This window comes from Symphalangus syndactylus, chromosome 4 (genome assembly GCF_028878055.3).
Source record: "Symphalangus syndactylus isolate Jambi chromosome 4, NHGRI_mSymSyn1-v2.1_pri, whole genome shotgun sequence".
Lineage (NCBI taxonomy): Eukaryota > Metazoa > Chordata > Mammalia > Primates > Hylobatidae > Symphalangus > Symphalangus syndactylus.
Genome location: NC_072426.2, coordinates 83,774,756 through 83,846,652, shown reverse-complemented (window position 1 = coordinate 83,846,652; position 71,897 = coordinate 83,774,756). Strand labels below are relative to the sequence as shown.

General features: G+C 47.9%; 1 protein-coding gene and 1 pseudogene across 4 annotated transcripts; one reads left to right on the top strand and one right to left on the bottom strand.

Annotated features, from left to right (window-relative positions):
* Positions 1-31,987: 31,987 nt before the first annotated feature.
* OGDHL (oxoglutarate dehydrogenase L) lies at positions 31,988-60,939 on the bottom strand. 4 transcript variants are annotated; one of them, XM_055275344.2, is made up of 23 exons: positions 60,836-60,939; positions 56,952-57,156; positions 55,341-55,511; positions 50,287-50,389; positions 49,782-49,897; positions 49,476-49,630; positions 48,483-48,629; positions 47,378-47,468; positions 44,672-44,851; positions 44,392-44,520; positions 43,434-43,613; positions 42,980-43,132; positions 42,289-42,391; positions 41,632-41,760; positions 40,466-40,616; positions 38,066-38,193; positions 37,013-37,191; positions 35,535-35,606; positions 35,291-35,416; positions 35,130-35,202; positions 33,710-33,873; positions 33,376-33,530; positions 31,988-32,704 (listed from the first exon to the last, which is right to left on the bottom strand). In XM_055275344.2, exons 2-23 carry the CDS (start codon positions 57,153-57,155, stop codon positions 32,581-32,583), a joined length of 3,033 nt encoding a protein of 1,010 aa, XP_055131319.1. In that variant the 5' UTR covers position 57,156; positions 60,836-60,939; the 3' UTR covers positions 31,988-32,580. The 4 variants fall into 4 exon arrangements, with proteins under 4 accessions (XP_055131319.1, XP_055131318.1, XP_055131322.1 ...); XM_055275343.2 differs by lacking the exon at positions 60,836-60,939 and adding an exon at positions 60,566-60,809; XM_055275347.2 differs by lacking the exon at positions 43,434-43,613 and having other exon boundaries at positions 60,836-60,930.
* An 8,523-nt stretch (positions 60,940-69,462) lies between these two features.
* The window catches only part of LOC129480126 (mitogen-activated protein kinase 6-like), a 2,612-nt pseudogene continuing 177 nt past the window's right edge, over positions 69,463-71,897 (top strand).

Sequence of the window (71,897 nt, the reverse complement as noted above, 5' to 3'; positions counted from 1 at the left end):
CTTAAGAGAGTCATAGTTATTCCTTTACCTGCACTTCATTGAATTTCTTCACTTTGGCATTCAGAGCACTGGGCAGAAATTATATCGTGTCAACACACTCCATGGGCCTTTGCAACACCCCCACCCTTTTAAGAAGAATTCTCAGAAGCCTCACATGAGCCTCCATTTGCATGATCAAACCTAGCTATGAAAAGGACTGAAAATTGGAGCTGTTTAGCCAAGCAGCAGCGTTCTGCTAAAATATCTTATCAGTAAAGAGATGGAAGGAGTCCATGTAAGGCGGCCAGCAGCCCCAGCCACATACTGGCACAAGGTAGGTAGGTGCTCACAGAGTGCCTGCTACATGCAGTGAAGGGAACTTGGTCACCACTAAGGGCTTGTGATGCCTGGTCTTGTGATAAACTGAGTGCTTTAGATCTGGGGACATTTCTAGACCATTCTAAAGCTTTCTTGTCATAACTCCTTCCTCCTGCTGGATACAACAGGCAGACTCATCATAAAACATCAACACTTCCTAATTAATATATAAATGTAATGCTATCCCAATAAAAATGCCAATAAGACTTTTTGAAAACAAGACAACCTGATTATAAAGTTTATATTGAAATATGAACAACAGTAGCCAAAAACAGAAACAAAATCTAAAAATTGACAGAGGAATGTAGTATATGATAAAGGGCCTCTCAAATCACTGGAGAAGAGCGCTCATTCTTAAAATGTGGTTAGGACAATTGGACCACCATCTGGAGGAGCAACGCCATTCCCGCCTGTCCTTATCCTACTATAAACTCCAGATGGAGCAAATACTTACATGTAATAAAGAAAATCACAAACTTGAAATTTTTCATAAACTTGGAATAAAGAAGGCCTTCCTAAACGTGACTTGAAACCCAAAGACATAGAAGAAAAAAATGATTAAATTCAACTTCATAAGAAGAAAAGTGGTTTTGTGTTTTTAAAAACAAAGCAAATCACATCAAAAATTAAAATACTTGTGGAAGAAGGCATTTGCAACTCATATCCTTAACCTACAGAGAGCTCCCACAAATCACTAAGAAAAAAAGCTAACAGCCCACAGAAAGAAGACAAAAATGTAAGGAGGCAATTCACAGAAAAGGAAACATAAATGGTACATAAACAGAGGAAAGTATGTTTAACCTCAATCTTGATAAGATAAATGCAAATTGAAACTGAGATACTAGGCCAGGCGCAGTAGGTCACACCTGTAATCCCAGCACTTTGGGAGGCAGAGGTGGATGGATCACTTGAGGTCAGGAGTTTGAGACCAGCCTGACCAACATGGTGAAACCCTGTCTCTACTAAAAATACCAAAAAAATTATCCGGGCATGGTGGTGCACGCCTGTAATCCCAGCTACTCAGGAGGCCAAGGTGGGAGAATTTCCTGAACCCAGGAGGTGGAGGTTGCAGTGAGTCAAGATTGCACCACTCCACTCCACCCTGGGTGGCAGAGCAAGACTCTGCCTCAAAAAAAAATAAAAATAAAAAAGGAAATACTAAAACAAAAAACGTTGTAGGACTCTGTGTTGGTAAGGATGTGGTAAACAGGCACTCGTGCTTGGTAGAGGCAGAGTAAGTTGACAAAATGTCTACAGAGCAATCTGGCATTGTCAAAAAAATCTAAAGCATATATCTTTATACCTCCCTAAAGGGATTTGTTCTAAAGATACCATCTAAATCTATACAAAAATTTATGTGCATACAAGGAAATGCTTGTAATAACAAAAGATTGAAAGCTGTCCTGTATCACTAACAAGGGCCTGGTTAAATAAACCCCGGTTCATTCATTCAGTGGAGTCCTATGTGTCCAGTCAAAAGAATGAGAGAGACTTTTGGAGTACTGTTATGGAAAGCTCTCTAAAATACATTGCTAAGGTCAAAAAAGTATAGTGTGGAGGGATATATATACTGTATGATTTATGAAAAAATGAGGAAGAACATATGCATATGCATTGAATCTGCTTAAAATAGCAAGAAACAGAAAGAAGCTACCTCTAGAGAGGGAGGCCTGGGGTGGCAGAGGGACAGCAATGAGCAGGAGATCTTTCACTATACATCCTTTTTATCTTTGAAAATTTGTATATATTATATTACTCATTCAAAAATAATGTTTTAAAAATAAAGCAGTTGTGTTTAGATTGACAGAGAAGCCAGACCCTAGCATAGCAGAGGCCCATGGAAGATATGAGAAACAGGAATTGACTGGAAGACTGTTTGCATTAATAAGATAATTCTGTTTGGAGAAAGATCCAAAAGTCATTTTCCTCAAGAAAGTGCAGGGACAACTGGATAGCCACAGGCAAAAGAATGAAGTTGGACCCCTACCTCACACCATATACAAAAATTAACTCAAAATAGATCAAAGACCTATATGTAAGAGCCAAAATTATAAAACTCTTAGGAAAAAAACCTACAGGTAAATCTTCATGACCTTGTATTTGGCAAGTGTTTCTTATATATTAAATCAAAACACAAACAAAAGAAAAAATAGATAAATTGGACTTCATCAAAATTAAAAATGTTTGTCTTGGCCGGGCGCGGTGGCTCACGCTTGTAATCCCAGCACTTTGGGAGGCCGAGGCGAGCGGATCACGAGGTCAGGAGATCGAGACCACAGTGAAACCCCGTCTCTACTAAAAAAATACAAAAAAAAAATTAGCCGGGCGCGGTGGCGGGCGCCTGTAGTCCCAGCTACTCGGAGAGGCTGAGGCAGGAGAATGGCGTGAACCCGGGAGGCGGAGCTTGCAGTGAGCTGAGATTGCGCCACTGCACTCCAGCCCGGGCGACAGAGCGAGACTCTGTCTCAAAAAAAAAAAAAAAAAAAAAAAAAAAAAAAAAAAAAAAAATGTTTGTCTTTCAAAGAACACCACCAAGAAAATGAAAAAATAACTCACAAAATGAGTTTTTACAAATCATATATCTGATAAAGTACTTGTATCTAAAATAAAGAACTCTTACAGCTCAATAATAAAAAGACAAATAACTCAATTTAAAAAGAGGCTAAGAATGGGAAAACCATTTCTCCAAAGAAGACATACAAATTGCAACACACACAGGAAAAGATGCTCAGCATCATTAGAGGGAAATGCAAATCAAACCCACAATGACATACAATTTCACACCCACAAAGATGGGTTCTATCAAATAGTCAACAAGTGTTGGTTGATGGGGATGTAAAGAAATCAGAACCCTCATACACTGCTGGTGAAATGTAAGATGGGCAGCCACTTTGGAAAACAGTCTGGCAACCCCTAAAAAAGTAAAACATTGACCCAGCAATTCTATTCCCAGGTATATACCCAAGAGAAATGAAAACATATGTTGACACAAAAAGCTGTACACAAGTGTTTATAGCAGCATTTATTGATAGTAGCCGAAGCTGGAAATAATCCAAATGTCCATCAACTGAGGAATAAACAAAATGTGGTCTATCCATACAATAGAATATTGTTCCACCATAAAAAGGAATGAAGTTCTAATATATGCTACAACAGGCATGAACCTTGAAAACATCATGCTAAGTAAAGGAAGACCACGTATTGTATAAGTCCATTCATATGAAGTGTCCAAACAGGCAAACATTTGGAAACAGAAAGTGGATTAGTGGTTGCACAGCACTGGAGGAAGGGGGACTGAGAAGATGAGGGCTAAAGAATAAGGTGTTTCTTTTTTTTTAACATGATGAAAATGTCCTATAATTGATTGTAGTGATGGTTGTACAAGTTCATGAACATAGTAAAATCCATTGAATTATACAGTTTAAATGGATGAATTGTACATATGTGAATTATACCTAACTACCAAAAACAGTCAGTTGCCTCTTCCCTCCAAACTATTTGAACAACATTAAAGGCACTGATGCAGTGTTTACATCTATCTGTATGTACTGGTTTTGCAAAGATGTCCATATAACATTTACATGAACAATTTTCTGGTGTGTGTATAGTGTGTGCATACTCATTTGCACAAGCAAAAATATGCCAGGAAGAATATTCTTGCCCAGGGTTACCTGAGAGCAAGATGAGTAGGTAGGAGCACAGGAGGAAAACTTTCCTTTACTCCTGCGTTGTTTGATCTTTTTACAATAAGCACATGCTACTTTGTTAGCATACAACAAAAATTAATAAAAAAAAAAAATTGAGCTCTTTTGCTGGCATTCATCAATGATCAAGCCCTGGTCACGTGCCTCACATGGACCATCTCAGATGTAACTCCTGTCCGCTAATCCTCACAAGAGCCCTACACACCCTACAGTGTTTTCTCCATTTAACAGGTGGGGAAACTGGGTCTTAGTGGAGGTGAGGGACCTGACCAAGCTCACTCACACGGGAGAGAAGTGGCCAAGCCTGGGGGCAGAGCCCATATCCACAGGATGGACCCCAATGTTAAGCTTTCCCACTCCATCCCTTCCCATCGCTGGAATGGGACTCAAGCTATTTTTGTAATTTTCCCAAAACTGACCTTAGGAAGTCTCCATCACCATAATCAATGACAAGGACAACCAGCTACAGTGCCCATATACAATGAACCAGGTTCATGCAAAAGTTCTCGGGTTTCACCAGAAATTAGGCAACAGCCTAAATAACACCAAATAAGATTCAGAGCAGCTGGTGATCGGGCTCCAAGACTTGACTGATTCTTGTCTTTAAAATGTGCCAGTGGTTTAGCTGTTCATTGGAAATTCAGCATCACTGAGGAAATGGGTTAAATGAGTTAAATACCCAATTCATAGTGGAAAAATATCTTAAACCACTTGTTGATTGCTGTCTTTTCTGAAGCAAGCAGCGGAGTGGCATGGAAGCCAGGTAGCACACGGCACTTGAATAGTGTGTGCTTTTTGGGAACTGTCTTCAGAGGGATGTCCATTTTCCTCTATTTTGAAAATGCTTCCAAAGCATCTAATAGTATCTCAGTGGTTTTCCTTAGAAATGAAAAAAAAAAAAAAAAACCCATTGGCCTCATTGTATTTTTAACTGTCTTAAAGTTTTTCTCAATTTGCTACAAACATTAGCGCTTTATAAGAAGAGTACCAGTATTAGTGCCTGGAGTTCTAAGTGTTTCTAAATGTATTTATCTGCACCACCCAAGTATTGGCCCATCTCCTGGTTCTGTTCATGTGTTCTCCCCTGCACATTCTATGGTCATATCCACAGCTTCAGCTCTATTTACCAACATCTTTCTCCAGCCTGATTTCTTTGTTATGTGCTAGATCCCAAATCTCAATGGTTAAGTCAGGAAATGTTCATCTTCAAGCAGTTTAAGCCAGCTGCAATCGGCTTAAGAATATAGGACATATATTGGTTTGTATACCTGAAAAGTCCAGCTACAGGCATAGGTGAATATGAGTGTTCAGTCAACAACAGCAGGACTCTGTCTCCATCTCTTGATGCTGCTTTCTTCTCTGTTGTCTTTGTTCTCAGGCAAGCTCACCCCAAGTAGTGACAAGAGGACCACCAGCAGCTCCAGGCTGACATTTCACCAGCTTAGCAGCCCATGTGGGGTGAAAGCTTCTCCTTTGCAATAGTTCCCACAAAAGACCCAGGACCTGACTTGTATTGTATTGGCCCAGATTGGATCATGTGTCCATTTCCAAACCAATCTCTGTGACCTGGGTTGGCCAGGCCTGGATCACATGGTCATTTCTGGACTAGAGAAGAGGGGAACTCAGCCCTACTGAAATCAACAGGACAGATTATGGGAAAGGGGTTCATTTCACAAAAGGAAAGTGATGGGTCTGTTTCCAGAATAAGGGTGAATAGATACAGAGTCCCCCAAAACAAAAATTGTCCCACATCTCCCAATCCTCTCCAGCTGGATGTCCCACAGACAACCTATGGCAAACCCAACATGATTCTCCCCAGCTCTGAGTCTCTACAACTGTATTCTCGTGTTGAAGTTATGATCAATGAACTACTTACTCAATTTGGGAACTTGGGGATAGCCCTCACCATCTTCTGAAGTGAACTGATCTGCCCTTTTCTCAACAATGCCAGTGCTTTCACCCTGCTTTGGGATTTGGCATCTCTTCCCCAAGCTGTTTCCCTGGATTCCTATCTCGTTACTCTGTCTCCATTATCTCCTCCTGCAAACCGCTCTCCACATGGCTGCTAAAATCATCTTTCCCAAGCATTGATCTGCCCCTGTTTCTTCCCTGTGCATTTATTTTTTGGTTTTCCATCATCATGTTATACTTGGGGACCTCTCCACACTGTGAGTCTTGGTGGAAACAGAGTCTTGACATGAGCAAGTAACCCATGCTCCACCAGGGGAATGCACTGGTCCTAGACCTCAACTCTAGGGCTTGTGGCACAAGGATGGTAAGAGAAGGAATGATGTGTTCTGTGGATCTGGCAGTGGCAGCTACATCCAGCTTCTAGGGTCAGCCAGGGCAATCATGCCAGCCACGACATCCAGCATCTAGCAAGGTTAATGGGGTAAGCTGCCATTTCTGGCCTCGGCAGCATGACCATGGGCTCCTTCCAGGCCTGGTTTTGTGGTATGACATGGGCTGAACTTCTGGCTTCAGAGCCTCTCCTTGTGTCCCTGTATTTTATCCAGCCTGCTTCTCCAGCCTTCTAGGCAAGTCTTTGAGATCCTGGTTTCCTCTCAAACAATTCCGTTTGAGCCCACCTCAGCCAGAGCCAGCTCTGTTGCTCACAGCTATAAACCTTGACCGAGACACTCCTGTGTGGTTTCAGGAGAAAATTTAAACTCTTCAGCCAGGCATAAGAGACCCTTTATGATCTGAATCTCACTCATCCGTTCCCTGGACCACTGCCCACCCCACAGCCCTAAGTGATTAGCAAAGCAGGCCTTTCACATTTACAGGCCTCTGCCCTCCTGGCCTCCCCTTCTCCACCTGGTAAATGCTGCCCAACTCAAGTGGCAACTCCTGCCATCATCTTTCCCCTTCTGCCTTCTCTCCTAGCAGAACGGTGGGCTCCCTCCTCTGGTTCCCTGCAGCTTCGCTCTGCATAGGCTTTGATGAATGCCTGGCACCCTATATCTCTGTGTGTGTGTGTGTGTGCGTGTGTGTGTGTGTGTGTGCGCGTGTGTGTCTTGGGAGGGTCATAGAGCTCCTCAAAGCAGCAGCATGTCACCTCCCCACCGCCCCACATCTTTGTGCCCCCTACCCTAGAGCCCAGCATAGCACTTGTCCCATAGTGAGCCCTCAACAAACACACAGTTAACAAAGGATGGCAATCAATGCTCCATCCTGCCAGCCCTGGACACAACACCCAACAGTTGCTTGAGGGCCAGTGTGGCATTGTTACTTAAAACATGTTGGAAAATGTTTGAATGTCTTGAGGAAGAGTGCTTAGTACAAATTGTTGCAGACATGTCCATGTCATCTCTCTTAGGGATTATTAGTTGACTGGCTGGGAAAACTGTCTCCCTCAGGTTCTGGTGGCTGGAAGAGCCTTGTAACTGTGGAGCAGGGAAGACGTGGCTGTCTATTTTGGCCACTGTGGTGGACAGGGGCTGCTGTTTTCACTGCCTCCCTGCCTCTCCCCACTCTCAGTCTACGTGGTCCCCTGGACTCCATGCCTTGCCTTGTTGCAGCTGAAACTCATGTCCAAACAGTCAGAGCACATCGCCCAGGCCACAGCAATCAGCTTTTCTTAGGCCAGTGTAAGTTAGACTTGCTATCACTTGTAATCAGAACTGAAATGTTTTTTGCTACATCAGCCACTAAACTCAACAGTGGGTGCCCAGCAGGATTAAGTGGGCCTCTTCTCACACAGGAAAGGGGTGGCTCCCTGCAGCTCCTGGCACACCCAGCTCTAGTCCGGGACTTGAGTCCCCCACACCCCGCTGCAGTAGCTGATGGCTTTAGCTCCGCATTTGCCCCCTCACCCCCAGGCTCTTCTCTGTCTCACCCACCCCAGCCCAGCCCTTCCCTCCTTCTTCCCATTCCCCAGGGCTCTGCCTCCTCCCCCTTTTCAGGAGTAAACACTTTCCTGTTTTCTCCTCCAGCAGCTAATGCCTCCCTGTGTTTGATTCCAGGCAGGCGTAGACCACAGTTCTGGAAACTTCACCCTGTTACCTGCTGTGAGCGAGGAAACCATGGCATGGGCGTCATGGATGTTCATGAGTTCTCAGCAACCTGTGAGCTAACAGGCCTTGCTATCCAGACTTTTAAAACTGTGTTTCAGAGAGTGAAGTCACTTGCCCATGGCCCCAAGACTGGCTGGAGGCAGAGTCAGGGCTCAAACCCAGGTCTGCGTGACTCAGATAAAGCTGAGATGGGTGAGCAGAGTGCTGATGAGCAAAAAAGAGGCAGTGGAGGAGCCAAGAACACACAGATTCACTTCATGCGACATGGGGAAGGTGCTAGAACATGTAAGGGCTTTTAGTCAAAGTACAGACATCTAAATTGTAGAGGTTCTCCTGAAAAAAAAAATTATAACTGTGAAATATTTGGGAAAATAGCCCCCTTTTCCAATATGTTGTTCAGTTTGTCACAGTGACTGTTGCCATTTTCCAAACAGCTTGACTTGCATGTTATATGAGTTACAGCCCCTCCCATTGTGCTGCACGGACAGCTACTGTGTCCTTCAAAGCACACATTTCAACAGACTCTAAGATCCCAGCAAAAAAGCGCCTCAAATCCCTTTACTGCACAAGACAACCCTGGGCACACCTATGTGTAAGCAAATGCTTTGAGCGTTGCTCGAATGGAAGTATGTGTGTCATTTTATGGAACGGGGGCATAGGAAAAAGAAAAGATTGCTGTCTTCTTTGTCAACCACACAATATACACAGCTCAGGGGTGGGGATGCAGAGCCGGGATGTGAATGCCTGCTCCCCTCTTGCTGTTTGTAGTATTGAAAACGTACTCAGCCTCTCAATTCTCAGTTTTCTCACCTATAAAATGGGGGTGGCAATAACATGTCCCTCCTGAGGCTATTATGAGGATAAAATGAAATGCTGTAAGGAGCTGAGCCCATCGGCACACGGTTAAGCCAGCAGTAAATGTGAGCGACCATCATTCCGGCTTCTTTTGTTTAGGTTCTCATTTTTACTCAAAGGACATACATTGCTTTTCGACCAGGAGAAACATGAAGTTTGGTTTTTAGGATCATCTACAATAAAGCAGCAGCATTTTTTTTTTTTTTTTTTTTTTTGGCCTTTCCTTCTGGGCCCAGCAGTCCTGAGAAGGAGGTGACCACAGGGTGTTTTCATCTTATACTTCAGCTGAAGAGAGAGGTGACAGAACGCAGAGGCAGATAATGTGTAGTGGAATTCCACCCCAGCCTCCAAATTTTGAGAATTCTTTCTTGTTATGCTGGAAATTTCCTTGGGTATTTAAGGAGAAAACAGCTCACATCATTCTCTCCCTCCCCCCATCTATGGAGAAAAGCCAGTGAGCCCCAACAGACCCACATTGACTGACCTGGCAGGTACTGAGCCACCGCCAAGGACCAAGCACTTGTCGGGGCTCTCCCTGCACCACTTCACTCGGTTCCCACCACAGCCTTATGAAGAGGCACCTCAGTCCAGAGGCAGCGGGGCTTAGGGGCTCAGTATACGAACTCTAGCCCCAACTGGCCGGGTGTGAATCCCAGCTGTGTGACCTTAGGAAAGTTACTTGACCTGTCTGAACCTCAACATCTTAATCAGTAGCATAGAAGTAAAGACATGCCTCATACGGTATAGTGAGGATTAGGTGGAAGGGATGGAAAACAATGGCGGCCCCCTGGTAAGGAATTGAAATTACTTGATAAATATCAGCTGCTATTATTGTTCTCACACCTACCCGGTAGCAAAGTAGAACAGGCCTCCACAGGTGTTCTGCTCAACATCCAAATCCCCTTCTTCTGGAAACCATACCCCAATTTTATTTGGAGGCTCCTCCCCCATTCATTGTACAGAGTCTTGGGTAAACTGTCAAGTTAACCCAAGAAAGATATGGATAGCCCCCCAAAAATTGCCAATCAGATATTTTCTCTTGGAACTTGGCTGGGCACAGTGGCTCACCCATGTAATCCCAGCACTTTGGGAGGCCGAGGCAAACGGATCAGTTGAGGTCAAGAGTTTGAGATTAGCCTGGCCAACGTGGTGAAACCCCATCTCTCCTAAAAATACAAAAATTAGCCGGGCATGGTGGCACATGCCTGTAGTCCCAGCTACTCAGTAGGCTGATGCACGAGAATCGCTTAAGCCCAGGAGGCAGAGGTTGGAGTGAGCCATAATCGCCCCACTGCACTCCAGCCTGGGTGACACAGAGCAAGACTCCATCTCAAAAAAAAAAAAAAAAAAATCTTTGGGGCCAGAAACAGGACAGAAGTGCAATTTCTGACAGGTCAGACAAGTCAGGTAACTTTCCTAAGATTACACAGCTGGGATTCACACCTGGCCAGTTGGGTCTAGAGTTCGTATACTGAGCCCCTAAGCCACGCTGCCTCTGGACTCAGGTGCTTCTTCATAATACTGTGGTGGGAACTGAGTGAGGTGGTGCAGGGAGAGCCCCAACACAGGAGCAGCAGTACAGAAGCTGCAAGGCTCCTGAGCACTGGCTCCAGGGCAGGGAAGGAACCCGGGAGCTTGGCTTTCACAGGGTAATAGGGCTAAAAATATCCCACTTGAGGCAGAGGGCTTGCAGCAGTTTCTCTGCTTAAAACCAGTTGTTGGGATGTGGATCTACTGGTCAGGAAATATGGCAGAAACAAACTCTGACCTACTACCTGGAACACTGGTTTATTTAAGGTTGTGGACTTAAAGAGGAGGCTGGGTAAAGAACTTAATCAAGATCGCCTGCTGGCTTCTTGCCTGGGCCTAGCATCTGTCTAGCATCACCACAGAAGAGAATCCATAAAACTTCATTATACTGTTTAGTCCAAATGAGATTAGATGAGGCTTAGTAAAGGCAACCACAAAAACGAAAAACTGATGCACAAGGCAGGAGAGAGAAGAGAAACCAAACAACACAAAAGGCCTAAAACACCCCACTCTAAATAAGCCAGCAAATCAACATTCCAAATATAAGGGAGAATGCAAGTACTGAAAAAGATGGCCAACAAAGTCAACCTCGTCAGAACATGAGCTCACTCCAGACAAAATTAGGTTTATAAAACAATCTGACAAATGCTTCGCAATTATTATAAGCTGCTCCAAGAGATTTTTTAAATAACATCCATGAAAAATAAAACACTTTTAAACAGGCAGAAATGAAGAATGTATACTACAATGAGAGATATCAAGGACATATGAACAATTTCAAAATCTTAGAAAAGCATAGTTATTGACATTTTTTAAAACTCACTAGATAGGATAAATTCTATACAGAAACTAATAGAGGAGAACATGACTGAATTGGAAGATAGTCCTGGAGAATTCACCCATGACAAGACACAGAGACACAGAAAATAAAAGATTCGTTTGAAAAAAACAGTTATGAGACCTGATGTCTACTTTGAAATGTTCTAACACATATCTAACAAGGGTTACAGAAGCAGGGAATGAGAAAAATGGCAAAAAATACATATTTGAATAGATAATAACTTAAACATTTATAAAATTGAAGAAAGGGTTCTCAGAGTGCACTATGAATATGGAGCCAGGAAAAAGAAAGATAAATCTACACCTAGAGAATCTGTAACAAAACTGAAGAACATCAAGGGTAAAAAAGGAAATGTTAGGCCAGGTGCGGTGGCTCACGCCTGTAATCCCAGCACTTCGGGAGGTCAAGGTGGGTTGATGACTTGAGGTCAGGAGTTCCAGACCAGCCTGGCCAAAGTGGTGAAACCCCATCTCTACTAAAAATGCAAAAATTAGCCAGGCATGCTGGCGGGCACCTGTAGTCCCAGCTACTGGGAGGCTGAGGCATGAGAAGGGCTACTCCAGGAGGCAGAGGTTGCAGTGAGCCGAGATCACACCACTGCACTCCAGCCTGGGTGACAGAGCGAGACTCCATCTCAAAAAAAAATAATAAAGCAGATGGCCGAATAGGAACAGCTCCAGTCTACAGCTCCCAGCGTGAGCGATGCAGAAGACGAATGATTTCTGCATTTCCAACTGAGGTACAGGGTTCATTTCACTGGGCATTGTTGGACAGTGGGTGCAGCGCACCCAGCGTGCGCCAAAGCAGGGTGAGGCATCGCCTCACCTGGGAAGCGCAAGGGGTCAGGGAATTCCCTTTCCTAGCCAAGAAAAGGGGTGACAGACAGCACCTGGAAAATCGGGTCACTCCCACCCTAATACTGCGCTTTTCCAACGGTCTTGGCAAAGGGCACACCAGGAGATTGTATCCCGCGCCTGGCTCGGAGGGTGCTATGCCCACGGAGCCTCACTCATTGCTAGCACAGCAGTCTGAGATCAAACTGCAAGGCTGCAGCGAGGCTGGGGGAGGGGCGCAGGCCATTGCCGAGCCTTGAGTAGGTAAACAAAGTGGCCAGGAAGCTCGAACTGGGTGCAGCCCCCTGCAGCTGAAAGAGGCCTGCCTGCCTCTGTAGACTCCACCTCCGGGGGCAGGGCATACCCGAACAAAAGGCAGCAGAAATGTTTGCAGACTTAAATGTCCCTGTCTGACAGCTTTGAAGAGAGTAGTGGTTCTCCCAGCATGCAGCTGGAGATCTGAGAACGGACAGACTGCCTCCTCAAGTAGGTCCCTGACCCCCAAGTAGCCTAACTGGGAGGCACCCCCAAGTAGGGGCAGACTGACACCTCACACGGCCGGGTACTCCTCTGAGACAAAACTTCCAGAGGAACGCTCAGGCAGCATTTGCTGTTCACCAATATCCGCTGTTCTGCAGCCTCTGCTGTTGATACCCAGGCAAACGGGGTCTGGAGTGGAACTCCAGCAAACTCCAACAGACCTGCAGCTGAGGGTCTTGACTGTTAGAAGGAAAACTAACAAACAGAAACGACATCCACACCAAAACCCCATCTGTACGTCACGATCATCAAAGTCCAAAGGTAGATAAAACCACAAAGATGGGGAAAAAACAGAACAGAAAAAATGAAAATTCTAAAAATCAGAGCACCTCTCCTCCTCCAAAGGAACGCAGCTCCTCACCAGCAATGGAACAAAGCTGGACGGAGAATGACTTTGATGAGTTGAGAGAAGGCTTCAGACAATCAAACTACTCCAAGCTAAAGGAGGAAGTTCAAACCCATGGCAAAGAAGTTAAAAACCTTGAAAAAAGATTAGATGAATGGCTAACTAGAATAACCAATGCAGAAAAGTCCTTAAAGGACCTGATAGAGCTGAAAACCATGGCACGAGAACTATGTGACGAATGCACAAGCCTCAGTAACCGATTCTATCAACTGGAAGAAAGGGTATCATGATGGAAGATCAAATGAATGGAATGAAGTGAGAAGAGAAGTTTAGAGAAAAAAGAATAAAAAGAAACAAAGCCTCCAAGAAATATGGGACTATGTGAAAAGACCAAATCTACGTCTGATTGGTGTACCTGAAAGTGACGGGGAGAATGGAACCAAGTTGGAAAACACCCTGCAGGATATTATCCAGGAGAACTTTCCCAACCTAGCAAGGCAGGCCAACATTCAGAATCAGGAAATACAGAGAACGCCACAAAGATACTCCTTGAGAAGAGCAACTTCAAGACACATAATTGTCAGATTCACCAAAGTTGAAATACAGGAAAAAATGTTAAGGGCAGCCGGAGAGAAAGCTCGGGTTACCCACAAAGGGAACCCCATCAGACTAACAGCTGATCTCTCATCAGAAACTCTATAAGCCAGAAGAAAGTGGGGACCAATATTCAACATTCTTAAAGAAAAGAATTTTCAACCCAGAATTTCATATCCAGCCAAACTAAGCTTTGTAAGTGAAGGAGAAATAAAATCCTTTACAAACAAGCAAATGCGGAGAGATTTTGTCACCACCAGGCCTGCCCTACAAGAGCTCCTGAAGGAAGCACTAAACATGGAAAGGAACAACCAGTACCAGCCACTGCAAAAACATACCAAATTGTAAAGACCATCAAGGCTAGGAAGAAACTGCATCAACTAACAAGCAAAATAACCAGCTAACAACATAATGACAGGACCAAATTCACACATAACAATATTAACCTTAAATGTAACTGGGTTAAATGCTCCAATTAAAAGACACAGACTGGCAAATTGGATAAAAGGTCAAGACACATCAGTGTGCTGTATTCAGGAAACCCATCTCACGTGCAGGGACACACATAGGCTCAAAATAAAGGGATAGAGGAAGATCTACCAAGCAAATGGAAAACAAAAAAAGGTAGGGGTTGCAATCCTAGTTTCTGATAAAACAGACTTTAAACCAACAAAGATCAAAAGAGACAAAGAAGGCCATTACATAATGGTAAAGGGATCAATTCAACAAGAAGAGCTAACTAGCCTAAATATATATGCACCCAATACAGGAGCAACCAGATTCATAAAGCAAGTCCTTAGAGACCTACGAAGAGACTTAGACTCCCACACAATAATAATGGGAGACTTTAACACCACACTGTCAACATTAGACAGATCAATGAGACAGAAAGTTAACAAGGATATCCAGGAATTGAACTCAGCTCTGCACCAAGCAGACCTAATAGACATCTACAGAACTCTCCACCCCAAATCAACAGAATATACATTCTTTTCAGCACCACACCACACCTATTCCAAAATTGACCATATAGTTGGAAATAAAGCACTCCTCAGCAAATGTAAAAGAACAGAAATTATAACAAACTGTCTCTCAGACCACGGTGCAATCAAACTAGAACTCAGGATTAAGAAACTCACTAAAAGCCGCTCAACTACATGGAAACCGAACAACCTGCTCCTGAATGACTACTGGGTAAATAATGAAATCAAGGCAGAAATAAAGATGTTCTTTGAAACCAACGAGAACAAAGACACAACATACTAGAATCTCTGGGACACATTCAAAGCAGTGTGTAGAGGGAAATTTATAGCACTAAATGCCCACAAGAGAAAGCAGGAAAGATCTAAAATTGACACCCTAACATCACAATTAAAGGAACTAGAGAAGCAAGAGCAAACACATTCAAAAGCTAACAGAAGGCAAGAAATAACTAAGATCAGAGCAGAACTGAAGGAAATAGAGACACAAAAATCCTTCAAAAAATCAATGAATCCAGGAGCTGGTTTTTTGAAAAGATCAACAAAATTGATAGACCGCTAGCAAGACTAATAAAGAAGAAAAGAGAGAAGAATCAAATAGACGCAATAAAAAATGATAAAGGGGATATCACCACCAATCCCACAGAAATAAAAACTACCATCAGAGAATACTATAAACACCTCTATGCAAATAAACTAGAAAATCTAGAAGAAATGAATAAATTCCAAGACACAAACACCCTCCCAAGACTAAACCAGGAAGAAGCTGAATCTCTGAATAGACCAATAACAGGTTCTGAAATTGAGGCAATAATTAATAGCTTACCAACCAAAAAAAGTCCAGGACCAGATGGATTCACAGCCGAATTCTACCAGAGGTACAAGGAGGAACTGTTACCATTCCTTCTGAAACTATTCCAATCAATAGGAAAAGAGGGAATCCTCCCTAACTCATTTCATGAGGCCAGCATCATCCTGATACCAAAGCCTGGCAGAGACACAACAAAAAAAGAGAATTTTAGACCAATAACCTTGATGAACATCGATGCAAATATCCTCAATAAAATACTGGCAAACCGAATCCAGCAGCAGCACATCAAAAAGCTTATCCACCATGATCAAGTGGGCTTCATCCCTGGGATGCAAGGCTGGTTCAACATATGCAAATCAATAAATGTAATCCAGCATATAAACAGAACCAAAGACAAAAACCACATGATTATCTCAATAGATGCAGAAAAGACCTTTGACAAAATTCAACAATCTTCATGCTAAAAACTCTCCATAAATTAGGTATTGATGGGACGTATCTCAAAATAATAACAGCTATCTATGACAAACCCACAGCCAATATCATACTGAATGGGCAAAAACTGGAAGCATTCCCTCTGAAAACTGGCACAAGACAGGGATGCCCCCTCTCACCACTCCTATTCAACATAGTGTTGGAAGTTCTGGCCAGGGCAATCAGGCAGGAGAAGGAAATAAAGGGTATTCAATTAGGAAAAGAGGAAGTCAAGTTGTCCCTGTTTGCAGATGACATGATTGTATATCTAGAAAACCCCATTGTCTCAGCCCAAAATCTCCTTAAGCTGATTAGCAACTTCAGCAAAGTCTCAGGATACAAAATCAATGTACAAAAATCACAAGCATTCTTATACACCAATAACAAACAGAGAGCCAAATCATGAGTGAACTCCCATTCACAATTGCTTCAAAGAGAATAAAATACCTAGGAATCCAACTTACAAGGGATGTGAAGGACCTCTTCAAGGAGAACTACAAACCACTGCTCAATGAAATAAAATAGGATACAAACAAATGGAAGAACCTTCCATGCTCATGGCTTGGAAGAATCAATATCGTGAAAATGGCCATACTGCCCAAGGTAATTTATAGATTCAATGCCATCTCCATCAAGCTACCAATGACCTTCTTCACAGAATTGGAAAAAACTACTTTAAAGTTCATATGGAATCAAAAAAGAGCCTGCATCGCCAAGTCAATCCTAAGCCAAAAGAACAAAGCTGGAGGCATCACGTTACCTGACTTCAAACTGTACTACAAGGGTACAGTAATCAAAACAGCATGGTACTGGTACCAAAACAGAGATATAGACCAATGGAACAGAACAGAGCCATCAGAAATAATGCCACATATCTACAACTATCTGATCTTTGACAAACCTGACAAAAACAAGAAATAGGTAAAGGATCCCCTATTTAATAATGGTGCTGGGAAAACTGGCTAGCCATATGTAGAAAGCTGAAACTGGATCCCTTCCTTCCACCTTATACAAAAATTAATTCAAGATGGATTAAAGACTTACATGTTAGACCTAAAACCATAAAAACCCTAGAAGAAAACCTAGGCAATACCATTCAGGTCATAGGCATGGGCAAGGACTCCATGTCTAAAACACCAAAAGCAATGGCAACAAACCAAAATTGACAAATGGGATCTAATTAAACTAAAGAGCTTCTGCACAGCAAAAGAAACTACCATCGGAGTGAACAGGCAACCTACAGAATGGGAGAAAATTTTTGCAATCTACTCATCTGACAAAGGGCTAATATCCAGAATCTACAATGATCTCAAACAAATTTACAAGAAAAAAACAAACGACCCCATCAACAAGAGGGCAAATGATATGAACAGACACTTCTCAAAAGAAGACATTTATGCAGCCAAAAGACCCATGAAAAAATGCTCATCATCACTGGCCATCAGAGAAATGCAAATCAAAACCACACTGAGATGCCATCTCACACTAGTTAGAATGGCAATCATTAAAAAGTCAGGAAACAACAGGTGCTGGAGATGATGTGGAGAAATAAATAGGAACATTTTACACTGTTGGTGGGACTGTAAACTAGTTCAACCATTGTGGAAGTCAGTGTGGCGATTCCTCAGGGATCTAGAACTAGAAATACCATTTGACCCAGCCATCCCATTACTGGGTATATTTACCCAAAGGATTACAAATCATGCTGCTATAAAGACACATGCACACGTATGTTTATTGCGGCACTATTCACAATAGCAAAGACTTGGAACCAACCCAAATGTCCAACAATGACAGACTGGATTAAGAAAGTGTGTCACATATACACCATGGAATACTATGCAGCCACAAAAAATGATGAGTTCTTGTCTTTGTAGGGACATGGATGAAGCTGGAAACCATCATTCTCAGCAAACTATTGCAATGACAAAAAATCAAACACCACATGTTCTCACTCATAGGTGGGAATTGGACAGTGAGAACACATGGACACAGGAAGGGGAACATCACACACCAGGGCCTGTTGTGGGGTGGGGGGAAGGGGGAGGCATAGCATTAGGCGATATACCTAAGTTAAATGACACGTTAATACGTGCAGCACACCAACATGGCACATGTATACATATGTAACAAACCTACACGTTGTGCAGATGTACCCTACAACTTAAAGTATAGTAAAAGATAATATTAATAAAATAAAATAAAATGTTAAAAGCTACCAGAAAGGAAATAAAAATTGCTAAGAGCGCAACTAAACTGATGGAAGACTTTTCATCAGCAAAACGAGAGCCAAGAAAATGGAGGAACAGCTTCCAAAGGACTGAGGGTTAAAAAAACTGTCAACTTAGAATTTTATGCCACATAAACTATCATTTATGAGGAGTAATAAAAGAGTTTTTATAACCAAAAGACTAAGAGGTCTCACCACCGATAGATTCTCACTAAAGCCATGGCTTGTTTTAAGGGCCACTGAGTTTTGCTTTAATCAGGTGTGGTAAGACACACAAACACAGAAATGGCTGTCATGAATAAAGAAGTTGGTTTTACTCACAGCTAGCTAGAAACAGGAGGTACCACATGGCAGGCGGGTCAAGGGCAGAGGGAGCGAGGAGGAAATGTGGGTAAGAGCCTTTTTATTACAGTTTCTATGGGAAGAAAAGGACAAAGCAGGGGAAGCAGGCTTACGACTGGCTAGCTTGAATGGTTTCAGCAGGTTTTTAATCTTCATGGGGAATGGAAATATCCTTAATTATCTGGTACTGGGCCCTAGGGTGATTAGGGCCTGTGATTAGGGAATGGGATCTTCATTGGTTGGTTTGCATACAGAAAGCCTATTCTCCGGGGAGTTGTTTACTAACTCTACAAATTGGTTGGCCCTGGGAGGGGCAGTCCCTCCAGGGTTAGCAATGTCCAGAGATGTCAAAGCATCAGAAAATAAAAAACACGATTACAAGGTGGGTAGATTGTTTGAGGCCAGGAGTTTGAGACCAGCTTCAGCAACATGGCAAGACCCCATCTCTACAAAAATAATTTTTAAAGGTAGACAGGTGTAGTAACAGATGCCTTGTAGTCCCAGCTACTCTGGAGGCTGAGGCAGGAGGATCACTTGAGTCCAGAAGTTCAAGGCTGCAGTAAGCTATAATCATACCATTGCACTTCAATCTGGGCAACAGAGTGAGAGTCTGTCTCTAAAAGAAAAAAAAAAGATCAATTACAAAGTTGCATTTCAGTCCAAAGTAAAATAAAACAAGAGGGAAGTTGCGGGATTCAAAATACAATGCTGGATGTGGCTGCGACATCTGTCACCCCATTGATCGCCAGGGTTGATTCGGCTGATCTGGCTGGCTAGGCTGGTGTCCCCTTCCTCCCTTACTGCTCCATGTGCGTCCCTCCTGAATCTGCGCACTCGGTCGAAGACGACAACCATGCCCGATAGAGGAGGACCAGTCTTCGGTCAAGGGTATACGAATAGCTGCGCTCCCCTGCTAGAACCTCCAAACAAGCTCTCAAAATACAATGCTAAGCACAGGGATGAATAAAACATCATTAAATTTAATTAACAATAAAAAATAGTTAGCCGGGCACAGTGGCTCATACCTATAATACCAGCATTTTGGGAGGCCGAGGCAGAAAGATTGCTTGAGCCCAGGAGTTAAAGACAAGACTGGGCAACATGTCAGAATCCCATCTCTTTTTGCACTTTTTGTACAAAAAGTAGAAAAATTAGCAGGGCATGGTGGCTCGCATCTGTAGTCCCAGCTACTGGGGAGGCTAAAGTGGGAGGATCACTTAAGCTGAGGGAGGTCGAGGCTGCAATGAGTTGAGGTCATGCCAGTGCATGATCCTGTCTGTCTCAAAAAAAAAAAAAAAAAAGGAAAATAGCCATATTAAAATAATATAATTTCTGTGTTTAACAATATTGTTTTTAGATAAGAAGACTAAAATGGGAGTTATTCAACAAGTTCCTTTGTTAAAGAAGTTAGAAATACTAAATAACAAATTTTTAAATAAAATCATGCATACAAAAGAATTTTTAAGAATAAGAATGGATGCTAAAATGAATATTAATATGTATTGCTTCGAAATCAGCAGATGATAATTCAGATTATAAGAAAATTAAGCCGGGTGTGGTGACTCACATCTGTAATCCCAGCACTTTGGGAGGCTGAGGTGGGCGGATCACGAGGTCAGGAGTTCGAGACCAGCCTGGCCAACATGGAGAAACCCTGTCTCTACTAAAAATACAAAAATGAGTTGGGCGTGGTGGCGTGTGCCCGCAATCCCAGCTATTCGGGAGGCGGAGGCAGGCTTGAACCCAGGAGGCGGAGGTTCAGTGAGCAGAGATGGCGCCATTGCACTCCAGCCTGGGCGACAGAGCAAAACTGCATCTCAAAAAAAAAAAAAAAAAAAAGAAAAAGAAAAGAAAAAAGAAAATTAAAACTTTTATTCAACAAAAGATGGGATAAATGGAAAGATAACCTACAGTTTGGAAAATGATACCTGTACCACATGTAACTGTCAAGGCTCAGATTCTAGAATTTATAAACAACCGCTAAAACCCAAGATGAAAAAGTAACAAAGAGCTTCCACTGTATTTGTTATGCTTTATTGTTGTAAAAATATGAAAAGCATGTAGAGCAAGACATCAGAATTTGATCAAGATGAGTGGTTGATGGATATACTGATGTCTGTTCTCATATCCTTTTCAGTTTTCTGTATATTTTATTTTTTTGAGACAGAGTCTCACTTGGCTCACTGCAACCTCCACCTCCCGGGTTCAAGCAATTCTCCTGCCTCAGCCTCCTGAGTAGCTGGGACGACAGGTGTGCACCACCACGCCCGGCTAATTTTTGTATTTTTCATAGAGATGGGGTTTCACCATGTTAGCCAGGCTGGTCTCAAACTCCTGACCTCAGGTGATCAACCTGCCTTCATCTCCCAAAGTGCTAGGATTACAGGCGTGAGCCACCATGCCCGGCCTCCTTTTCTGTATATTTTAAATATTTCATAATATTATTTAAGAATTAGAAAGAACCGTAAGCATTACAGCAGAATCAAATACATCCCCATTTGATTCCCATCTTTACCTTAATTACCATAGTAGACAGCAAGTGTGGTCACTGTCCCCTCCCAACCGTGGTCCCAGCGCTGAGACTAGCTGACAGAGATGGTGCAGACAGGGAGCCTGGCGAACTCAGCTCTGCCAAGCAAAGATCTCTGACCCTCCACAGAGGAAGATTCCACATGGGTGGCAGGTGTGGTCCTCCAGCTGGCCTCACCCTGGGGAACCAGCGAAAGGGACCCACTGGCTGCTGCATGGGGCTCACAGGGAAGGAAGAAAGACAATGCTGCCAACTGGAGCCCCCTTTCTGCTGGCTTCTCAGCACTGCTTACTCCCCAGCACCTCAGGAACTTTGGGCTAGAGATGTCAACACAAGGAAATCCAGTTCAGCAGTTACGAGGAAGATCGGCAAACTGAAGTAGCATTCAAGCCATGGGATGTTTCAGATCCACATTCTACACTGTTTCAGGGAATATAAGCTTTATAGACACAACATTTGTAGAAGTTGCTCCTTAAGCAACAACTTAACCAGCAACTCCAATTTAAAACCAAAAAGCATGTCAATACAACCAGAGTGTTCAACTTAGCGCTGCCTAGCTTTTGCTTAATGAAAAAAGCTCATTTTGCTTAATGAAAAATTTTTTTCACTTTGCTTAATGAAAAATTTTTTTCACTTTGCTTAATGAAAAATTTTTTTCACTTTGCTTAATGAAAAATTTTTTTCATTTTGCTTAATGAAAAAATCTCAATCTCAACCGGTAACACACTGTGTGATTCCATTTATATAACTTTTTTTTTTTTTTCCAAGACAAAGCCTTGCTCTTTCACCCATGCTGGAGGGCAGTGTCACAATCATAGCTCACTACAGCCTCAAACTCCTGAGCTCAAGGGATCCTTCTGTTTCAGCCTCCCTAGTAGCTGGGATTACAGGTGCATGCCACCACCACACCCAACATATATAATATTCTTGAAATGACAAAATTATAGAGATGGAAAAGAGATTAATTGTTGCTAGAGGTTAGGGACAGTGGCAGAGATGCTGTAACTATACATAGGCAGTACGAGGGAGATCTTTGTGATGCTGGATAGTGTTGTATCTTGAATGCAGCAGTAGTTACACAAGTCTACATATGTAATAAAATGGCATTGGCTGGGCATGGTGGCTCACACCTATAATCTTTGGGAGCACTTTGGGAGGCTCAGTCAGGCAGATCACTTGAGGCCAAGAGTTCAAATCCAGCCTGACCAACATGGAGAAACCCTGTCTCTACAAAAAATACAAAAATGTGGCTCAGTGCAGTGGCTCACCTCTGTAATCCCAGCACTTTGGGAGGCCAAGGTGGACAGATCACTTGAGGTTAGGAGTTTGAGATCAGCCTAGCCAACATGGTGAAACCCCATCTCTACTAATAGTACAAAAATCAGCCCAGCATGGTGGCATGTGTTTGTGATCCCAGCTACTCAGGTGGTTGAGGCACGAGAATCACTGGAACCCAGGAGGCAGAGGTTGCAGTGAGCTGAGATAGTCCAACTGCACTCCAGGCTGGGCAACAGAGTGAAACTGTGTCTCAAAAAAAAAAAAAAAAATTAGCCTGGCATAGTGCCGCACACCTGTAATCCCAGCTACTGGAGAGGCTGAGGCATGAGAATCGTTTTGAACCCAGGAGCAGAGGTTGCAGTGAGCCAAGATTATGCCACTGCACTCCAGCCTGGGGGACAGAGAGCGAGAATGTCTCAAAAGAAAAAAAGGCACAAAACTATACACATATTGTACGGTTGCAGTGTAATTATATAAAACATACCCACTTGGGGAGACTGGCTAAAAGGTACTCTGTACTATGTTTGCAAGTTCTTGTGAATCTATCATTATCTTAAAATTTAAGAAAAAAATCACTTGTGTATAAAGTTAAATAAAATCTATAGATTAGGGATTGGCAAATTATGAACAATAGATCAAATCTGGCCCACCACCTATTTTTGTATGACCTGCAATCTAAGGATAATTTTTATATCTTTAAGTGGTTAAAAATTTTTTAAAAAGAATGTTTTGTGATACATGAAAATTATGTGAAATTCAAATTTCAGAGTCCACAGGAAAAGTTTTATTGGAGCACAGACATATATATTCATTTACATATTATCTATACATTACCTCAGCAGAGTTGAGTTATTGCTTGCTATAGAATGAATGTTTGTGTCTCCTAAATATGTTGAAACCTAATTCCCAATGTGATAGTATTTGAAGGTAGGGTTTGTGGGAACTGATTAGGCCATGAAGGTGGAGTCTTAATAAATGAGATTAATGACCTTATAAAGGGACCTCAAAGAGCTCTCTCACTCCATCTGCCATGTGAGGACACAGTAAGAAGATAGCTATCTATGAACCAAGAAGCAGGGACTAATAAGACATTGAATCTGCCAGGATCTTGATCTTGAACTTCCCAGCCTCCAGAACTGTGAGAAATAAATTTCTGTTGTTTATAAGCTACACAGACCATCGTCTTTGTTACAACAGCCTGAATAAAGACATTGCTACAGAAATCATATGGCCTACAAAGCCTAAATTACTTACAATCTAGCTATTTACAGAAAAATTTTGCCAATCCTTGCTATAGAACATTTAGGGATTTATTAATTCACTATTTTGAATAATGCTGAAATGAAAAATCTTGTACTCATTTCTGTATACACATGTATAAGAATATCTGTAGAACAGAAACCAAGAAATGGAGGTATTTAAATTTTTAATACATATTGCCAAATCTTCCTTCAAAGATGGTGGTTCTAGGGAACAGCTTCTGGTAATGAAAGAGGAATTTGTATCAGATTAGCCCTCCTGCTGATAACATTTACAAAAATCTGGACAAAAATGTAAAAAGAATAACTGTTTGAGGCACTGTAGATCAACCAAAAGTAGGGAGAAATTGATGGGATATGACTACTCTTATGAGAAGAAAAGCAAAGTAAGAGCAAATGAACCCTAAAATAAGCAGAAGAAAGTAATAAAGATGAGGGCAGAAGTCAGTAACACAGAAAATGAAACAAATCGAGAAAATCAATAAGACCCAAAGTATGTTCTTTGAAAAGAGCCAAAAAATGATAAATATTAGTCAGACTTGTCAGAAAAAAAAGAGAGAAGGCACAAATTGCCAAAAGCAGAAATGAAAGAAGAGCCATTACTACAGAGCCTACAGACACTGAAAGAATAATAAGGCAATAGTAGGAACAATTCTACGCTAATAAATTCAACAACTTACTGAAATGGAAAAATTTTTTGAAAGACTATGTATTAGTTTCCTAGGACTGCCATAACAAAGTACCACATAATTTCTCACAATTTCTCACAATTCCGAAGACTAGAAGATTGAGATCAAGGTGTCAGCAAGGTTGCTTTCTTCTGAGACCTCTCTTCTTGGTCTGTAGATGGCTATCCTCTCTCTGTGTCTTCACATTCACATGCTCTTTCCTCTGTGTATGTCTGTGTCCTAATCTTCTCTTCTTCTAAGAACGCCAGTCATTTTTGGATTCGGGCCCATGCTAATGACCTCATTTTAATTGAATTATCCCTTTATAGGCCATATCTCTAAATACGGCCACATTCTGAGATGCTGGGAGTGAGGACTTCAGCATGTGAATTTAGGGGACACAATCAAGCTCATAACAGGTGCAAAAACTCACTCAAGAGAAGACAGACAATACAAGTAGCCCTAAATTTATTTTTTAATTGAATTTATGATTTAAAACCCTTCCACAAAGAAAACTCCAGGCCCAAGTGGCTTCACTGGTTAACTCTACCAAATGTTTAAAGAAGAATTATTCCATGTCCACATAATCTCTTCCAGAAAACAAGAGATGATGGAACACTTCCCAACAGATATCAAAATTTGACAAAGACATTATAAGAAAAAAACTACAGAACGATGTCTTTCATAAACATAGATGTAAAAGTCTTAATCAAAATTTTAGCAAACCAAATCTATCAATATATAAAATAAGTAACACGTTATGACCATGTTGTTTATCCCAGGAATGGATAATACATTTAATATTCAAAAGTCAATCAATGTAATCCACCATATTAAAAGACTAAAAAGAAAAACTATATGATCATCACAATAGACAAGAAACAAATTTATCAAAATCCTACATCCATTCCTTATAAAAACTCTCAGCAAACAGGAATAGAAAAATTGTGCTTAACCTGATAAAGAGCATCCAAGAAAAACCTTTGTTTAACATCATACTTAATAATGAAAGACTAAATGCTTTTCTCTAAGAATAGGCAACTTCTTACAACTTCTATTCAACCCATTACAGAAGATCCTAGCCAGTGCAGTAAGGTAAAAATAATAACATAGGCAGAATACATAAAGATTTCAAATGAAGATGTAAAACTCTATTTGCAGATTATATGATTATCTTTGTAGAAAATCCAAGGGAATCTATTTTTAATAAGCCATTAGAACTAGTAAGCATGTTCTCAGTATATACAAATCAATTGCATTTTAATATACTAACAATTAATAATTAGACATTGAAATTTTAAAAATACCATTTATGGTGGCTTTAAAAACTAAAATGTTTACAGATAAATTTAGCTAAATATATGTCATTCCTATACACTTAAAACTGTAAAATGTTGTTGGGTAGAATTTTAAAAGATACAGATACATGCAGGTATAGAACATATTGCTGGATTGTAAGGTATCATTTCTCCTGAAATTGATATATACACAATACAAATCAAATCCCATCAGGCTTTTATGGTAGTTTTATAATAAATTGTGAAATTAGGTAATGAAAGTCTTCTGTGTTCTTCCTTTTCAAAGTTGTTTTAGTTAAATATTTACAAATAGATTTTAGAATCAATCTATAAAACAGTTTGATATAATTTGAATGGGGATTGTGTCAAATCTATAGATCAATTCGGGAAGGATTGATTCTTAACATGGTATAACTCTCTCCCTTTATTAGAGTTTCTTTAATTGTCTCAGTAATATTTTATACTTTCAGTGTGCAGGTCTTGCACATATTTTCTCATTTTTGTGCTATGTAATTGACTATATATTATGTACGCAAAGGTGCCAAGTTAATTCCATGAGTAACAGATAGTCTTTTAAACAAATGGTACAAGGTCAATTGAGTATCATCCAGTAAATAATAAATCTTGACCCTCACCTCACACCATATACAAAATAACTCATAATGTATGTTTATAGACCTAAACTTAAAAGTTAAAACTATTGGCTGGGCACGGTGGCTCACACCTATAATCCCAGCACTTTGGGAGGCTGAGGCAGGCGGATCACGAGGTCAGTAGATCGAGACCATCCTGGCTAATATGGTGAAACCTTGTCTCTACTAAAAATACAAAAAAAAAAAAAAATTAGCTGGGCGTGGTGGTGGGCACCTGTAGTCCCAGCTACTCGGGAGGCTGAGGCAGGAGAATGGCATGAACCCAGGAAGCAGAGTTTGCAGTGAGCCAAGATCACACCACTGCACTCCAGCCTGGGCGACAGAGTGAGACTCCATCTAAAAAAAAAAAAAAAAAGTTAAAACTATTAAATATATAGAAGAAAATACAAGAGAAAATCTTAACATTAGGTTTAAATTTTTTTTTAGTTAGGACACTACGATGGCTAGAATATCTGTGTTCACCAAATTCATATTTTGGAATACTGACCCCTAAGTTGATAGTGTGAAGAAATGGGACCTTTGGAAGGTGATTAGGTCATGAAGGTAGAGACCTCATGAATAGGATTAGTCCTTATAAGAAAGGTCTAGGTCTTCACAGAACAAGAAAAAACAATCCTAAAGTTAACGTGAATGTAACCAAAAAAGAGCCCACATAGCCAAAGCAAGACTAAGCAAAAAGAACAAATCTGGAGGCATTACATTATCCAACTTCAAACTATACCATAAGACCATAGTCACCAAAACAGCATGGTACTTGTATAAAAACAGACATATAGGCTGTGTGCTGTGGCTCACACCTGTAATCCCAGCACTTTGAGAGGCCGAGGTGGGCGGATCACTTGAGCCCAGGAGTTTGAGACCAGCCTGGCCAACATGGTGAAACCCTGTCTCTACTAAAAATACAAAAATTAGCCAGGTGTGGTGGCACACACCTGTAATACCAGCTACTTGGGGGACTGGGGCACGAGAATCGCTTGAACTCAGGAGGCGGAGGTTGCAGTGAGCCTAGATGGTGCCACTGCACTCCAGCCTGGGTGACAGAGTAAGACCCTGTCTCAAAAAAAACAAAACAAAACAACAACAACAAAAACAGGCTTATGGACCAATGGAACAGAATAGAGAATCCAAAAGTAAAACTAAATACTTACAGTCAACTGATCTTCAACAAAACAAACAAAAACAAAGTAGGGAAAGGACACCCTAATCAATTAATGGTGTTGGGATATTTGGCAAGCCATATGTAGAAGAATGAAACTGGATCCTCATCACTCACCTTATACAAAAATCAACTCAAGATGGATCAAAGACTTAAATCTAAGAACTGAAACCATAAAAACTCTAGAAGATAACATTGGAAAAACCCTTCTAGAAGTTGGCTTAGGCAAAGACTTCATGATTAAGAACCCACAAGCAAATGCAACAAAAACAAAGATAAATAGATGAGACTTAATTAAACTAAAAAGCTTCTGCACAGCAAAAGAAATAATCAGCAGAGTAAACAGACAACCCACAGAGTGGGAGAAAATCTTCACAATCTATACATTTGACAAAGGACTAATATCCAGAATCTACAAGGAACTCAAACAAATCAGCAAAAATAAAAACAAACAATCCCATCAAAAAGTGGGAGAAGGACATGAATAGACAATTTTCAAAAGAAGATATACAAATGGCCAACAAACATGAAAAAATGCTCAACATCACTAATGATCAGGGAAATGCAAATCAAAACCACAATGCAATACCACCTTACTCCTGCAAGAATGGTCATAATCAAAAAATTAAAAAAAAATAGGTGTTGGCATGGACGTGGTGAAAAGGAGACACTTTTACACTGTTGGTGGGAATGTTAACAGTACAACCACTATGGAAAACAGTGTGGAGATTCCTTAAAGAACTACAAGTAGATCTACGGTTTGATCCAGCAATCCCACTCCTGGGTATCCACCCAGAGGAAAAGAAGTGATTATACAAAAAAGATAATTGCACATGCATGCTTATAGCAGCACAACTCGCAATTGCAATAATATGGAACCAGCCCAAATGCCCATCAGTCAACGAGTGGATAAAGAAAATGTAATACACACACACACACACACACACACAACCATGGAATACTACTCATCCATAAAAAGGAATGAAATAATGGCATTTGCAGCAACCTGGATGGAATTGGAGACCATTATTCTAAGTGAAGTAACTCAGGAATGGAAAACCAAACATTGTATGTTCTCACTCATAAGGCGAAGCTAAGCTATGAGGACGCAAAGGCATAAGAATGATACAATGGAACTGGGCATGGTGGCTCACACCTGTAATCCCAGCACTTTGGGAAGCCAAAGCGGGTAGATCACTTGAGGTCAGGAGTTCAAGACCAGCTGGACCAACATGGTGAAACCCCATCTCTACTAAAAATATAAACATTATTTTGTATGGTGGTGCGCACCTGTAATCCCAGCTACTCAGGAGGCTGAGGCAGGAGAATCACTTGAACCTAGGAGACGGAGGCTGCAGTGAGCTGAGATTGCACCACTGCACTCCAGCCTGCGCAACAGAGTGAGTGAGGAAAAAAAGGAAAAGAATAAAGAATGATACAATGAACTCTGGGGACTCAAGGGAAAGGGTAGGAGGGGGGTGAGGGATAAAAGACTACACACCGGGTACAGTGTACACTGCCCAGGTGATGAGTGCACCAAAATCTCAGAAATCAACCACTGAAATTCAGGTAACCACACACCACCTGTTCCCCAAAAACCTATTGAAATTTTTTAAAATTAAATTAAATTAAAAATTTTTTAAAAGAGAGGTCCGGGGGCAGACTTGTTTGCCCCTTCTACCATGGAGGGCACAGCAAGAAGGCACCATCTCTGAGGAGGCCAGGCCTTTACCAGACACCAGATCTGCCAGTACCTTGATCTTAGATTTCATAGCCTGCAGAACTGTGGGAAATATTACAAGCCACCCAGTTTATGGCATTATGTTATAGCAACCCAAACAGACAAACACAAATGATTAAAAATGATAAATTGAACTTCATGAAAATAAAAATCTTTCACTCTTAGTGAAATTTAAAATACAAGCCACAGACTGACAATATTTGCAAAATACATGTGGTAAAGGACTTGCTTCCAGAGTATATAAGGAACCCTTACAACTCAATAGGGAGCAGACAACTCATTTTTTAATTCAACTTTTGTATCTGATATCACTGTAAATTTGCATGTCGTCATAAGAACTACATCACAGAGAGCCTTTATCCATTTTTCTCCAATAATAACATCTTACAACACTCTAGGATAATCACAACCAGGATACAGTGACATTGATACAGTCAAGAGACAGATATTCCATCACAAAGATCCCCTGTGTCTTCTCCTCCTGGGATCCCTGTTAGATGCAATATCAGCACTGTGAAACTCCTATGTTCTCCATGTTTCTTTAAGGAATTTTAAAATATACATATTTGTTCTTTGTTCAGCTTTCTTCAGAGAATTCCTTGGGCTTGTCTTCAAACTTATTTTGTATTTCAGCTGTGTTTGTTCTGCTATTCAGCCTATCTATTGAGGTTTTAATTTTGGCAAAATTTCATATTTTCTTAACGTCCAATTATTTTAAAAATAGTCAGTTATTATTTCATAGCAACAATATTCTCCTTGCCCTCTGAAGTTACTACAGTTCATTTAAAGCCTTCTGCTTGTTCCATGAGCTTGTTTTATTTCCCAGAGTTAGTTGTTTTTTTGTTTTGTTTTTTTGTTTTTGAGATGGAGTCTCGCTCTGTCACCCAGGGGGGAGTGCAGTGGTGTGATCTCAGCTCACTGCAAGCTCTGCCTCCTGGGTTTACGCCGTTCTCCTGCCTTAGCCTCCCAACTAGCTGGGACTACAGGCGCCCACCACCACGCCCGGCTAATTTTTTTTTGTATTTTTAGTAGAGACGGGGTTTCACCGTGTTAGCCAGGATGGTCTTGATCTCCTGACCTCGTGATCTGCCCACCTTGGCCTCCCAAACTGCTGGGATTTCAGGCTTGAGCCACCGCGCCCGGCCTCTCAGGGTTAGTTCTTATGTTTATAGGGTTTGGAGCCTTTTTTTATGTGGTTGGTTTTCCCCAATTTGGTAATCTGGTGGTTACGCCTCTTTCCTTTTTTTTTTCCTAAAGAGACAGGGTCTTGCTACGTTACCCAGGCTGGTCTTAAACTCCTGGGCTCAAGTGATCCTCCTGCATCAGTCTCCTGAGTAACTGGGACTATAGCTAGGAGCCACCATGCCTGGCTGATTTTACCTCTTCCTGCAAGAGATGACCCCCAGCCTATCTACAGCCTTCCTGTACCCACACTGAGGAAGGGACTGTATGCACCTCAGGCAGGCCACATCCACCATCTGATCCCCAAGGGCTCCTGCACAGCCCAGGTGCCTCACCAGTTGCTGCCTCAGCCAATCGCAGGGAAAGCCCAGACTAGTGGATCTCTGTGGGGCTAGGAATGCATGGTATGGGAAGAGCTGATTTCCCCAAGGGAAGCAATGTGGTCTTGTGGACAGAGGTGAAGTCCAAAACCACCACTTCCTTAGCAAGTGACCTTGGGCAAATAACTTTATATGAACCTCGATTTCCTCATCTATAAAATGGAAATATTCCCAACATGCAAAGCCATGATGTAGACAGTGTTTAATTATACACGCAAAACATCCAGCAGAAGGCCCAAGACACGACAGACACTAAATGGGGGCTACAATTCTTTTCACTTTATGTCACTTTGAATGTCCCTGTGGTAGAATTCAAAGTATAGGATTCAACAAGATATACTCTGGTTTTTTTTGAAACGGAGTCGCTCTGTCACCCAGACTGGAGTGCAGTGGCACGATCTTGGCTCACAGCAACCTCCACCTCCCAGTTTCAAGTAATTCTCCTGCCTCAGTCTCCTGAGTAGCTGGGATTACAGGCACGTGTCACCATGCCCAGCTAATTTTTCAACAAGCTGTTTTTGAGGCTGATGAAACTTAACACTCCACTGTCCAACCTCATGCTGATTGTTCTTTTAGGTTGCTCATGTCAGCCCTATGGTCAGTATTTCTGTCTGTTCTAGAGAGGTTCATCTCTCTTCCTCTTCCTTCGAACACCACCTCTTCCAGGGATCCTTCCCTGACACCCATAGCCGTCTGCGTTGACCTCCAACATAACTCATAACTCAATGAATTAAACAGCTGACATGTCTCCCCACTGGACTCCCGATGCGAAAAGCCAGCATGCAGACGGATGCCTTCCACCCGGGCCCCAGTGTCCCGCATGGAGGAAGTGCTCTGAGAAGGGGATAAATGAACAAATGATCTGTTCCAAGCAAAACATCCCTCCTCTGTGGCAGCTTCTCCAGTATCTCCACAGGGAAGCAAAGCCAACAAAGGCCAGAGTAGAGAAGCCAACAGACACTACCTGGTGCTCAAATGAAAATCTGGCGCAGTGGCTCACACCTGTCATCCCAGCACTTTGGGAGGCCAAGGCAGGCGGATCACTTGAGGTCAGGAGTTCGAGACCAGCCTGGCCAACATGGTGAAACCCTGCCTCTATTAATAATACAAAAAAATTAGCTGGGCGTAGTGGCGCATGCCTGTAATCCCAGCTACTCGGGAGTCTGAGGCAGGAGAGTCACTTGAACCTGGGAGGCGGAGGTTGCAGTGAGCCAAGATCGCGCCACTCCACTCCAGCCTGGGCGACAAGAGCGAAACTCCATCTCAAAAAAATATCCACGGAGGCGGATATTTTCTTCTCTCCATTTTTTTAACTTTCTCCCCATTCCCTACCTTCTCTCAACCGCCTATCCCTCCCCCAATTTTACAACATGAAATGAAAACAGCAAATCTCTCTGAAGCATGTTTTTATTTCTCTGTGATTTGGTTTTCTACTTTGGTACACATGAGCTGTGGCTGCATTTCACACAAAAGCTCACACATCTCGCAGGAATGCCCCATAAAACAGAGCGCAAACACATCACCCAGCAGGTTCACTTCACCTGGCTGTTACTGCTGAAATCCCTACTTCTAAGAGCACAGAAGAGAACATCGCTTTGAATCTACAGATGAGTGAGGGTGGGGCGAGCAGCAGCCAGGGCTGCCAGGATGGGAGCGGCCACAGACACAGGCCCCCGGGTGTCTGTCTTGAGACACAGGTGGAGAAGCCGCCCAAGAAATTCCAGCAAGATGGGAGCAGCTGGGGGATGCCCCAGCACAGTAGCCTGCCTATAGGACTCCTCTGGCTCCCTCAGTCCTGGCAGATTCTGGCATGACACCAAGGCCAGCAGTGCTGGCTCTTTGGCCCTGTCACTGTGTGAGTCTGTTTTATCCTGGGGCCCCCGCAGCCCCTCTCCTGGGCAGGAGCTCCGCCCCTCCCCTTTTCATCACCCCCTTGGTCCCCAGCCGACCCACAGCAAGACCTACACAGGTCTTGCCCAGCTCTAAAATGTCTTGCCCTCAAAGGCCTGGAGATTGAAGGCAGTATCCAGAAACTTCTTCAGTGACACCAGGTGAGTGTTCCTGTTTCCTGTGGCTGGTGCAGCCGCTGGGTCCCGGCCAACATACCTGCAGGAGGAGAGACAAGCTAAGGGGAAGGCGGAGCCTAGCCACCCCCCGACCCCTGCCCTCACCCCAGGACTGCAGGGGGGCACGCATCTGAGAATGGCTGACCTCAAAGCCATAGACCCTGCCTTTTGGCCCTGGCACCACTTCCAATGAGCTGCGAAGCCTGGGTCAAACTCAGTCACCCAGCCACAGAAGAGTGGGGAGAAACTGTCCCTCCATTTCACTGCACTTGCCCATGAGGACAACAAATGAGGCAACAACTCAAAGACTTTGGGGACAAACACAGTTTTGGCTTCTTGGAGTTTCTCAGGACCCTCTCCCATCTTCCCAGGGACACATGATGCCAGTATTGAGCACCCACCATGTGCCAGGGCTAATACATACATCAGATCTAATCTTATCACCACCCTTTGTAGAGATGCAGGGACTAAGGCTCCAAGGACTACATAACCGGCCTAAGATCTAAGGTAGGAGTTTTGAGACATGTAGCAGGTTCCCTCATTCAGTTCTGGCTGCAGAACAAACACAAAGCCAGTACTGATGATGCCCCACCATTGCTCATCACAGAGAAGGGGAGGGCCAGTTCTGGGTAGCATGGCCTATGGGACAGACGGAGCCAGGACAGAGCCTCAGGGCTGAGGTGAGGGGCAATCAGCGGCCCCACCATGTACCATATGGGCCGCGTGCGCCTCAGGATGGTCATGAAGCGTGGGCTGATGTAGTCATAGTAGCCCATGTTCTTGTGCTCCTCCTGACACCAGGCCAGCTCCGCATCTGGGTACTTCTCTGCCTCCTGCTTGATCAGGTCGAAGGGGAATGGAGAGATCTGGGGAGGCAGAAACAAAGGAGCATAGCCAGAGGAAGGGCGGTATGTCCCCAGCACCCCCAGACAGGAGGCACAGGGCCTCACCGGCCTTCACCTGGCCTGCCTGGCACATTGGCCAGAGCCGGGGCCAGCGACGTGAGCTTGCCCGTCACTTGACTGTGCAAGGGGCTCAGGCGCACCTGCTCCAGGCGCGTGATGGCCACTTTCTCCTCCAGGCCTTGGCTGCTCCGCTCCTTCACCAGGTCATAGTACACCTTTCCCGTGCAGAAGATGAGCCGCCGCACCTGCTCAGGGGCCCGTGCTGCGGCCCCATCTTCAGGAATCACCCGCTGGAAGCTGGTCCCTGAGGGACCAACAGGACACGGCAGAGGTGTTGGTACCCAGAGGGGCTGGGGCAGCTCAGGACCAGGCCTGCATCCCCAGGCTCTCCTTAGCCACTGACACCAACTGCAGGTTTGGACCTGTGGCTGCAGTGGACACCTCTTGAACTAAAAGATGGAGCAGGGGGCAGATGACACCCTGAGCTGTCATAGGGAGAGGGGTGGAGACACCCAAGGGTTGAGCCCTGGAAGCATCATGTTTAAGGTGACCGGAGACGGGGGTACAATGAGAAGCACCCTGAGGAGACAGAGAAGGCGACATGATGGCATCATCCTTTGCCCCAACCTTGCTTCTGCCCAGCTGTGCCCACCTCCTGCAGAGCACTGCAGTCCCCCACCACTAAGCAGATGTCCCAGGAGGCTGCTGCATGCTCTTCCTCTTTCAGCCTGGCAGCTGAGCTTCACCTCCAACCCCAACCATTCTTCCTTCCTGAGTCCATGATCCTGACCCCAGGTCATGCACACTGCAAAACCTCTCAGGAGGCTACTGTAGTGTCCTTGCATCCCTGCATCTCAGGTGAGGACTCTGGGGTAGAGAGGACCCAGGCCCTCAAGAGAGAAGCCAGCACAGGGCAGGTAGCCCAGGTAGTCCAGTCCCGACATCAGAGCTCTAACAGCTGCCCACCTGCACAGAGGGGACATCCAAACACACATGGGAGAAAATCCAACCCCTGTCCATGCTGAGGCCCTTCCCAGCCCTCCCCCTTCTGCCCAGGACCATTTTCCAAGACAGCTCTGCTCCACCAGCCTCACACCTGTCCTTCCCTGGACATAGTCACCTCTCAATTGCAACTATAGGTGTTTTATCTGATCCGACTCCCAGGTAAGTGAGGCCAAAGACTCCTGGAGGGGACACCAGGACCCCACGGCCTGTAATGTCTGTTTGGCTCATGAATTTTTAAAATGGACAAATGAATGAATGATAACTCAATATCTTGCGAACTTGGCAGGCCTCTGCCAGGCCTCGACCAGCCCTGCTAGGGTCTAAGGGGGCCCCAGTGGACTCTACCATGGACGCAGCCCACATGACCTGAGCTGGCCCAGGTCAGCCACTGTGCCAACCTCCCAACCCTATTGCTAGTGGGACCATGCCAGGAGCTGCTGCAGGTCAGCAGAACCACAGGCAGAGGGGAGGATGGAGAAGCCCCAGAAGCAGAGGCCACATGATGGGCCACCGCCCCAGTGTGGGCTGCCCCACACACCCAGGCCAGGCACGTACCGGATACCATTTGGTCAAAGCTGGACTTGGCCTCTGGGTGCCTCAGCAGAGATTTAGGTGTGAAGATAATCAGCTGGAAGGGAAACACACGCCCAGCTGCCAGCTGGCCCTGCCTGGCCAGGGCCCCTGCGTGTGACCCCTGCCCTGGGACGGAGACTCACCGGCTTGCGGAAGGGCAGCAGGATCTGCCGGCGCAGCACGTGGAAGTAGTTGGCCGGTGTGGAGCAGTTGACCACGATCCAGTTGCAGTCATAGAGCTGGCTCACCTCGAAGTCCTTGGTGAATGCCTGTGGGGATGAGATGCATATGGCCAGGGTGGCTGTCTGCTGCAACCACACCCTGGACCCTTAGCCCTGTGGGCACAATAGGGTGCGTCCCTGTCCTGGGGACAGCGGCAACACTCACAGGGTAGGCATCCGAGTCGTCATTGCTCATCTGCAGGAACCTCTCGGGCCTCGCTGATGAGTGCTCTGGGCCCTGAAAGCAAACGCCAGTCGGCCAAGGCTGGACCCAACCATGGGACTGACATCTGGCCCTGCAGAGACCCCAGGCTCAGGGGAAAGTCTGGAGGGCTTCTCAGTGGAGGTGCCCTCGCCCTGGAGCCTGAACCACAGAAAAGAACCAAGAATGTGGAACAAGAGCAGAATGGGAATCCTCAGAGTGGGGTCCGCCCAGAGCTAGCACAGTACGTGAACTTGCAGGGACAGAAGAAAAAGCAAAAAGTCCACACTGAGACGTGCTTTCTCTGGAATGTCCTGGAACAGTGGCTGCCACTGACTGAGCACCTGCTGTACAGGAGGCGGAGTTCTAGGAATCCCACATGCCTTACTCGCTAACCCCCAAAGTAGCCCCATGATGCAGACACTCTTCCCCACTGCACAGATGAAGAGGCAAGGAGAGGGTAAGAAACCACCCATGACCACGCAGCCAGACAGGGGCCGACCCAACTCAGCCTGGGCCTCGCCCACCCTCACCGACATGGACCGCTCTGCTCCATGAAAGCAGCAAGACAAGCCCAGGGGCATCTCCAAGCCAGCTCCGGCAGGACAGGGGTGACCCACCCCACAGCTGCCACTCACCCCCTCTTGGTGGGGATGGCCAAGGACCCAGCCCCCCACACCCAGCCTGGCCCAGATCCTGCCTCCCAAGAAGCTGCCTTCACAGCAGGCAGCCCCAAGCAGGGAGCCTCACCTCCCTCCTCACTGACCCCCGGTGTTGTGAGGATGCCGAGTACGCAGCCTGTAAAGTGCTCATAACTAAACATGCCACTCAGGGATAATGGTGGCGATGAGCCCCCTGCCTGTCTCCCTTCTGCCTGGTCAGGCCACCTGCCCACCAGATGGTATCACATGACACCCTGCTCCTTCCTCCCTTCCTGTTAGCCCAGGAGCCTCCGGAGGATGCACCCAGCCTGCACGTCTTCCCTCTGCCCCACGTGTGGCTGCAGAGGCAGGTCATACAGGAGGGGACCAGAGGACAGGCAGTACTGCACAGAAATAGCTTCAAACCCCAGCTACTAGCTGTGAGACCTTGGGCAACCTACTCCCCAGCTCTGTGCCTCAGTTTTCCTCATCTGAAAAGCAGGAACAGGGCCTACTTCATTAAGTTGTATGGATTCGAAGAGTTAACATTCAGAAGCGTTGAACAGTGTCTGGCGCACAGCAAGCACTCATGCGTGGTAGCGCCTTCTGCTGCCAGGGGTAGCATCATCGTCTCAGCAGCTGCAGCACGCACATGTGCAGACCCCACCCTGCACAGACCCACATGCTCCAGGGGCCTGGAAGGCATATACCGTCCAACCCGACAAGGGGCCCAGGGTCCATCCCGCCCCTCCGAGGCCCGCCAGAGCCCACCAAGCCACCAGCCACCACCGCAGCCCTCACCATGCCTTCCATGCCATGGGGCAGCAGCAGCACAATGCCGTTATGCCGCACCCACTTGGCCTGGCCGGTGCTGATGAACTGGTCGATGATGCACTGGGCCGTGTTGTGGAAGTCCCCAAACTGGGCCTCCCAGAGGACCAGGGCATTGGGGCTGGCCATGGCATAGCCCAGCTCAAAGCCTAAACAGAAGACAAGATAGAGCTTGCTGCACGCGGTCACCAAGTGGCAGTGGCTCCAGTCAAACTCAGCCCTTTCTCAGTATATCCTCCATGCCCCCACCCATCCTTCTCACAAGCCAGGACGAACCCGGGGATTCCCTGGGATTCAAAGGGTACAATGTACCATCCTGGGGGCTGACAACATGCCCAGAGATGCTACCCTCGGCCCTGCTATCATGTGTGGTCAGCTTCAACCTTATTTAGGTATCCTGGGAAGGCAGCAGGGACCATCTGTCAAGAAGAACTCCTTAAAAACATGCAGAGCTGCTAAGGAGAAGGGGCAGAAACAACCCTAGAGGCATCTGCCTTGGGGCAGGGGGCTGCCTGGCCTCTAGGGGCAGGCAGTGAGGACGAGGTGAGCCAGCTAATGATGCATCTGAGGGAGAGCATGCACAGGGGACACAGGCAAGGAAGCCCAGAGCCCAGAGAAGGGATCTCAGTGCAGTGTTCCTAGGGTGCAGGGCAGAGGAGGCAAGATGGGGCTCAAAGGAATGCGAGAGGGCTGGGCCAAGACTGGACTGCTCAGCAGCTGGAACCCACGCAGACTCTGTTGGGCTCTCTGTCTGGCCCACTGGGGCCCTGATACCCACAGAGCTCCCTCAAAGCAAGCAGGGCCGCCCAACTGGGATCCCCAAGGGGCCCAGATGGGACATGATTTCACCTCCCACATGGCCTTAAGGTGAGGGCAGCCCAATCACCATCCCCCAGGGCCATCCCCTAAGGGCCTCTGAGCATCTCTCGCCCCTCCCAGGCCCTGGCCCTGGCCCCTTCCCAGCCCATCTCTGGTCCCCAGGTGTCTGGGGTCTGCCTGGCCTGCAGGAGAGCATGGACCCACCCAGGACTCCGTACTCCGAGAGGGAGCTGTTGCACACGGTGTACGGGGCCTGGTCAGGCCAGAGATGATTCATAGGCACACACGTCCTGCGGTCAACCTCCTGGTCATGGAGAACGTGGTGCCGGTGACTGCAGAGACACAGACCGGGGCAGGGACAGAGGGCAGGTGGGCTGGCACCTGTTCACCTGGAGCAGGGGAGCTGGGCAGCAGGAGGCAGGCAAGCCTCCGTCACTGTCCCAGGAAACCTGCAGGGTCCCAAAGGATGGCATCCAAGAAGGCTGTGGAAAACCAGAGCCATGTGGTCCCTCCTGCAGCCTGTCCCCCGCCAGGCCTCCCCAGCCTGCCCCCTGCCTGCCAGCAGCCCTCACACACCACGCACTGGGGGCTCTGGGGGAAGGAGCTGTGAGTTGTGCCACCTCTCTGAATGTCAGCTTCTCACCCATAAAGGGGACCTGATGAGACACTTCCCAGGTGCCAGCTAGAGCCAGAGACCCTAGGAGGCCACTTCCCCTGCCCCGTCTTACTGGCTTCTTTACCATCTCACCAGCCCTGTCCCAACTCACAAGAGACAGAAACCACTGTGCAGTAGCCGAGGTGGGCACAGTAAGTGAGGGGCACCTGGCTGAACCCCAGTCCCTGGCAAGGACTGACATGTAGCTCAGGGTGCATCAGAGGGGCCACCTGGGCCCTGGTTGGAGCAAGACCAGCCAAGATGAGCAACCAGGAATGAGAAAGCCAGCTGGTCAAGTCCTGGAAGCCACACCACCCTGGCTTGCTAACCAGGAGTGGACTGAGGCAGGATCTAGAACATTTTAGGAACCCGGACCAGAGGAAATGTGATGTGGACAACTGACAAGTGTCAAGTCCCCATTTGGATTCACAAAGACAACTGCAAACAAGCAAGATAGGGGCTGACTTAACAGCAGTACACACACACACACCACACACATACATACACATGTCACACATACCACACACACATACACATCCCCACACACCAAAGACATACATACACACACACACCACACACATACATACACACACCACACACACCAAACACCACATATACACACACCACACATACTACACACATACAAAACACACCACACACATACACCACACATATCCATGCACATACACCAAACACCACACACTACACACACCAAACATACACACCACACACACTACACATACCACAAAACACACACCACACAGACTACACACCACAAACACAATCACACACACCACACACTACATACACTACACACACTACACACACACCACACACACCCCACATATATCACACCACACACGCACCAAACATGACACACACCACACATATCACACGCACACACTCCACACCACACACACTCCACACATACCACACACACCCCACATACACACCACACACGCACCAAACATGCCACACACCACACATATCACACGCACACTACACACCACACACACACTACACACATACCACACACCCACCCTCACACACACCATACACACCCCCCACAGACACACATACACACCACACACATACAAACACTGCACACATACACACCCCACATATACAACACACACACGACACACCACACAGCCACACACAGACACAAACACATACACCACACACACCACATACACAACAAACATGCCACACACAAATAAACACACACCACATACACACACCCCCCTCACCACACACCATTCACACCACACATACACTCCACACACACACACCACACACACACCACACACACCACACATATCCCCACACACACCATACATACACACCCCATCCACACACCACACCCACACACACACCACACACAATCCAAACTCCACACACATACTCCAAACACCACACAAACACACCTACACACACATCACACACCCACACCACACACAGACCACACAAACACGCCACACACATACCCCACACCATACACACCAAACACACCACACACATGCACACACACACCCCTTACACTCCCCCCACTCACCACATACCACACACACCACATACACACCAAACACACACACCACACACACACTAAACACACACACCACACACACTAAACACACACACCACACACACACTAAACACACACACACAACTTGCCCACACTCACCACACACCCCACACACACACACACGATCCTGAGGACCACAGACGGCCACCAGCTTGACCTTAGTGGACAGCTTGGGCCCAGCAGTGAGCTCTGCACACTTGCCCTGGGGGATCAGTGAGGTGGCTATCTGATGATGCCGCCAGAAGGCAGGGGCTAGGGATGCTGTGAAGATCCCATCCCAACAAAGGCCCCCTCGGGATCCCCAAGCCAGGCCCAGCTTCTGCTCCGGGTCTCCTGTGCGGATGCTGAGCCCCACTGCGCTCACCTGAACGTGCCCCTCTCCACATCCTGCCCGCTGAGCCGCACGTGGATGCCCTCCTTCAGCAGGGAGCCAAAGGCCATGTACTCTGCCAATGCCCAGTCCACCGTCCGGTTCTTGGTCATGTCCGCACGGCCACGCAGAATGCGAGAGAGGCCTGTGGGAGGGGAGTGCTGGCCTGAGGGCCACGGGACAGCCAGCCCTGGGGCGGGTACGTAGGTGCCCAGCACACACCCCGCACAAAGCAGGGCAACCATCTATTGATTTGGTCGGAGGGCAGGGATGCTGCAGGAGGGCCCAGGGCCAGGCACCCCTCCTCCAGCTGAGACAAGGGGCCACCCTGAGCCTGCGGAGGGGTGGAGCAGGTACCACTTGGAAAGCATTGGCCACGTTCCAGACACCGTCAGGCTTGGAGTCATTTACTCAGATCACACAACTGTCAAGGTACTCGGATTTGACCCCAAGTCCCCAGGCCTATGCTGTGCTCCTGTCGGCCCCACACACAGAGGCTAACACACAAACAGAGCGGGCACATGCCCCAAACACTGTCAGCATCTGCGCCAGGACATTCGGTCTCAGTGCACACTGTAAGGGAACCCCCTCAGAACTCCTCCAGGTGGGTCAGAGGGTGTGTAGGCACCCCAAAACAGCCACAGGGGACCCTCTGGACTTCCCAGGCAAAGGTCACAGTGACCCCAGCCAAGGAGTGCAGTCGGTGACCACCCACATTCCAGTCTCACCCCAGACGGGGGGGGCTGCCCTTGGTCATTGGTCCAGGCCCTGGCAAGCTGCCGTCCTTCCAGCTGCAGAATCCTGCCCACGTTCCAGGCTGCATTCCAGCCCCTGTATGGGAGCCCTTGCTTTCCTGCTCTTCTGCCTGACCCAGGGACGCCCCGGCAAAGGCATTTGGAAAATCCAAGGTCCCCAACCTAAGACTAATCACTGGTACCCAGCTGGGAGTGTGGCATCTGGAGCTGCCCAGCTCACCACGCCCACCCTGAGAAGAGCTACTGTCACGGGCACAGACGAGGTGCCGAGAGCTACGTGGACCCACTGCAGACTGAGCAGGAATGCGACACACCATGTCTCTTGCATCCCAACCAACCTCCCTTCGAGGCACAATGTTGGGGTGGGACCAGTAGCCTGGGCTGCAGCCTGCCCAGCAACCTCACCGGTGTGGATCTTAAAGTCCTCCAGGGGCACAGAGCTGGCCACACTGCCGATGTGGGTGAGCATGTCCTCAGGGATCCCCGTGGCTGGGCACGTCATGCTCTTGGGCTCCCCATCTACGTTGAAGAAGCCTGAGAGGGAGCGAGGCTCTGTCCACACTGTGTCAGCGGTGGGCTCTGACCCCCCTGGCCAGCCTGCCTCCCCAGGACTGAGTGCTCCATGGCTTCCCAAACTCCACTGGCACTCGGACTCACCCTGAGCCCACCCTTGGGACCTGGGACAGCTGGACAGCCACAGCTGCAACTCCCCCACAGGCCCAACACCCACCTCTGGGCCCCAGGGTAACAGCTCTTCTAACCCTGCCCCCCAGGGAGGCCCTCTGAGCACCCTGGCCCCAAGCATCCAGTGCCCGAGGGCTTCCTCTCCCACCTGGCTGTGCCCTCCCTTTTCAGTGAGCACCTGGCCATCCATGCTCAGAGGGCAATGCTATCCTTGACTTGCAGGAATTGGCCCCACGCAGCTTTGGGGCCTCAGGGATAGAGCCTGCAGCCTCTAGACTAGGCAATGACAGCTGTCACCCAGGGCCATTCCAGTCCGGATCCCAATGCAAGACCTCAAGGCCCAGGGGAGTCCCTCTGAGCCACACACTGCTCGCTCACCAGGCCAGGGGGAGTCCAACCAGTGCTTTATATGCAGGATCTTTTTATCCTTGGACCTGCCATAAGCCTCCTCACAGATCCGGTCATATTTGGCAATTTCTTCCTGGAATCAGGGTGAAGATGTGGACAGAGCAGCAAAGCCCTGGGCAGCCAGAGGCCCAGTCCACTTGGACTCACAAGTCCTGGTCCCCAACATCAAGTTCTTCTAGAACTCTCTGTCTCTGGCCTATAGGGACCTCATGGCTAGAAGCCAAAGTCTCAGAGTTCAGGATATCCTGTACAGGTACCCCGAGGCTGGGCAGGCCTGCAGTGCACTCAGCAAGGGGCTTGGAGAAGGCTCCGGAAACTTGTAGTCCTTGCTCTCAGAGCTCCATGAAGGTGGAAGGACCAACACTCCATAGATAATTATGGGGACCCCAGCTCGGGGCCGCCTCCTACAGGAAGCCTTCCTGCACTCCTGCTCAAGGCTGGGCTTCCCCCACATTGCAGTACCCACTGTGTCCCACTTGGCTGTAACTGCATCCTTAGTTCTTGGTCCCTTTTGGTAACTGGGGCCTCTTGGGGATAAGGACCATAGTGGCTACTTCTTTAAATCCTTAGTGCCCAGCACTGGGCTGGTAACATCTACAACCCCTCCCCAGGGTCCCCACCCAAAGTTTGTCTTGGGCGCCCCTGCAGCCTGCCTGCCCACCTCAAACTCCTGCAGGGTGACTGTGCCCTCGGCAATCAGTTTGTCTGCATACTTCTTCAGCACAGGCACCTGTCTGTGGATCTGCTTGTACATGAGCGGCTGGGTGAACATGGGCTCGTCCATCTCATTGTGGCCGCGCCGGCGGTAACAGACCTGCAGGAGCAGCCAGAGGGGCTCAGGCCCTCCCCTACGCTGTGTGGTCAATGTAGCTGCTGCAAAATTGGGGAATATCTGGGCAGGGCACACCCACTGGGAGCCCTTTGAGCTCCACTATCACCTCTCACCGAATGAAGGTCCTGTCCCAGGCCTTTGCACAGATTGCTCTTGGTGGCATAAATCTCTCATCCAAGAAGCACTCCCAGCCCTGAGTGCTGAAGATGCTGAAGACCTGGCTGGCTCAGCACAGCAGGGATGGGCCACCCACCCATGCCTTGGCCTCAGTCCCCAGACCCACCAGGTCCACGACAACATCTTTGTTGAAAGTGTTTCTCCATTCGGCTGCCACACTGCACACGTATATCACAGCCTCTGGGTCATCGGCGTTCACGTGGAAGATGGGCGCATTGACCACCCGGGCCACGTCAGTCGGGTATGGTGAGGAGCGGGCCATTCGGGGGTCTGTGGTGAATCCAATCTGCAGAGGCAGGAGAAACCTGCTGCGCCTCTCAATTTACTTAGAGTGAGATAGAAGGTGCCAGCCTTGGAGACTGAGCAGGGGGATGGATGCTCAAGGTCCACTGAGGTGCCCAGGAGGGATGTGGGACACAACAGGGTGATGGTGAGCAGCCCCACAATTAGACACAGCAACAGCTCCCACAGGGACGGCAGCAACACCAGCTGGGTGGAGCCTGCTCTTTTTTGCCAGTCACTTTGACACACTGGTAGTGAGGAACATAGGCCTGGAAAATCCCAGTCCCAACAACTGCTAACTGCAACCTGGGGCAAGGTGCTTACGTTCCATCACAGCCTGTTTCCTCATCTATAAAAAGGGCTCACTTAAATTCCCACCTCACAGGATGTTCAAGGACGACGACGTGACTTAATGCAAACAAGGCAGTGAACACAGGGCTTTCTAGACTCCAGATGAGCTGTTAGAAGCTCAGCTGCCTTACAGAAAGGGCACCAAGGTCCCTGTATCTAAGATTGCCCATGCGGGGCTGCACACGGCCAGCCTCCACGAGGCACTTGCTACACAGGTGCTTCTTTGGTCCTTCCAGCCCTACTTATCCCTCCCTATTGTGTCTTCCAATTTCACAGACCAGGACACCAAGGCTGGGAAGAGCAGGGTCCTGCCTGGTAAGCAGCACAGCAGTGGGCTCAGGGCCAGGAGCATCTCACTTCCCCCCAAGCTACTGCCTGGATTTCCAGGGATGCTGACGCTATGAGGCCCAGCATGGAGCCTACACGCTCACCTGGTTGTTGACGACGACGTGCACGGTACCATTGGTCGTGTAGGAGGGCAGGTCGCTCAGGTGGAAGGTCTCATATACCACGCCCTGGCCAGCAAAGGCGGCGTCCCCATGAACCAGGATGGACATGACCTGCAGGGCAGGTGTGAGCCAGGAGGGGCTGCGTGCCGCAGCCCATGTAGCCCAGCCCCACACCTGTACTGTGGAGACCCAGGGCCCAGCCCAGCCCTCTGGGCCCACCCTGAAGGGCCCAGGTCCTCGGGGCTCCCCTAGGTGAGCTCACCTTCTTGCCCTGGGCATCTCCACGGTAGAACTGCTCTGCCTTTGTCTTCCCCTGCACCACAGGGTCCACTGCCTCCAGGTGGGAGGGGTTGGCAACCAGCGACAGAGTGATGTTCCGGTTGGTGACGCGGTTGATCCTCTCATGGTACATGCCCAGGTGGTACTTGACGTCCCCGGAGCCCTGAAGGTGGAGATGGGAACATGATGGATCCTCCCCTCCCACATCAGACAGGCAGACACACAAGCAGGCACTGCAGCCCACAGTCAGGCTGGCACATTCCCCAGATCCCACTGCCTCGGAGGGCCAAGCTGTCCCTGACCCCTCTCTCCTCATCATACTGCCCCTCTTCACTGGCCTGAGGGAGGAAGGCAGGGACCCCAGGCCTTGGCTCAGAGCCTCTCTGTACACTGACCACAGAGCAGGAGAGCATAAGAGTGGGGAAGGCCATCCAGCGGCAGAGAAGCCATCCAGCGGCGGGGAAGGCAGGGAGAGAAGGGCAGTGCCTAGGCATCAGTGCGGAGACCCTCGGCCAGGCCACCAGCAAACACTGAAGCTGAATCCCCTGACTCCTCAAACCAATGGCAGCAATGAGGGACACACAACATTTTATGACCCTGAAGCAAGGAAGACTTACAGCATTCTACACAATATCCTAAGACCAGAAAACACAAAAGACACCTAAATTCTGACAAATTTGCCATGAGGAAGCAAACTTCACCCAGCGACAGGGGAAACAAATCAAGCTGAGAAAAATATTCATAAACAAATGCAGGCAAAGGGCAAATTCCCTCAATGTACAAAACACTTTTACAAATCAGGAAGATAAAGCCCAAAAACTCCATAGGAAAATGAGCAAAAGCCACAAGCGGGAATTTACAGAAAAATATGAATGGCTCAAAAGCATGTGAAAAGATAAGCAACTGAATTCATAACAAACAAATGCATTACAACAAAATCCTCTTTTGAACCTATCATATTGGCAAAGATGAAAGGATTCGAGAGCATGTGGGAGGAAGTGGGGTGGGGGCTCTGGCACCGTCACACACTGTGGATGGGCTCGCTGACATCTGCCAGCTCCTGGGAGGGTCGTTCGGTCCCACCCCCTTAGCTCCAGCCGCTGCACTGCCGGGACACCATCTAACAGATTCACTCACACATGTGCAAGGACCCTCATTAGAACAACCCAATGTCCAGCACGAGGGATGCTCTAGCTGTGAGAAGCCTGGGGTAGCCCATGTGTGCAGGCAGGAAACAATGACAACTTGTTAAGTGAAAACAGCAAGGTGCCACCCGGCATCACGGCTATGCCCATGGCCTCTTACAAATAAGTCTGCACTGGACAAAGAGGTTTGTTTGTATCAGCATGAAATGTTTCTAGAAGTACACACCTAAACACAACAGAAGCACACAAACAAAACTGGCCACAAGAATGGAGTCTCACTGAGGAACATATTCTCATTGTATTAGCTTTGTTCTGTTTTGTTGTTTTCACAATGATCAAATTTCTTTTTCAGTTGAAAAAAAATAGTAATTTCATTTTAAACATCCTTTGGCCAAGTTTTCCAGTATACACACAGGTCATCTTTGACTCATTGCAACCATTCTGGGGCATGCACTTTTATCCCTGTTTTATGGAAGAGCAAACTGAGGCTTAGAAGGCTGAAGGTACTAGAACAAAAGAAACAGGATGTCAGAAAGACCTGGGATAGAAGCCAGTAGGTATGGGTCCACACACACACACACACACACATACACACACACACACGGCAGCAGGCTGGAGACAGCAGGAGAGATAGTCCTGAGGGCAAAGGGACACAGAAGAGGGAGTGACAGGCTCACTGCCCAGAGGACCCAGAGAGCCACCAAAAGGGAAGATGGGCAGGACTTTGAAAGAGGCTAGGCAGTTGGCCGGAAGCGGTGGCTCCATGCCTGTAATCCCAGCACTTTGGGAGGCCGAGGCAGGCAGATCACCTGAGGTCAGGAGTTCAAGACCAGCCTGACCAACATGGTGAAACCCCATCTCTACTAAAAATACAAAAATTAGCCGGGCGTGGTGGCGCATGCCTGTAATCCCAGCTAATTGGAAGGTTGAGGCAGAAGAATCACTTGAACCCAGGAGGCAGAAGTTGCAGTGAGCCAAGATCACGCCATTGCACTCCAGCCTGGGAAACCAGACCAAAACTCCATCTCAAAAAGAAAAGCAAAGAAAGAGGCTAGGCAGTCTGGGCTGAAGGCCTGGCCAAGGCCTCCCAGGGAGGGGGTGGGAGCAGGAACAACATTTCCTCAGCAGGTCAATGGGTACGGAAAACCATCCTCACCTCCCAAGGCTCTGCTGGGCAAACAAATGAGCAAGGGAGTCATTCCTGGCTGGTGGACAGGACTTTGGACATGGAGGCACAGCCACATGAGCAGAACTGAGCAACTTCCAGCAAGCCTTTGCATCTCTGGGCTTCAGTTTCCCTAGCTCAAAACAGGGAGGTTGATCCAGATTATCTGAGGGCCCTCCCAGCTACCACAGACTGCAGCCCTTGCTCCAAAAAGCCTTAGGGGCCTCAGGCAAACACCCAGCCTCTCTCCTGCAGGCTTCTCCAATGCATCCATCTCAAGGTTTATCTCAGCCCGGAAGCTCCCAGCTCAGCCCCTCTCCAGTCCACCTCCCAAACACCCAGCTCTCCAAGGGTGCCGGGACCTGGGCATGGCACCCACCTCGTCCGCCGCCTCCAGCTTGGGGTCAAACTGGCAGAAGATCTGCTCCAGGTCCTTGCGGATCACGTTGGCCAACACGTTCAGCCTTCCCCTGGAGCCAGAGGGGCCGGGCTCTCACCTGGCAAAGCCCGCAGGCCTCAGGGTTCCCTCCCCCGCTGTGGAGGCCTGGCCTGGCCTAATACAGCCTCTTCGTGCCCAGAGCCCTCCTCAGGCCACCCAATCACCAGGCACCATCCTCTCCTGCTGCTGTAATGGCCCAAGGCCTAAAGCCCCATGCTTCCTTGCTGCCTTAGGCCACTAGGCCAGCTCTGCCTAACTCTCTGACCAGACACTGGGCATTCCCAGGCCCCCCATGACAGACAAACCCCAAGGTCCTGGCAGGCCAGCCATGGATGGGGACCCCTGCACCATGCATTTGGATGCCCTCATGCTGATGCGGCCCTGGGCTAGCCCAACCACAAGCAGCTCCCTGGTCACGGGAAAAGCCCAGGGCCCTTCCCACAGGCCACTCTGCACATCTGCACACGCCCACTCAGCAGGACCCCTGGCCACAGAGGTCCGTCCCCCAGACTGCATTCCCCCTCCTGCTTCCCCACAGGCTCCAGCTCAGAGGTAACGCCCCACTGCTGAGCAAACCTCCCAGATCTTCATCAAGGGAACACGCAGTCAGCTTGCAGCCAGGTCAGAGACCCTCAGCTCACCTCCACAAACCTCCCTGTGGGGGACACGACCCGGGAACAACTGCCCAGGCCCTGTCCTCCCTTCTCTGGAAGAAACCCCTCCACCTCTCCTTGTCCACAGGAACCTCAAGAAGTATCGTGCACCCCTTTCTGAAATCTCACCCTTGCTAGGGACAGCGGCAACATGGCCAGGGAGAGAGGGTGCCTGATAACCTGGTTAGTACCCGGCCCCAGGTGACTCTGGCCGAGTGCCCGGCAATTTCTGTGATGAGCAGGCCAGGCCCAGGACTCAGAACTTTCCAGGAAACCCACTTCTACCCCCAGGCCCCATCAACACCTCTGCTCTGATTTCCATCTCATCTCTACCACCTCTGTCCACTGGGCTGGAGGAGAATGCGCAAGGCATGGCAGGGAGGGGGACCCACCTGTGTGGCATCCCCAAGATGACATTCTCGATCCCCATCTCACTGGATTTGTCGATGATGGTCTTGAGGGCAGGAATCATCACTTCACAGCCCTCCAGGCCAAACCGCTTCTCCGAGGACCATTTCCGGGCCAGGAAGTCTTCAAACCTGCTTGGGGAGAGGATGGGGACAGGAGAGGGAAAGGGATGGAGAGGGAGGGGACTGGGGCTCACAGGGGCTGTTCACGAGTGCTCTGAGCTGAATGCTGAGGACAGAGGAAGTCACAAACCCTCCTTCCATCTACATGGTCCAGGGCCCACCATGGATACCACACCTGTCCCACCCAGCAAAGGAACACAGGGTTAGGGGAGGCTAGGCATCTTCCCAGCTGAACCAAAGGCCTCTGCCTACACCCCTTCCCAGCTGCCGCCCTCTCTCTTCCTCATAGCCAAGCTCCTCCAACAGGCTACTGCCCACCCGCTCCTAGCCCCACTACCCTCCTGCCACACTCCAAGGGCTCTCTTCGCCAAGTCCCAAAGATCTCCACCCAGCCGGATCCAAACTCCAGCCCGCACCTCGCTGCTCAGGAATCCACTTTGCATCCAGCAGCTGAGTCAGGTGCTCCCCTAGCCCCTGCAGCCCTGGGGGACCCAGCTTCAGAAAAGTCCAGTGAACAGACAGGTGGTACGGCCACACTCACTCCACACCAGGGAAAATTTTCTGCCCAAACATTCCCACAGCCACTTCCCACCATTTCTGGCCTTGCTCAGTGTCCCTGCTGTCTTTTTCTCCTAGAGCCTCATCCCTGCCCACCTGACCTGCTCTGCCTTGGGCCAGCTCTTGGCCAAACTGCCTAAACACCTGGTCCCAACTCTCCTCCCTGTAGCCAGCAGTGAGGCCGATCCAGTCCTGCCTTCCTGTGGCACCCTCCTGCTCTCTTAGGCAGGGTGTGGAACGTCTCATAGAGCCCTGGAGCAGGACCTCCAGCCACTTGGCCCTCCGGGTGGTGCCAACCTCATGGAGCGCACCAGCCGGGCCAGCAGTGTCCGCTTCTCCTCGCTGGAGAACTGCATCACACCAGGGGTCTCAAACTTCTGCCGGATCCACTGGCACTGCTCCACATCGTTGATGAACATGAACTCCAGGCCAATGTGCTGGCAGTAGGTGTTCTGGGGAGACACATTGGGACCCCATGAGGAGCGGGGAAGAGGGATGGCTGACATCCCTGCTGTCTGGAACAAAAAAGACAGTGCCTTCCCATCCTCTGGCGAGCTCGGAAGAGCTGCTTCAGCTGCAACCCACACACCCGCCTGTGCTCACCTCCAGGCGCCGAATGATCTCCCGCAGAGAGAGGGTGTTTTCAGAGCCCCCAATGAAGGTGGTCGTCGGCAGCTGGAACTCCTTATCAAGGTCAGCCTCCTGCAGGTCATAGAAGGCTGGAGAAGGAGGTGTGGCCGAGCCCCGGGCAGCAGAGTGGAGGGAGGGAGGTCAGGCCCAGGTAAAGCCCCGCAGTCTCACCAGACCTCCCAGTCTCCCCAGTGCCCTCCCTCTGGGTCCGGCCTGGGTAGCAGAAGTGAGAGTGAGCCCAGGGAGGCAGGGTGGACAAGCCTCTCAGGCTTGAACACATGGGGCACAAGCGAGGGAAAGTGGCAGGCGTCCTTCTCAGGAACAACAGGCAGTACACAGGCAAGGTGGAAAGGAGGCCCTGCGGGCTGCTCCCCAAGCTCCATGGATTCCCGAGGATCAGGCTGTCCCCAGGGCCCATGGGCCCCTTACTGGGCCACCCACACAGCACTGCCATGGCCGTCCTGACGAAGGCTCTTACCCAGTTTATCAATGGTTGTGATCAAGTCTGAGGGCACGAAGGAGTCCAGGTCTGCATCCAGAATGCCCAGGGGGTCCAGCTGGGCCACATGGTGACCCCGGATCTGGGAGGAGGGAAAAGAGCAGGGTGGGGCTGGGACCCAGCTGGACAGACCTCCTCCAGCGTAAGGCTCTGGGCCCCAGCCCCTCTCTTCCCATTTCCAAATGTTAAGCTTCCCCATGTCTCTGCCCCGCAGCGACTTCACTGCTGCTTGTGAGACCCCAGCCACAGCCAGTAAGGTGGCAGGAGCTCAACCTGGTTTAGAAGTACAACATGCACCTGGCAAAAACAGGAAAAAGACCTATGCACGAAGGTGTTCACTGCGGTGCTATCAGTAATAGTGAAATTCTAGAAACTTCCCCACTGTCCATCAGCAGGAGATTGGTGCATGGATATGGGCGATCCACACAGCAGAGCACTCCAGAGCCATTAAAAGGAAGAAGAAAAATCCCCATCCGATACTACAAGGTAGTCTCCAAAAAATATTGTTAAGCAAAAAAGCAAATTCTAGCAAAGTGTGTATGGTGGACTACATATTATCTAATAAACAGGAGACACAAATAAATATATGCATTACAAGGGCAAATCATAAAATTTAAAAAACCATAACATAAGAAAAATTATCATCTAGGGGAGGGGACAAAATAGGATAGAGGGGCAGGGCTAGGAGCCAGATTTTTAAGAACTATGCTTTGAAGATTTGACTTTCAAACCTAGTAAATATTTTACATTATTATAAAATAAAATTAAGTCTTAAAAATTGAAAGTGAAACGAATCAAATGAATAAATACGTCCACTTAGTGACATAAATATACAGAGAGAAACTATTCCAATTGACTAATGGAATATTCCCTAAAGACAAACAGAAAAAAACTCATAAAGTCTTTTTTATTACCAGTCAGTCGTAATAGTGTTAGAATTGTTATGCTGGCTGGGCACAGTGGCTCACACCTGTAATCCTAGCACTTTGGGAGGCTAAGGTGGGTGGATCACCTGAGGTCAGGAGTTTGAGACCAGCCTGACCAACATGGTGAAACCCTGTCTCTACTAAAAATACAAAATCAGCTGGGCGTGGCGGCACATGCCTGTAGTCCCAGCTACTTGGGAGGATGAGGCAGGACAATTGCTTGAATCTGGGAAGTGGAGGCTGTAGTGATCTGAGGTCACACCACTGCACTCTAGCCTGGGCTACAAGGAGAAACTCTGTCTCAAAAAAAAAAAAAAAAAGAACCGTTATTCTAAGATTGTTGCATGTGAGCTGTGGGAAATCAAACAAGCCATTGTACTGGCATCTTTGAGAAACTCTGTTTTTGGCATATCTAAAAGGCAATGGTGCCATAAGATTGACAGCGTCAAGGACAAACCCCAAATCCCACATTTGCAGCACGTTAGAAGCATCAGTATAAACCCTTTCCCGGCTCTGATTCCTGAAAAGGCCCAGAAGTAATGATCAAACCAATAGCAGGAAACAGCCAGAGACCTGGACAGTTCCGGAATAGGCAGAAATGTACAAGCTGAGCTTGGAGCATCTTGTTATACTGACATCAAGGCAGTGTTCAAACACCACGAGTGCTGGGAATAAGGACAAGTTTTGAGCAACTATAAGGACAGTATATCTACAGCAGATTGAAACTCATCAAATATGTTTACACGCATGCATTCATATGAATCCAAACAAAGGAAGATAAACTTTCATTAGTCACTTTTGGAGTGTGCTAGGGAATCACCTCATAATTTTGAAAATCACTGAATAAAAGAAAAAAATCAAGCAGTGATCCTGTCTTTCCTATACAATCTGCACCTCAGGATAAACAGAGTTAACAAACGGAAGTTTCTCCTGATAACGGGACTTCAGTTAATAAAGAAGGGAAAACAGAATTGGCATATCACCATTTTTGCAACCCCTAGTGAGTTAATGGATCTGGGAAATCACTATCCACAGCTGCTAACTGCTCAAGTGCCATCACCATCACCACCAGGAAGCTGATTTTGAAAAAAAAAATCAAATGTCTATGGGATTGAGCCTCTAGATCTAATTGTCAAAGTACAGAAATTACATGGGACAATGGGACAGATGAAATGACATCATGAGGAAGCCATCAGCAAAATCCAGACTCAGGAAAACCCTACAGGACAAACCACCTGGTTTTTCCACATCATAAAAAAAAAAACAGAGAGGAACCTGCAAAGCACAAGAGATGTAAGAGCCACATCAGCCTATTGCAACCTGTGGATTTAGCTGGATCCTGCTTCAAAGAAGCAGTAAAAAGAAAGCACAGGCTGGGTGCAATGGCTCACACTGTAATCCCAACACTTTGGGAGGCCAAGGCGGGCAGATCACTTGAGGTCAGGAATTCAAGACCAGCCTGGCCAACATGGTGAAACCCCATCTCCACTGAAAACACAAAAATCAGCCAGGCGTGGTGGCAAGCACCTGTAATCCCAGCTACTCAGGAGGCTGAGCCGGGAGAATCACTTGACCACGTGGGGCAGAGGTTACAGTGAGTTGAGATTGCATCACTGCACTCCAGCCTGGGTGACAGAGTAAAACTCCATCTAAAAATAAAAAAAGAAAGCACAGGACAAAAGGCAAACACAAATGTCAACTGCATATTTGATATTAGGCATTATTATGTTTAGATGTGATAATGGTATCATGGCACATTTTTTAAGGAGCGCTTTTCTCTAGACATACATACTGAAATGTTCAATGAATGAAATGCTATATCTGGGATCTGCCTCAAAATAATCAGCAGTGAGCGGGGGCTAAGGGGGAAATTGATGAAACAAGGCTGGCCATGATTGATGGGTGGTGGGCTCACTACACTATCCTTCTGCCTTTTATATGTTTGAAAATGCTTATAATAATACAGTGCTTTTTTTTTTTTTTCAGTACAGTGTGTAGGTGATTCTAACCACAGCTGTGCCTGCTACTGGCCTGTAAGGGGCTGCAGCCCTCCTGGTGGGAGCTCATCCACACCAGGCACAAGAGAGTAACACACCTGAATCCAGAGGCCACCCTGCCAGGAAAACTCTCTAATGTCTCGTCTTGGTTAATCAAAGAACAAAGAGCTACTGAAGGGCTGAGACCTGTGCTTAGAAGATAAGGCCCTCCCACCCATCGTCTGGGAGGTGAGGAGCGCCTCTGCCCGGCCACCCATCGTCTGGAAGGTGAGGAGCGCCTCTGCCCGGCTGCCCCATCTGGGAAGTGAGGAGTGCCTCTGCCCGGCCACCCATCGTCTGGGAGGTGAGGAGCGCCTCTGCCCGGCCGCCCATCGTCTGGGAAGTGAGGAGCGCCTCTGCCCGGCCACCCATCGTCTGGGAAGTGGGGAGCGCCTCTGCCCGACCACCCATCGTCTGGGAAGTGAGGAGCGCCTTTGCCCGGCCACCTATCGTCTGGGAAGAAGTGAGGAGCGTCTCTGCCTGGCCGCCCCGTCTGGGAAGTGAGGAGCCCCTCTGCCCGGCCGCCCCGTGTCTGGGTAGAAGTGAGGAGCTCCTCTGCCTGGCCGCTCCGTCTGGGAGGTCTACCACGGAGGCCAGAAGCAATGTGGGGGCTGGAAGTGGTGGCTCACGCCTGTGGTCCCGGCACTCTGGGGGGCGAGGCGGGTTGATCACTTCGGGCTAGGAGTTCGAGACCAGTCTGGCCAACTTGGCGAAACATGAAGAATACAACAGACAAACCAACCAACCAACTCAATGACAACAAAACAGATCTACCCTGGAGTCATACTCTAATTTTTTCTATTTTCCTCCCTTTCTGATCCTTTATCCCACTTTCTTTTTCTTCCTCTTCCTTCTCCCTCTTCTTTGTCAAATAGAGGATTGAGTTATTATCACTGATCCATATAAAGTCCCTCTCTCATTTATTTTAACTCCCACCCCCATTTCTATTCCCCGACTTCCCATGTGCAACCTTCCTAATATGTTTGATACGCATCTTTTTGTTTGTATGTATTTTTAGAAAATGTTTATTGTTTTTGTATGCAAAAAAAATTAATAAAAAAAAAAAAAAAAAAAGAAGATAAGGCCCTCAGGCAGCACCCTGAACGTTTCCCTGTATTTAACATACAGTTTTACATCCTTGTTCTTCATTTTTGAAGTCAAGGGTTAGATCGCTGTCTGCTTCTTTCAGCCAGCCAGGAAAGACACAATACACAATAGCTGCTGTTTGCTCCTAGGTGGCCCACAATTGATGGGTCCTCAGGCCAGAAGGAAACCCGACCCTGCTCACCTTCCCTCTTCCATCCCCAGGTGGGTGGTGTACAGGGAACTCCGTTCCATCCCACACATTGGGCACCTCATTCAGAGGCAAAGCATTATTTCCATTTGCTAATGCCCCTCGTACCCTAGCCTTGCTGTGGCTTGCTGCTGCCTCACATTTCCCTGACGGAATACCTCCTGCCAGCAGTTCCCAGAGATATTCCAAATGATTACACTTGTTATGTCCTGAACACCACAGCAGTCCTCCAATTAGTCCTGTCTGGTCAAGACCAAAAACACAGACCATCACTGGGACTCTGACAGAGCAGGGGCCCAGCCTGGGAGAGCCTAAGTCTCCAGGAGGAGCAACTGGTGGGGGAGAATTGTTTACTGAACCATTCATTCCATAAACATGAATTAGGCACCTGCTGTATCAGTCCCTGTTCTCCTGGGATGCCCATTCTAGAGGAGAAAACAGAATTAACAAGGGTTAATCTACTCACCCCTCATTCAACAGGCTTTGGAATTGATCCCTTACTAAGTGCTCCTCCACGTACTCGGGGCATGGTGTGTGCAAGGGGCAGACCACAAGCACACAAGTCAGTATGCACAAAAAAAAATTCAAGCGGGTGGTAAGTGCTCTGAATGGTGATGTGGCAAACACTGGCTAGAGGAGTAGGTGCCGCTCAGTAGAGGACAAGGAGAAGGGCTCTCTGGGGAGATGATGTTGGAGCTGAGACTCCTTCCCTTCAGTGCCTGGCCACACCCCAGGAGCCAGTGCAGCCTCCCAGGCTGTGCCTCAGCTGCCCCTCACCTGGTATGCCCGGATCAGGGACTGCACGGCCAGGTGGTCCTCCACCAACTTGCTGGTCTTGGTCCGACTTGAGACTGCAGACCTGCTCTCATGGACAACAGAAGGGGGCCGTGGCTGAGCAGAGCCAGAAAAGGCTTCCTTGCTGGCTTTCCGGAAGAAGCTGTCCCAGGACTAGGCAGGGCAGAAACAAGAACGCAGCCAGGTCAGGGCCTGGGAAGAGTCAGGGGTGGCCCAGGCTGAGGCCCCAGGGAGTGTCAGGTCTTCCTTGAGGACCACAGCTCTCAGGGCCTTCCCAGGGTGCCTAGATGTACATACAAGGATGTTCCCTACAGAACTATTTATAAAAATTGACAATGTGAAAACAACCTACATGGCTATCCATAGAAAACTGGCTAAATAATGATTTTACATTTAGAATCTGGAAGATTACACAGTCTTTTAAAAAGGTGCTTTCAGTATTGTGGATATGGAATATTGCCAAGATATGTTTTAAAGTGAATGAAGCAGAAGAGGAGGTATGGCTGCTACTCTCTGTGTAGAAGCAAAAAGCAGATGTGAACACACACAGGCATTTGCATGTGTTTTCCAGAAGAACAGTGTAAACGCGCTTTCCTCTGTGCACTCCCATACGGCACTGGTGGGAGACTCAGTTGGTACAATCCCCATGGAAAGCAACTTGGCAATACCCATCAAAACTATACACAGCCACTCCTGGACCCAACTATTCCACTTTGGGGAATTTACCCTACAGATGGCTCTGCAGGTGCAAGATGATGAAGGTGTAAGATGATGCACTGCAGCACTGTTCGCCACAGCCAGAGACTAGAAATGAACCAGATGTCCATCAGCAGGAATAGGGGTGGCACATACATGCAATGGAATACTACACAGCTGGACAGAGTGAACAGTGAGGCTCTTCATGTACTGATATGGAAAGATCTTGGAGATACATCACCAAGCAAAACATCAGGGAGCAAAATAGTATGTGTTACAGGTTACTTTTGCATAAAGGGAGACAAATCCAGAGTTACATTTGCAGTAAGTTTACCTAATGCAAGTCTTGGAAAGGATATAGAGGACACTAAGTTGGGGGACAGTGGGAACTGAGCAGATGAGGATAGATTAGGAGGGAGCTGTCTGACTGTGTAACTTCTTATACCTTCTGGCTTTGGATCATGTGACTGCACTGCTTTCTACTGCAGGTGAAGGGGTCAGAGAACAACTTCACTTTTCACCCTCCCATATGGTTTAATTTTTTTCTTTACTATCAGCAAGTGTTTATTTTATCAGATCAATACATACACAAACATGTATGTCCCTAATTACATACAAGGGGGCATACGGAGACAGCAGAGCACGACAAAGGGGCACGGCATGGCTCAAGTGTGGCTGAGCAGGGCATGGCCAGGGCCTCTCAATCAAAACCACCACCCACTGGCTGATTCAGCAACGGGAAAGCAACAGACTTTGATGACTGAGGACCTGAGAGGCAAAGAAACCTGCCCAGGATCACACAGCAGGCAAGCTGCTTCTCCCCACTGCCCTGCCACAGCCCGGCCCCCAAGGGCTTCCCATCCTTGCAGTGGCCCAGGGTAGGGTGCGTGTGCTGACCTTGTGGACACTCCGGGGGTTTTCCAACCAGGCGAAGTACATCTCCTCCATGTAACTGGAACCGCCTCCACCTTTGCTGCTTGGGAAGGTGGCCGGTGGCCCGGAGGACCTGCTGCGCCAGCCAAACACCAGGACGTCATGTGCAGCCAGGAGCCTTGCAGCCTGTGCCCCAAGACGGGACGGCAGCAGCCTCAGCTGACTCATTCTGGTCACAGGCAATGAAGGAGAGGCATAAATGGCAGGACCAAGAGAGGAAAAGGCTCTACCAAGCCACTGTCTGCTCATCAGCACTTGTCATTCCCACTGGGCAGATGGTGCCGGGCTAGGCAGTGATGAGACTGGGAATGTGACACTCTCCCAGCCCCCTCGGCTTACTGTCTGGTGGGAGCCCCCAGCTCAGTAAACTCTATCAATAGATATCAAACAGCCCTGAGCCCCAGCCCTGCTGTGCCCCACTCATCCCAGACCACACTCCTTCCCTGATAGTCCCCAAAGCCTGTGCAGAGACATGAACTCCCCAGGCTCTGCCTCAGGGAGCACCCAACCTAGGTCCTGGAGCCCACTCGGAGAGCCACAGGGCAGGTGCAGGGAGTACCACCAAGAAGGAGTGGGTCTCAGGCCCACCACCCTAGAACCAGGGCAGGGAGTCCTCCAGGGGTCAGGTGTGTCGTGCATGGTCAGGGAAAAGCAGGGACAAAAGCATCCAGTGAGCACAGGTGTCAGGGGATGATAGAGGCACACTATCTCAGGAGGGCTGTGGCTCTAGTCATTGAGACCAAAAGTGACCAGACTGCAATCCTGGCCCAGAGTGCCCTCTCTCCCAGGCCCAGCCAGAAGGCTGGTGACACTAGGCCCAACAATGGCCCACTTCATTGAAGGAAGGGCTAAAGTCTGGAAGGGCAGGAAGAGTAGAATGGAAGGCAGCCCCAGGCCCAGCCCAGCCCTTGGACTGGAGCTGCCCTCTCTGGCTCCTATACTCTGGACACCCTGAGAGCTTACACCCAGGACTAGCGCCACTCAAGACAGCTAACAGCCCAGGCAGGTACAGACTGGAAGCCCACTCAGACCAGGGGGAACCAGGCCCTGCAGCTCATCTCACCTCACTCTGTCACCTGTGCCTTCCCAGGGAAAATATCTAAATCTTGGGCTTTTAGTGATGGGGGCTTTCTCCATTCCGCAGAGGATAAGAGTTCTAAGAGCCTCTGCCAATCCTGGAGAACCCCCAAATATCCCTATCCAGGCAGGTTAGGGGTTGATAGGGCCCACTGAGGTCCCAGATCACCCCATACTCCTGCCACCTCATCCTACATATGATGTGTAAAGTGGGACCTCTGTTCCCCACCCTACAACTGTGAGCAGAACCCCCTCCTCTGCTCCAGCACAACCACTGCCTGGACATAGAGCAGCTCCCTGTGAATACCAGCTAATGCCCTCCTGCCCAGACCGCCCAGCTTGTAAGCGGGGTACAAGAACCACCCCACCAGGGGTTGCCCAGGCAGGAGGAGTCCCCTACCCCTGGACAGCTCAGGCCCCAGAAAATGTGCATTCTGGGGTATAACTGGCTTCCAAGTACTGTCCAGGCCGGGCCCTGAGCCAATGCTCCTGGTCAGGTGTGCTCAGCCAACAGGCCACCTGTTGCACCCTTCTGCCTCACCCCTGCCATCAGCTCAACCACGTCACCAGAAACTCACTGGCTGGACTTTCCACAAAAGGTCAGGCCCCACCAGAGGGCAGGGCACAGCCCTCCTTCTAACTCACATGAGCCAGAGGAAAGCGGTGATGTCACCTCGATGGAGGGAGGACAGGCTCCTGGAGCAACCAGCAGCAAGTTTGAACAGAGAACATTTTCAAAACAAAAAAGATTCCACTGCGGGGAGGAGGGAGGTGAGCTTGGGAGCCTCTGAGTGCCCCAAGCTTCCCTCCCACATGCCCAGCCCATGAGCCAATGATGCCAAGCCCTAGAGTGCGGGGCACTCGGGGCCAGCTCCTCTGAGAGCAGCACCTCTCCAAGTGCCAGGCATGAGCTCTGGTGTCAGGCAGCCAGGGTCCCAACTCCTGTTCCGCCTCTGACCATCCCAGAGGCCTGGGCAAAGAGAAGGTCGTGCCAGCCCAGCTGGCCACTGGGCCCAGGAGCTCCTAAAGCATCAGGGAGAATCTTCTAGAGCATCTAAAAGAATCCACAACCCAGGACGCTTTATCATCCCCAGTCTATGGCAAAGGAAACTAGATACCAAGACCATCGTCATGGGAATAAACATAATAGGCACCGTCAGGAGCACTGATTCTAGGACAGATACTGAGCTCATTTAATCCTCTCAACATCCCATGGGGTGGGCACTCATATCAGTTCCACTTTATAAACAGAGAAACTGAGGTGCAAGAGGCTAAACTGCCTAAGCTGGTGAGTGACAGGGCTGTGTGTGGTTCCAGCGACTGTGCCCTGATCACTGCAGTCAATATGTAAGCCAGATTTCTCTTAGCGATGCAGTTCCCATCAGCTGAGCCAGAGCTGCTCCCTCTGCCAGCCCCACTCCCACCCCCACAGGGGAATGGGGCAGTTTGAGCCAGATAGGGACAAAGTCTGGCTGTGTCCAGAATGGCCCGGTGCAGGGACACTGTTTTATAAACACTAAACAGTCTGGGTTGGACATTGGGCACTGCTGTGGCCTTGACCCAGCCTGGCAGGAGGGCAGCCTGCCACCAATCCCCACCTGCATCCCAGCAGGGCATGAGGGCCCAGTATCTAGAGCCAGAGCCCAAGCCAGCCCTGCTAGTTCCTGCCCATACAGTCAAGGACAGCAACAAGGAGTGAGAGTCAGGTACCCTGTGCAACCCCCTGCCCAGTCCAGACTCCAGCAGAGTTGCCCTGGGTATCTCTTGGGGGTCTCTTCTCTGGGGACAAGGTCACACAGCATCCCCAACCCAACCTCAGAACCTCAACCCAACCCCAGAAAACTGCCGACACCATGGCCACTAAGACTCCCACACACACGACCCTGTCTGGGGTGCCCTAGTGAGGACTACTCCCTAATGCACCCATTGCAGAGATCAGTAAACAGAGGCCAGGAAGGGTTCTCCCCAGAGGGCCCTCTAAGCTGGGCTGCAGCAGAGCCTGGATTCTCTCAGCAGGTCTACTCTGACCCCACTTTCTGAGAAGCGGATGAGCTTTTGCTCAGCAACAAACCGCAATTCTAATTAGATGGGGCCTGTTCCAAGACACTGGGGAGGGGCTGCTAGGGCCTGCATGAGCCAGGTGGCCCAGGGGCGTCAAAGGGTCTCTCCGGTTCGGCGAATGCGTATTGCAGCCTGCTGTGGCCTCGGGATTACCCCGTCCCCCTCCCACATCTCCCTGGGGGCGGAAGAAGCTCTTCCCATGCCAGCAGCGACCTCAGGCCATGCCGCCCTCTCTCGGGCCTCAGTTTTCTCATCTGTAATCGCAGACCGCGGTTAAAACCGTCTATTAGGGTCCTTGGTAGTCCGAAGCTGCCTACGGGTCCCGCCAGGTGCACAGCGCTCACCCTCCCCATCCCCCGCACAGCTCTCGCAGCTCCGGGCCCTCCCCTGGCCACGGAAGGCGCGGGGCAGTCTGAAGTCCTCGGGCTGGAGAAACCCACCGCGAGCACCCGCTCCTCTGCGCAGGACCCTGGACTAGCCGGGTGGTACGCGCGCGATGGGCTGGGGGTCCCGGGGGAGGCCACGGCCAGCCAAGGTCGGAGCCAAGGTCACGGTCTGTTCCTCCTCCCCCTCCCCCCGGCGGGGCCAGACTCAGGGCTGCGGGCAGCGGCGCCCCAGGACCGGGGAGAGAGGAGCTGCGGGGCCGGTCCCCAGGACGGCAGGAGAAGCAGCGGCGCAGGCACCGGGAGGGGGCGGGCCGCCGCGCTCACCGGGCGGGCGGGCGGGGTCCGCGCTGCAGCGAGGTCCGGAGGCTGCAGGTCAGGGGGCTGCGCGGAAGGGCTGCGCGCGCGCCGTGCCAATTACCTGGGTCACGTGACGCAGCCGCCCACGGGCGCGCGCCCCTGAGACTCCGCGCGTCGTGACGTCTCCTTGGACGCCCCGCCCCGCGCCTGGCGCTGTCCACGGTGCTGGCGGCCCAGGCCCGAGGTCGCCCACGGCCGAAGGGGGGACTCCTCTCTGAGACCGCAGGGTGGGGCTGAGGCCCTGAACCCCGTGTGCTCGTCCTAAAACTAGGACGAATGTACCAGAGGACAAGCAGCCTTTGTGTGTAGGAGAGGATAGGTTTTGTTTTGTCGTCTGTAAAATGGGAATGCTATGAAAAGTTCCACTATCTTAGGGATGTTTTGAAAAAAAGATGAGATAATGCGTGAAAAGTGCTTACCCCAAATCTGATACACATTTTACTGATTCATCCTCCCAGTGATGGTGACCCAGGCTGTCCTCACCACCCTGTGGCCACAAACAAGGCTGCAATGAACTTCTTCATACACATACCCTTAGGATCCTGCGTGGAACTTTCTCTGGGATAGAGATCAGCTTTCTAATTATTATCAGAATAGCAGATGCAATGTCCTGTTATTGTTTTAATCTGCATTTCACTTGTTATCAACGATTTGCATCTCCCGTTATTTGTTAGTTTGGGGTTTTCTGTTGCATTTTTTTCAGCTTTCTGTTGGGTTTTGTTCTCATTTAAATGCAGGGCTCTCTTGTATAGGAGCGTAACACACCTGTGGTTCAAGTTGCCATCAACTCTCTCCTGGATTATTGCAGCAGCCTCCTAACTGGCTTCTCCGCTTCTACACTTACACTCTTGAATTTTAATCTCAAAACTACAGTATGCACTTCACAAGAATACATTCAAATACATATCAAACCAATTAATATGGTTGCTTGTCGAGGGAGGAGGATGGGGAATGTGGATATGAGGTAATTAATCAATTACCCAGATCAATGCTGACAGAGTGCCACGAAGAAAGGAATACAACTAACTTCTGCACCTGAAGTCTCCCAAAAGTTCTTTATTTGGAGATAGTTAGGGATTCATGTGGTCAAGAATCTTCAGCACTTAACACAGCACTAGCTCATGGTATTTTTCAGTAAATATTTGTTGAGTGAATGAATGAGTGAGTAAACGGACACTTGACTTGGATCCTGAAGGATAAGTAAGATTTTATCTGGTGCAGAAGGGCAGGGTTCATTGGGAATTCTTTGGACACAAGCACCAAAAATGACCTGGCTAGCTTCAACCGAAAATGACTTGATACAAAGGTTGTATATAAGGCAACTCACAGAATCAGAGGAAAGCTGAAAAATTTACTTCAGGAAGCAGGGCTGAGCCATAGAGGAACTGTCTCTTCAAGGCTGTTCTGTGCTTCAAAATTCAAATTCCAGGTGAGAGGCAGTAATGTACTTGCCATAGAGACGGAGTAAGGTGGCCAGATTTGAGAGACTTATGGGGATCAGCTCCATGGGGTTTAGTGGTTGACCAGATATGAGGGTGGAGACATAGATAACTCACAGGTGTCTGGCTTTAGTGATGTGGGCACAGTGGAACTTCTCAGCGAGCTAGGGAAAAGGAGAAGATGCAGTTTGGGGGAATAGTGGAAAAGTTTACAAGTCAGAGTCACCGATTAAGAAAGATGGAAAGCCTGACACAGAGCAGCAGGCAGGAACAAGTTTCTTGCAAATCAAAAGGCTTCAGAGCCTTTCAGCCTTCCAGCCTAATTGGTGTTCTGCTAATTGCATTGATTAAAGCAAACATTTGGGGCAATCAACGCTCCCATGAGGATGGCTGCCATTCTCAGAAGCCTGAGAGGATTAGTGGCAGTGGCTGTAGGCTTTACAGAGATCTTCAGAAACAGACACCTTTCTTTTTTTCCCATGCCTGTGGCGTGTGTGTGCGTGTGTACGTGTGTCAGAACATGGAAGTTTTTATTTATTCTAGTTGTACAAAACTTAAATGATACAGAAGGATACAGAACAAAATGTGAAAAGCCCCCCTCCACCTGCCCCAACCTCACCTCTTTTTTTTCCTTCCAGAGATAACTACTGGCCAGTTTGGCAAACATTTTTACAAAATTGTTCATGTATTTATATCCATATGCTTGTACAAACGTACACATAAAAACATGAAATAGACCACACTAGAATATAGTTCCATGACTTGTTTCTTTTTTTCCCTTGTCTTGAAGATTTTTATTTAAACTCAGTATGTGTAGGATCACCTCATTCTTTTTCACGGGTATGTTGTATTCATTATAGGGATGTATGGTGACTCTCCCATTGAATGAACATTTCCATTTCTTTTGACATTTACAGAAAAAAAAAGGAAAAAGAGTCCTCCTATATATTCCCTTTAGTACATGCAAAACTACTATGGTAACATTGATTTCTTTCTTTCTTTCTTCTTTCTTTTTTTTTTTTTTTCAAGATGGAGTCTTGCTCTGTCACCAAGGCTAGAGTGCAGTAGCTGGATCTCAGCTCACTGCAACCTCCACCTCCCAGGTTCAAGCAATTCTTCTGCCTCAGCCTCCTGAGTAGCTGGGATTACAGGCTCCCGCCACCACGCCTGGCTAATTTTTATATTTTTAGTAAAGATGGAGTTTCATCATGTTGGCCAGGCTGGTGTTGAACTCCTGACCTCATGATCCCCCCGCCTTGGCCTCCCAAGTGCTGAGATTATAGGCGTGAGCCACCATGCCCAGCCTGATTTCTAAATTAAGTTTAACAATGGGTCAAAAGATATACATTCTTTAGAATTTAATATGTATAATAAATGTCTAGTAAGACCATTCCACTGAATACTTCCTCATTAGTGTTTTTGAGTTCCCACTCCCTTACATCCTTGCCAAGATTATCAGTTTTCTTTCATTTATGCCAATCTGATAGGTGAAAAATCAAATTTTGTTTTAGTTTGCATAAAACTGATAAATGAATTTGAAAATCTTTCTTTTTTTGAAGTGGAGTCTTGCTCTGTCACCTAAGCTGGAATGCAATGGCGTGATCTTGGCTCACTGCAAACTCTGCCTCCTGGATTCAAGCGATTCTCCTGCCTCAGCTTCCCAAGTAGCTGGGACTACAGGCATACACCAGCATGCCCAGCTAATTTTTGTATTTTTAGTAAAGACAGGATTTCACCATGTTGACTAGGCTGGTCTTGAACTCCTGACCTCAAGTGATCTGCCCGCCTTGGCCTCCCACATTGCTGGGATTACAGGCATGAACCACCGCACCCGGCCTGAAAATCTTTTTATATGTTTCTTATTTTGTATTCTTTTTCTACAAATTGCCTATTGATAGACTTTGCTCATTTTTCTATCAGGTTGTTTATATTTTGCTTGAATTCATATAAACTCTCTACATATTCTGAATAAGAATATTTTGTAGGTTGTATATGTTGCAACATTTCTCCCAGTCTGTCACTTGTCTTAACTTTGTTTATAGATGCTTTGGCCACATTCTCATAGCTTTGATTACAGTATATTATTATAATTTTTCTTATATAGTCTTACTTATTGTTGTTGATCTCTTACTGTGCCTAATTTATAAATTAAACTTTATCATAGGTATGGGCTGGGCATGGTGGCTCACACCTGTAATCCCAGCACTTTGGGAGGCCAAAGCAAGTGGATCACCTGAGGTCAAGAGTTTGAGACCAGCCTGGCCAACACAGTGAAACCCCATCTCTACTAAATATACAAAAAATTAGTCGAGCGTGGTGGTGGGTGCCTATAATCCCAGTTACTCGGGAGGCTGAGGCAGGAGAATCACTTGAACCCAGGAGATGGAGGTTGCAGTGAGCCGAGATAGTGCTACTGCATTTCAGCCTGGGCAACAGTGAGACTTCATCTCAAAAAAAAAAAAAAGAAAAAAAATTATCATAGGTATGTATAGGAAAAAACAGGGTATAGATAGGGTTTGATACTATGTGAGGATTTGGGCATCCATGGGGGCCTTGGAATGTATCTCCCCAGGATAAGGACAAACTACTGTATAAAACATTTCTATCACCACAAGGATCCCTCAAAATGCCCTTCTATAGCCACACCTATTTCCCTCCCATATCACCTCCTCCTTAACCCCTCCAAACCATTAATCAGTTCTCCATCTCTATAATTTTGCATTCAATAATGTTATATGTCAGTGGCATTATAGGGTAGGTAGCCTTTTGGGATTAGCTTTTTTTCATTCAGTATACTTCTTTGGAGATTCATGCAGGTTTTTGTGTGAATCAGTCATTTGTCTCTTTTTATTGCTGAGTAGTATTCCATGGTATGGATGTACCACAGTTTGTTTAACCATTCACTCATAAAGGGCATCCGGATTGTGCTCAGATTTTGGCCATTACAAATAAACCTGCTATGGACATTTATGTTCAGATTTTTGTGTGAACATAAGTCTTCATTTCTCTGGGGTAAATGCCTTGGAATGCAATTGCTGGGTCATATGGTAGTTGCATGTTTCATTTTTTATAAACCTTCTGCTCTTTTCTAGAGTAGATGTGCCACTTCACAGTCGCATCTTTTCATGTGTGTGTTTGTAATCTGTATATCCTCTTTGGAGAAATGTCTCTTTATGTCCTTTAGACCTTTTCTAATTGGATTGCTATTTTTTTTCTTACTGCTGAGTTTGAGAGCTCTTTGCATAGTCTAGATGCTAGACTTTGTCAGATACGTGATTTGCAAATATTTTCTCTCAGCCTGTAGCTTGTCTGTTCATCCTCTTAGTAGGGTTGTGCATTGAGCACAAATTTGTAATTCTGATGAAATCCAGTATATCATTTTTTCATCTTATGGCTCATGTTTTTGGTGTTTAATCTGAGATTTTTTTTCACCTCACCCTAGATCCTGAAAATTTTCTCCTATTTTTCTAGAAGTTTTATTGTTTTACATTTTGCATTTTGGTTCATTATCCTTTAATTTTTGTATAAAATGTGAGATTTAGGCTGAAATTCTTTTTTTTTTTCACCTATGGACGGCCCATTGCCCCAATACCATTTGTTGAAAAGCTGTTCTTCCCCCATTGAATTGCTTTTGCACTTTTGTCAAAAAATCAGTTGAGCACATTTGTGCGGGTCTGTTACTGGGTTCAGCTTTATGGAGATATAATTCACATACCATACAATTCACCCGTATAAAATATATCATTCAATTCTTTTTTAAGCATATCCATAGAGTTGTGCAACCCACTGTGCAATTTTAGAACATTTCATTATCTGACAAAGAAACCTTTGAAAGGGGAATTTTACCACCTTAAGAATATCAAGTTGATCCAAGACCTGCATCATATTAAAAATCATCTGTGGGTGCCCCGAAGTGCAGAAGGCGCCTCCTCTGATAAGCCTGTGATACAGCAGGTGTTGATCCTAGGCCCAGATGGTCAGCTTCTCAACAAGGCTGCCCTCCAACAAGCTCTACGCCTCCACCACTGCCTCCCACAGGCCTCTTCTGCTCCCAGCCTTGGCCTTTGGGCCCCAACCTCCAGAATACCCATGGTTTTCCTCCCTGAAAGATGGAGCCCCTAAGGCAACCATCTGCTCCTGTCCTCCAGCTCCATTGCAGCCGGCCTTTCCACCAGCCCTAGTCCAGGTGGGACGGGACATGGAGACAGCAGGGACTCGAGTTTCCGTTTGCAGGCGGCAGGATTCAGAGGCAAATTCAGCGCCTTAAACCTCTGCTGCCGCCTCCCCTGCAGCAACTGAGGCCTCCCACGTCCTGGAGCGAACCCCCAAGGAGAGCACAGCCAAGATTTTGGACTTCAGGAAACAGCATCCAGGCCATCGCTTGCCCTCGGGCTGAGGGCCACGCATCCCTGCCCGTCCCCTCATAGGCGGCTGCACACTCGGGCCCTCGCCCCAGCCCTCAGGGCCCCGGCGGGAAGCCCCTCTCCAAGCAGGCCTGGCCGGGCCGTGCCCTCCTGCGGAGTCCCTAGGGGGCGGGGAGCCCGCGCCTGCCTAGCCCCGCTCTCAGGACACCTCTGTCTGCTTCTCCTTCGTCGCCACTCCGGGTTTCGACTCCGCATGGCAAGGCACTCCGAGTCACTCGACCCAGGGCGAGCTCACGCCGCCGCCTGCGCGCTGGACTGGGAGCTGGGAGCAGCCGACATCGGTCTCTGAAACCCTGCGCTGGGAGGCCCTCGGCTGGGCGGGGATTCCTGGGCGCTGAGCGAGTTTTCCCTGCGGTGTCTGTCCGAGCGCAGACAGAAGCCGCGCGAGGGGACGCGGGGTCAAGTCCCCGGGCGGCGGGGAGGGGCTGCGAGGGCGGGTGTGGAGGGGCCTGGGCTGCGCGCGGGCTAGGGGCGGCCACCTTGGCAGGAGATCCGACGCGCGGGGCCTCCCGGTCCGCTCCCCGCCCGGTCCGCGCCCCTCCAGGAGGCCGGATCCGCGCGGCAGTCCTGGGCTCCGCTCCTCGAAGTCCTGCCGCGGCCGCGCCCCGCTGGGGAAGGTGCGAGGTGAGGCGGACGAGGACGGTTCTTGACGCTGAGCCTGTGGGCCAGGCCCGCGCCCACCCAGGAATCTCTCCCGGGAAGGCCCGGAAAGATGCCAGCGGCCCCTGAAGCAGGGAGACCCCTGCGCCTGCGCTTCTGAGGCAGATGCATCAGGGAGGCCTTCCTGGGCGAGAGGGAAAGGATAATGGAGTGAGGGTAGTGTTGTGGACCAAGGCCTGGAGGGCGAGCAAGGGTCTGGGGTGTCTGGCGATACTGGGTGGAAGGAAGGGGTTTCTCTGTGGCCGGCATCAGGTGCTCCAGGGCAGGGCTTGGAGATAGCCAGGCCCAGCCAACGGTCTCAAACGTTCTACCTGACATTTCAGTCCTCAAACCGCTGTAGGGCCTCTTCCGGGTTTCAGCAGGGGACGCAGTCAGATTTTGTAGAAAAGTCATTCTGACCAGGCGCAGTGGTCACACCTGTAATCCCAGCACGCCGAGAGGCTGAGGGGGGCGGATCACTTGAGGTCAGGAATTTGAAACTAGCCTGGCCAATATGGCGAAACCCTGTCTCTACTAAAATAAAAAAATTAGCCGGGCGTGGTGGCGCACCCCTGTAATCCTAGCTACTCAGGAGGCTGAGGCAGGAGAATTGCTTGAACCTGGAAAGCGGAGGTTGCAGTGAGCTGAGATCATGACACTGCACTCCAGCCATGACGACAGAGCGAGACTCCTCCTCCTCAAAAAAAAAAAAATAGCCACGCATGGTGGCGAGCGCCTGTAATCCCAGCTACTCCGGAGGCTGGCAGGAGAATTGCTTAAATCCGCGAGGCGGAGGTTGCAGTGAACTGAGATCTCGCCACTGCATTGCAGCCTAGGAAGGAAAGAGAGAAAAAGGGAGAGAGGGAGGGGAGAGAGGGAGGAAGAAAGGGAGAGAGGGACGGAGGAAGGGAGGGCGCGAGGGAAGGAGGGAGGAAAAAGAGAAAGGAGAAAAGAAAAAAAGGAAAGGAAAGGAGGAAGGAAGGAAAAGAAAGGTCATTCTGGAGGCTGGTGGAGAACTGGTGAGCTCCCATAAGCACCCCAGTGAATGGAGGTTTCACCAGTGAGGCCTGGGGAGGAGGGACCCGTGCAGAGCATTACAGAGGCAAGGTCAGTGGGGCTGGGACAGCTTGGCATTGGGTAGTAAGGGAAGAAGAGTCAAGGATGTCTTATGGCCCCTGAAGGCGTGCCCCAGGCCCCCTGCCTCTGTGGGGCACAGTTACCACCCGTTAGGAGGCCTCACCTTATGCAGAGCTGGGCCTTAATATTTATTTGAGGCCAAGAGAATTGTTTCCTCACTACCCTTGGAGAACTAACCTGATCTTGCTGTAGAGAGATGTAAGCAGTCCCTGCCTTCACGGTGGTTTCAGAGTACAGATGACTTGTGGCAGGTGCAGAGAGAACCCTCAGCTCTGAATAGGCAGAGAAGACCGAGAGACCAAAGAATAAAACAAAAGAAAGAACACTGACATGGTTAACAAATCAGACAGAAGGTAAGGTCTCTTAACTGAGTGTCTTTTTGTTGTTGTTGAGACAGGGTCTCGCTCTGTCACCCAGGCTGGAGTGCAGGGCATGATCACGGCTCACTGCAACTTCCACCTCCTGGGCTCAAGTGATGCTCTCACCTCAGCCTCCCAAGTAACTGGGATGACAGGCACCACCACGCCCGGCTAATTTCTGTATGCTTTGTAGAGACAGGGTTTCACCATGTTGCCCAGGCTGGTCTCAAACTCCTGAGCTCAAGCGATGCACCTCCCAAAGTGCTGGGATTACAGGTGTGAGCCACTGCACCTGGCCCATTAATTAAGTGTTGTTTAGAGTCCAGATTTTCTTTTCAATTGCAATGTCAATACATGCTCATTATAAAAACAATAAAAAGCACAAAAAATTGTAAAAGGAAAGAATATTCATATTTTCCTGTTTAAACTCAACCACCTTAGTTGAGTTTATCATTTAGTGTTTTCCTTCCAATTTTTCTTCCCTTACATGATATTCAAACTTTTACCAAAGTTGTGGTTATACTGTCTTCACAATTTGCAGAGTCCCTTTTCACTTAAGATTATCTCAGAAGTGCTCTCTCGCAGGTCATGGTTACATGGCGGCTACTACGGCAAAGCGAGAGCCTCAGAGACGCCACTGCGGCCAGCACAGCCGGAGACCTGAGCTGGAGGCTGTCTGCAGGCCCTGCACTCTCTCGATGAGTTGGAGAAGTCCCATTGTATCAGAGTAAGATGGACGGTAGCTTTGATTGTGATTGTGGTGAGCTGGAGCCACCTGATCACTAACAAAAGACACCTTCTGTTAAGCAACAGCCGCCAGGGCTTCCTGTTGAAATATATAGCAACAAAGGAAGAAAAGAAGCAAAATGGAAATAGTGCTTAACAGCACCTTAGAATGATGCTGCTCAGGACCAGTCCAACACTGAGTGTGTATGCACTGTGAGGAGAATGTTCATAGAAGCCTGTTGTGTGCATATTTAGTCACATTTTTGTTAAATGTTAAATCATTTAGCACAGTAATCTGAGTGCATAGTATATCATTTCATTCCATTTGAGTTTCTTGAGTGTTTTCTTTAAATGTCTGCAGAGTTGCTGCCCCTTTCTTGAACTATGAGTACTGCAATCTTTTTAATTCTCAATATGAGTAGAGCTTTTTGAGCTTTAAATCTAAGGGGAACTCAACAGGCCTGTTTGGCATATGCAGTGAACATCAAGAAACCATATTGCTGTGGAAGCATAATTATTTTTCTTCTCTCTTTTTGAAAGATCTTTCCTTTGGATGCCAGTTTTCTTCCTTGTTTACACAAGTTCAACAATTCGAAAGGAAAAGGAAATATGATTGGCAATGATTGGCCTATACATAACAACTTTGATATTGATGAAGTTCAGCTTGATCCAAGAGCTCTGTCTGATGCCACTGATGAAGAAGAAGTACAAGTTGACCCCTGAAAATATTTGGATGGAGATCAGGAAAAATATCTGGAGGATCCTGCTTTTGATACCAGTTACTCTACTGAACCTTGCTGGCAGTACCCAGATCATCATGAAAACAAATACTGTGATCTGGAGTGTAGCCATACTTGTAACTACAAAACAAGGTCATCATCATATTTAGATAACTTAGTTTGGAGAGAGAGTGAACCATTACTATGAACCCAAGCTTATTATAGATCTTTCCAACTGGAAAGAACAAGCAAAGAAAAATCTGATAAGGCAAATCAAAATGTGAAAGGAATGGATTGGTTAAAGCCCAGATAGCACTGGAGGAAGCATCATAGCAACTGGCTGAAAAAGAAAGGGAAAAGAATCAGGGATTTGATTTTGATTCCTTTATTGCAGGAACTATTCAACTTAGTTCCCAACATGAGCCTACTGATGTTGTTGATAAATTAAATGACTTGAATAGCTCAGTGTCCCAACTAGAATTGAAAAGTTTGATATCAAAGTCAGTAAGCCAAGAAAAACAGGAAAAAGGAATGGCAAATTTGGCTCAGTTAGAAGCCTTGTACCAATCTTCTTGGGACAGCCCATTTGTGAGTGGTGGGGAGGACTGTTTTCTCATCAATCAGTTTTGTGAGGTAAAGAAGGATGAACAAGTTGAGAAAGAAAACACTTACACTCGTTACTTGTACAAGTTCTTTAGCAGGAAAGAAGATACCGAAATGCTAGAAACTGAGCCAGCAGAGGATGGAGAGCTTGGGGAGAGAGGAAATGAGGAAGGGTTTCTGAACAACAGTGGGGAGTTCCTCTTTAACAAGTTTCAGTCGCGTCCGTGTGAAGAGACCACCAAACAGGCTTTGTGTGAGCAACAAGGCTGTTTATTTCACCTGGGTGCAGGCAGGCTGAGTCCGAAAAGAGAGTCAGTGAAGGGAGATAGGGGTGGGTCCGTTTTATAGGATTTGGGTAGATAAAGGAAAATTACAGTCAAAAGGGGTTGTTCTCTGGCTGGCAGGGGTGGGGGTCACAAGGTGCTCAGTGTGGGAGCTTTTGAGCCAGGATGAGCCAGGAGAAGGAATTTCACAAGGTAATGTCATCAGCTGAGGCAAGAACAGGCCATTTCCACCTCTTTTGTGATCCTTCAGTTACTTCAGGCCATCTGGATATATACGTGCAGATCACAGGGGATATGAGGGCTTAGCTTGGGCTCAGAGGTCTGACAATGAGCAGCTCTAGTCCATAGGCATCCCGCAGTTTCACAGTCCAGTTGGGTTACCACTTAAGTCAGTGCAGGCCACATTAACACCTTCTGCTATGAAATCTTCCCCTCAAATTCCTCATCAAACATACAGTAGCAGTCTGAAACATCTGAACTAAAACACTCAGCAGACATTTATCTTTGTATTCTTCATGAAATGTGTTTTGTCTTTTTTTATTACTAGTGTTTAAATCATTTTTTACTTGAATCAGATGGTGTCATTTAGTAAGGATTTTATTAGTTCTTGGTTTTTAAAATCCGGACTCTCTTTTTCTACGTGTGAGATAGTTTTTATTTTAACTGGCATGCCATTTGCACACAAAAATAAAGACTAGA

What these genes read in the sequence shown, in the direction of transcription:
- OGDHL (XM_055275344.2), bottom strand. Translation starts at nt 57,155, where the DNA reads ATGAGTCAGCTGAGGCTGCTGCCGTCCCGTCTTGGGGCACAGGCTGCA. An exon ending in AGCTGGAGGCGGCGGACGAG is followed by an intron (nt 44,852 to 47,377) that starts GTGGGTGCCATG and finishes CTCCACCTTCAG; the next exon opens with GGCTCCGGGGACGTCAAGTA. An exon ending in TCACCCTGCAGGAGTTTGAG is followed by an intron (nt 42,392 to 42,979) that starts GTGGGCAGGCAG and finishes CCCTGATTCCAG; the next exon opens with GAAGAAATTGCCAAATATGA.